We start from the raw sequence: 67,190 nt of genomic DNA, 5'->3' as shown, positions 1-67,190 counted from the left end.
ACAGGTGTGCCCCATTATTATGTGTCTGCATTACTTCTACAACCTGGAAAGAATACATGATGTTAATGTTACAGAATTATTTGTGAGTCTCAGGTGCGTTCTGTGCTTTTGAAAGGATTTGGTACGTGTAAACGACTTGACTTTCTCAGCTGCGATCTCATAATATTCTCAAATTTTGACATGTTCCTTGCACATAATCCTGGAATTCAAGCTGGGAGACATCTACAACACGCCTTGGATGAGGTCTAGATGTGTTCTAAATCTCTCTGGTCAACCTAAATTGTTTGTGGAGAAATAAACATATTTAGTACATGATATCAATAAAAAACCTGTATAATACCTTTTTGGGTTGATATATAAAACACACACACACACACACACACACACACAAAATATGCACATATAAAACTATTGTCACCATTCCCAGTTCCACTATATCATTATTTCTGCAAATCCATTTTGTGAAAAAAAAAACATGATCGCTCCATTACATTCTTTCCGATAAAGTCTTCAAACTTTGCTGTCATAGTTAAATCAAAACAGCAATACTGTGAAATGTTCACAGATCACCAACTCTTTTCTTTCTATTCACACAATTCATTCATAATTTCTCCCTTGGTACTGCAAAAGATCACACAACAGCGTCTTTCCTGATTGCCCGTGGCTGGTTTCATGTTCTCACAAAGAACTCAATCAGGCATGATGGAAAGAGAGTTGGGAAGGCACCATGGGATGCTGCACAGCTGGAATGTCCCTGCAGCTCACATGAATAACAGGAAATAGAGACACCAGCCAGCATCTGGAGTGAGAGAAAGGACAATGGAGAGAAAGAGAGAAAGGTCCTCTGACACACCATGCTTCATTTCTTGGCACTGTCGAAACACACAATGTGCTGTCAGAACATCTAACTCGTGACCCTTCGTGGAATAAGATCTGCCACTAGAATGACGAGAAAGGACAGGTTGAAGATTTTCTCTTGGACTGGGCGAGCTTCCAGTGGCAGCTGACATAACATAAACCCTTCCATTTCTTTCTCCTTTTTACAAAAGTTATCTCTTCATAAGAAATTGCACTGCATGGGAGCCTTCGTTCTTATTTTATTAACCAGATATATACAGCATAAGTTCATGAGATAAGAATTCAAGAATGAGATAATGAATAATTTCATAGCATGTTTCACATGACCGTTTTATACATCCTGATCTTCATCTGGCACAACTAGCGCTCTACGGTATCTATCTGTCCGTTTACAGGCAATTTACAGACAGAGAGGTCTCTTTCCCCATAGTCACTTCTGATTAGCCCAGAAACTCCGGGGGTCCGTTGTGAGACAAGCCAGCCGGAACCACTAATTGTAAACCTCGGTCCACTAATTCCAAAGGCATGATCTTCCCCTGAGCAAGCCTGATAAAAATACGATTGCGTGCGGGATCGATAGCGGTTGCCTAGAGATGCATTGGCTGGCCGAGGGACTTGATCGTTGCATCTACCGATGCCATTTTTCCTTTTCATTACCCTGCATTAGCGTCCCGCCCGGAGGCTTGATCTAACACGCAGGGGGAGGATAACAAAGGACAACCGTGTTAAACAATTATCCAATCAAAAGGCTTTTGTCCTAAATAATTGACCGTGTATTGACTTGGCTAACATGATGGGGGCTGATCTGCATCATTGGAGCACATCAGGTTCTACAAAGTTAACTGATGCTGATGGTGCCTTTTTTGTAATTCAAATACTGAAATTCATACCGAACACAAACCAGCTGTTATTATCTCTGCTATTTGGCAGCATGGGCATTTTTATATTGATGGGTGTGATTATTTTGCTCCAAGATGTTTTTATGTACAAATGGGGCAAAAATGTTTAAAGTGTGTATGAAGAAAAAAACACAAAGGGAGAAAATATGAATCATCACAGGTGTTTTCAGAGCAACAGAAATAAACCATAAGTGCTCTCAATTGGCTTGCTCCTATGGGTGACAATTCCATATTGTTTATTGTGCTATAGGATGTTTTATTATAGCTCCACTTTACCCAGTAATTTCTCGGTTGCTAAAAGCCATTCCATCCATTATCTTAATTTTCGGATGCATGTGCGTGCTTGCACTGTGGTAAAAAATGCAAAGTGCGTGCACAGATAAAAAACTTAAAATTGCAATAAGAAACAGTAAATGGAACAGATATGTGTTGTGGATTAGCTATACAGACCATTTTGGTTAACAAAAGATTAACAAAATCAGCAGACTAACAAGACACCTCAAAATGTGACAAATGTGCTTATTCTGAAATCTACAGATAAATACAGGCTGTATATGTTCTTTAAGTCATGAAGCTTTATTTATAAACATTGTGCAATTACAACAGTGTGAAATACACACTCACCTTCTACACACTGGTTTCTATATGTTGCTATTCTGCCCAAAATAAACCTAAAGATTGTAAAAACCATCATAAGTAATTTAAATTGTTAACATGTAAACTAAAAACTTATCGCGTGCCTAATAATTTGAAAAACTGGCTATTTTGGATCGTAATTTTCACCGTAACTCAATGGCGCCCTCTGTCAGTTGGGCATTCCAAGATGGCGGCGTGATCGCTTCCGGTGGCTTCTCCTCCTGCCGTTGGTTTAGCGTTCTAGGCGTCGATTGCAGAATTGAAATAGATTTTAGATCCCCAACTAGGGCTGTCACGATTATTAAATAATCGTCTCATCGCAATTGCTTGGCCTCGTCGCGATGGTTTCAGATCATCGCAATTATTGCACATCTCTATAGAAGACACTAGGGGGAGCTGTAGTGCATCTGCATATTGTATATTTTAGTGTATTTATTGTAACTAAAGCATTGTAATACTTGTAAAATGTACCACCACATCACAATCAAAACTAAAGCATATACCATAAAAATAACCTGCAGTACAATTTAATATTATTTCAGTGTGAAAACCAGTCTACCAAAATTTCATTAACATAGAAGTAAACTTTTATTGTAGTCTTGCAAGTGAGAAAAAAAACAGACTAGAAACATTTCTATGACTGTAAGCATATCAATGGTGGCTTCACTCCTGATCAATTTACTTAATTTACAAGTATTTGGCGGTTGTATTATTGACAGGTAAAAGCCTAAACCTTAAATAAACCAACATTTTCGATGTATTTCCAAGAAAAAAAAATTATTTTTTATATTCAGAACAATATGGTCGTTTCAAAGCTGAATCAAAAATGTTTGAGAATTAAATGTCAAAGCTCTAAAACAGACAATTAATCACCATAATCACCAAAGCCCTAAAACAGACAATTAATCGCCATAATCGCAATGATTTACTAGACAATTAATCGTCAGCCAAATTTCATAATCGTGACAGCCCTACCCCCAACCCTATCATTGAGATATGTGAAGTTAGCTTGTCGTCATTACACGTGTAGTTTTTTCATCTATACATGTCCAAAGTCTAATGCGACCTATCTTGGACAAATACACTCAAAATATTTAATGTTTAATTGTTTAGCCTCAGAAGACATTTATTAGCCATATGAATTAAGTTTCAAGATGCGATATTACACTTTTTTGTTCTTACGAAAATTAACCATGGTTGTAATACAGTTAAAACCAAAAAACCCATGGTTACATAAAACCATGGTTACCACAAAATAACACAAAAGGTCACGGTGAGCCCCATTTACTAGAATTACCTCCTATGAATGTGAAAATGGTGCCCTATTCCTCGCAGCAGTTAAAGGAGTTCATACAATCCGATCTCTTTCGGGCAAGCAAATTCTCAGAGCTGTCTTTGTAGGCAACACTTCATCATCATGCTTGTTATCTACATGATAAATAATGAAAACACCACAAACTACAGAAGAAGAGGGGAAAAGAGGAGGCTGCAGCACATTTGGATTCTAGAGAGCATCATGCTTTTGCGAGTTCTCCACAGCTCATTATTGAACACGCGCTCGTGAGGTTCAAACGTTACGGGTGTGCGTCAACCACCATCAAGGGATTGAGACATCTTTATTCAACTATGCAAGATCTATCGATGAGTCCGGCTCCATGCTGGGCTGCCAGTAATGCAAGCTATAAAGTTAACAATATTTGGCAGTGTTTCAGAAAGTAATGACGCACAGAGCTATACACTTCACTTTTAGGCCAGTCTCTGGTCAAAAGCTCTACAGACAAAGTGAGTCACATGGTAAAGAAACCTAAATAAGTCAAATGGAGTTTACGAGAAACCGTATGTTCAGGGTAGTAGAAATCTGCTGGTAATTGCATTATTGTAGCTAGCTGAATAACAGCATTGAGGAGCAGACCTACTTTTAATTTGATGTCATTATCTGCTTAACCCTTTTGTACTGTTAGGGGCTGGAGAGACCCCAAGGGTGTTTTGACAAACAAGCTCAACATTTAACTTCTATCTTCTATAAGATATCTTAAACTCTTCTTGATAAAATTGTTTATAAAAATGTTCCAAATTTCATGATGAACAACAATAATGTTTATAGAGTCCCAAAGACAACAGTTAGAATACAGGGTCATATTTGATGCTTAATACGGTTGCGTTCATAGGGTATTCTATGCGAGTTGTGAAGCGCAAGGCTGACCATGTGACACGACAGCATTATATATTTTTAAATACATAATTAAAATAAGTAATTTTGCAACAAGTAAACAATGCTGGTCCTGAAGCACGTTCCGTTTCATTTTTTTCACATATATATGATTCTTAAATATACCATTTCGGTTCAGTAAAGGAAAACAGGAAGTGGATATTTTTGTTTATATCTTGCAAAATATTTGGTAGAATTCATCATCATCACCATTGTGGCTTGTCATAATATATAATTATTTCTTGTATATTATTTCATCAGCAAAATAATGACTTAACAGCGTTTTAAAATAGTGTCATTGTATATTAGCACATCCCAATTGGAGACCTTTGCATCTGCAGGGTTTCTTAGTTTAGTGATGCTTAAGGAGTCCGTTCATGAACTGCTCTCAGCAGGCGATCGCTTTAAGTACCCCTTTCTCAAATGTCACGTATCCACTCTTACATAACATATGGCCTTTTCGAGGGCTCTTTTAATTATCTCGCATCAGCATTTGTAGATAGTGGCAATACATCCATGTGGCCTGCTGTTGTGTGCTAAAGTCCATACAGCCTGCTATGAATGGCTAACTGTAACACCAATAAACTATTGCCAAAATCTCTCAATACAATGCGGTTAGATTTATGGAGGCAGTGAGTAATACTCTCGCTGATCTCAAGGGAGAAAGGGAGACTACGGTTTATACAGACATTATTCTCTTTTGACAGAGTGCATAAATCAATACATTGTAAGTGAAGCACAAAACAGAAACTCCCAGCAACGTTCGTCTTAAGAAAACGTAAATATACAAATACAAACGGAACACAAGATCTCTTCATGACTGAGTATTCCACAAATCAAACATCCATCAAACAGAAGCTGTCTGAAATCACAAAGGACTATTGCTTTACTGTCGGTAACAGAACAATCGCGGTGCCCATTGACTTCTATATTATATGCCAATGCAAGTCAATGGGTACCGCCAACATTCTTGATGTTCGGTTGCCAACATTCTTCTAAATATCTTCTTTTGTGTTCTGCAGAAGAAAGAAAGTCATACAGGTTTGAAATGACATGAGGGTGAGTAAATTTTCACTTTAAGAGTCATGTCAACAGAGAATAAGAGCATTAAATTCACTCTGACTCTGGGACGTTCCACAGAGGAAGAAAAGTTGGACTGACTTGATGTTTTGGGCGTTTCATCATTAGCTAAAACTCTTTGGATAATGAGCCAAGATGGACACTAAGTGGGATATAAGCAGACAACAAGGCGTACCAAAGGAAAAAATAAATTTTCACCAATGACTACTTTGACTTGGTCATTACACATTTCTAGATGAAAAGGATTTTGTTTCTTTACGGTATTGCTTGACACTTCACTTCGTGGATATCTTACTGAATCTCTGTCCACGTGTGGTTCAACTCAAGTTTGTTGGCAGGAACAGACTGTCTCATTGCTCAATAGAGACATGTTATCTTCTCTGCCCAAAAAGGAAAAAATATGCATCTTGAATATATTTTTCTTTTGAGAGTGTATGACATGAACCAGATTGCTACATCTAACTTTAATTTAAAATATGGATGACTATGGCAACGTCACTGCAAGCAAACCTACAGACATCCGGCAAATTTCTCCCCTGTGCTTGTTTTTAGTCCGCGCTCGACATGCTTCTAACTCAATGAGGGTATTGTCAGGGGCTTGAAAACTTGGCCAGAGCACCATGTCCCCCGTCTAATATAATCACTGAATTACAATCCCAGATAATAACATTATGACCTGGTGACATCAATTTAGTCTCTTTAAGCTTGACCTCTCCACTCCTTATATCTCCAATCCCTATATGCCCCCACTGTTTTCAGTATAATTAAAACTAATAATGAAAGGAAAGAGAGGTATATGCAGAATGCTTTTACAGATTTGAGTTGAGTTTGGACTTCTGAGCCAATGCAAAGCACAACAAGAGTAGTTTGAGGAAAAATCAGTACACAGGAGGTCATCCTAGTGACAACCAAGGGCACACTGTCAGAGAAAGATTGAGTGGGAAAAACAGTAGGCCTGTGTAACCACACAACAGGGGAAGGACATTCAAGAGTGTTATGGATGCCTGTGGGCAAGATGTAAATATCATTCACTACCAATAATAAAGTTAGAAGCACATCTGGGCTATCACCATAAATTTGGTATAAAGCCATGGGCACTGTTAAAAATTACACAGAAACCTTATTTTAGCGCATTCAGTGTCAATTAAAGACACACAAAAGAATCTGCTGTGTATGATTTCAAGCATATCATGAAGATGGCTAAAAAAACACTAACTTATTAAATGATAGATAAATACTTAAAACTCTAAAAATATTTGGCTACAATTTAGTTTAAAAGTCAACTTTAGATATTATAATGTAACTTTGCAACTACATGTTAAATAACTCTTAAAAAAAAAATTAAGATTCAAAGTAAAAAAAGTCAAATATCTAAAATAAAGCTTTCAAAATATAGTGTTACTAAATAAAAGAAATGTGATGAAAGGTTACATTATTCACAAACTTCTGCTCTAAATAATTACATTAGCATTTATTTTGTCATGTTACAGACGTATTCAAACCGTATTTAGATTTTACAAACGTACGTTTTTGTTGCGTGGAGAAATTGTGTGAAGCTTTAGCTATTTATGATTTTGTGGAGATGTGAAAGTAATCCTGTATTTTGACAATATTCAAAATCTGTAAATATTTACAGTATTGATAATTCGGTAACACTTTACAATAAGGTTCTATTAGTTAACATTAGTAAATGCATTAGCTAACATTAGCTAACAATGAACAGTTTAGTTTTTCAGCATTTATTAATCCTTGTTAATGGTGTATATATAATCCACACTCTCAAAGTGTGGATTATATAAACACTGTGAGAGTTAATTTGACCCTTTTTAACTCTGGCGATTTTGCTGTGTGTCAATACAGTTATTCATGTTATTTCATGTTGCATTAACTAATGTTAACATTTGATTTTAGTAATGTATTAGTAAATGCTGTAATTAACATTAATTAATATTAATAAATGCTGTAGAAGTATTGTTCATTGTTAGTTTATGTTAGCTAATGCATAAACTAATTGTTAACAAATATCTCCTTATTGTAAAGTGTTACCGATAATGGTAACACTTTACAATAATGTGCTATTTATTAACAATTAGTTAATGCATTAGCTAAAAGGAACTAACATTGAACAATGCTAATACAGCATTTATTAATATTAATTCATGTTAATTTCAGCATTTACTAATACATGTTTAAAATCAAACGTTGTCACTGTTAACATTAGTTAATGCATCATGAATTAACATGAATAACTGTATTGACATGAACTAACATTAACAAGGATTAATAAATGCTGAAAAACTATACTGTTCATTTTTATTTAATGTTAGCTAATGCATTTAATAATGTTAAATTGTAAAGTGTTACCAGTTTTTCTTCAATGATGCAGGGCTCTTTTGGATTTGTGAACAACAAAATTCCCTCCAAATGACAAGTGATGGAATTGTGATTGATACATACTGTATATCCACACTCTAAAAAGTGCTTGGTTGTTTTTGACCCCAGCTGGGTAAATATTGGATAGAACACACAGCTGGGTTATTTCAACCCAACTGCTGGGTTCTTTTGGATAAAGACAACTCAACAATTGGGTTAAAAAGAACACAGAATTGGGTCATTTTAACCCAGCAGTGTGTTCTTACCAGCATGGGTCAAAAACAACCCAGCACTTCTAGAGTGTGGAAATACAGTATATATCAATCAAAATGTCATCACTTAGTTTGAACAAATGACAAATGCCATTTCCTCCATATCCTGTATCTGTGGTAAAAATGAAAATGTTAACTTTTTAAATAAAATGCCTTATTCTTGTCTGTTGCACCTCTCAAAAACATCACAACATATTGTTTACTTCGTTATTTACTTTATTGTTATTGCAGAGTACATCACTATTAACACATGAAACATACATCCAGGGCTAAGTGACATTATAATAATTTATTATAATATCAAATGAAGTTTAAGTTTAATATTACTGTCGCGCTGTATTCATTCACATTGGATGACGCAGGAAATACACACTATTTAAAAGTATTTTGTATGTAATGTATGTATTTAAGTTTATGTTTGGCAGCGTTGTAGCTCTATAAATTAAATAAAGGCACGTTTAAAAACACAGCAGCTGTATCGCCACATGACATACCAGAACCAGTCACACTGAAGCATCCAGATGTCTCCAATATTTTATAAAAGATCCAACGTGATGTGATCAGGTTTATTCATATCTGCAGGGCCGGATTATCCAAATGGGCATTATGGGCACAGGCCCAGGGGCCCATACGCGCTTGGGGCCCAATCAAGGGGGAGAAAATTTCACATAACAATGTTTTTGCTATATTCATTCTGCCGTGTGCCTCTCTGGCCCGCACACACGCAAGTGCGCACACAAAACCGTGTTTCTAACGTACTCAAGTCTGTCTCTTGATTTAGTAACTTTTACGAGTCCTTTAGCAGCTTTTGTTCAGAAGCACAAAGCGACAAATCTAGCAACTTTCCGATAAACCTTAGCTTTTATTCAGTGGAAAAAATGTCGCCAGTTCTGTCCTGCAAGCGCAAGGTCTCTCTTTCCCCGCACAGGGATCGTCTCAGTGAGCAGCACATTCGACTCCTGAATGAAAAATGACTCCTGAATGAAAAATGACTCCTGAATGAAATGAGTACAAAACAGCGTTTCCAACAACCTGTCACTGTTATCGACTGTTTGAATATATAAACATGAACACATTTCGTCTGTAAATATGCACATGGTTACCTAGACAGAGACTGTGTGAAAGAATATAGCCAAAATCGCAGCTTTTTATGGTGATTTGTTAGAAGATGTCGCGTTAAAAGTCAGAACTGACAATAGAAACTGAAAATATGTAGGCCTAAATGAGAACTTGTTTTTTGAGAACTATATTTATTGTTGTAAATATAATCTATAGGCTAAATTAGAATACCCTCACGGTTGTCTTTAAAATCTCAAAAGGTAAGAGTTTTTTACATGTATTTGGTGGTGTTTCTTCGCCAATAATGAATTTTATATTGATATAATGTTGATCAGTTCTAACTGCCTTACTTTACCGATTTTTAGCCTTCGTTATTAGAAAATCCAGAGTGCTTTTACATACATTGCAAAATGTTTACTTACACAGACTCGTAACGTATAGGCTAAAGAAGTATACCTTTAATATATTTAATATATTAATATATTTTATATATAATACAAGTTCCAAGTGTAAGCCAAACTTGTAAAGTATGAATGACAGTTATGTTCATGTATCTGGTGGCTGAAAGCTTGCAACTGGTGCACAACTGACGATGTGTAGCATTGATGGGAACCATACAAAGGGCATTATTTACATTTACATTTAGTCATTTAGCAGACGCTTTTATCCAAAGCGACTTACAGAGAGTTCAGGGCGCAATAAGCGATATGTCATACAGGAGCAATAATGCTAATACAAAGTTACTAGTTTCAACAAAAGCCAGACCAATACCTGTTGAGAGAAAGTGTTAAGTGTTTTTTTCTTCTCATTTGTCTGTCAAGTATTCACAGAAGAGATGGGTTTTAAGTAGTTTTTTGAATGTTGTGAGAGATGTGGTTGACCGGACTGAGTTAGGAAGAATGTTCCACCAGGAAGGAGTTGTGAAGGAGAATGAGCAGAAAAGCGATTTACATGATCAGCAGCACCTCACTAAAAGGCATCTTTCACCCAGGATAAGTCTCAATTTAAACCTCTGATTTTAAATCGAAGTAAATTAAGAAAACACTTTAAAGGTCCTCGTGGCTTTATTCAAAATTAAATATTCACAGTTTGTAGCAGCATCAAGTTTAAAATGACAAGAGTCTGGCCAAAAAACTAATTTGGACAAATAGGATTCACGGACAGGCGCTGGGGTTGAGATTTGTGTTGTCAACAGGAGACGCAGTGAAACTCAGTGCCCCCTGCCTGTGATATAATGTAAACCAGATGTTAGCTGAACCGTGTGACCAGCATTAGCAGAGCTCACATGAGGCTTCGTTGTCTTCTATTGACAAACAAAAATTCAGCATTCCTGAAGGAGCAAATAAGAGTCTTACCAGCAACCGGTGTCGTGCCGAAAACACACTCCCTGCCAGATTATGCACCCCCCCTCCCCACAATGGTTAGGGTGAGGATTAGGTGTTAGGGGAGGGGTTAGGATTAGGATTGGGTGTGGGGAGGGGTTAGAATTAGCCAATCGGACAGCGTGTTATAGAAGGGGGAGCATAAATTAATAAATTACTTGATGACATTTACAGACAACGTTTGCAACAGCAAAACATGAGCGCTTTATACAAGAGTAAGACATGGCACCGTCTTTCTTGTGCCCTGTTGATAATAATTGGTTTATAGAATTATAAATAATTGGTTAATATTGTTATTTTGAATAAAAAGATGCTTAAATTTTCTCAAGAAAATCAAGTGGTGCTTTCGTGAACAAAGCTCAGTTCTATAAAGTGAATGTTGTAGCAAATGAGCAATGTAATAGCTTGGGGTTAGTCCGCAATTCTGTTTTAGAGAAGAACATTTCATTTTAGGTCATTTTAGTGGATATAAGTCAATCCCTGTGAGTTCACACAGGTGTCATAACAGAGAAACGTCAGGTAAAGCTTATCACATTACCTTAGGACATTCTAAACAGAAAATTTCAGAAAGCATGCAAATATGTTTTTCCACAAATTTATTGTTTTGCATATTACAAAAAAAATGATATCTTTATATTGTCTGCAATGACACTAATGTTTTAGAAGCTCAAATATTTTGGGGGCCACTGAAGTGGTAAGCTAAAGAGAGAATTCGGCTTTATCTTATTTTTACAGATCTAAAAAGGTCAAGTCAAAGTTCAGTAGAAAGAACAGATACCCCTTTGTTCATATTTAACCAAAGGCATTTTCTAAATTTGACTTTGGTCAAGTCGCTTTTGTGGTACGTTAATTCAGTGTTGTGACGAGTGTATGGTGTTTGTTTCCCAGCATGCAATTTTTTTAAATGGCACAAATTTGGGACATGTGGGATACAGTACGCCTTTCTGACATCTTGGCAATAGTCAAAATAAAGAAAACACCTAAACTGTGCTTTGATATTCCCATGACTACCCGTGCAATTAAAGGAGCTCAAAACAAATATTTGTGTTGCAGTTTCTGTGTTGGGTTTCTGCCGCTCTAAAGTTGTAATTGTAAAAGTACAGTTGAAGATAGACCACTTTGGACTGAAAATCTTTTGCTAAAAATGGCATATGGACGCAAGCAACCACATCATCATGTATACACATACAAAATTTATTTTTTAGACTTTGTTTGGCTGTTTAAGGCCATAAGTCACAGAGACTGTGCATCACAAATCAACCAGGGATGGACCTATGTATGACTGGGACCAAATGTTTTTTTTTCCTCCTTCACCTCTTTCCTGTTTTCTCTTCTGTTCCCATAATGTTTCCCAACCTGTGGGCACGAATGGGGGGAAGCTGTTCATAGGTGCTAAAGCCCAGCTCTGCATCCTGCTGGGGCAGCCGGAAAAAAAGCAGGTGGTTCTTCAACACCTAGAGAAACACAAACAGACAAGGTTAGGAAATCAAAAAGAACAAGAGAGACATTATAGAAGATGATACCAGGAATAGTCTCTTTAAAAGCCTTAACATAAAAAGGGGGTGCTTTGTGTTACCTCATCTGTCAGGTAGTGTGTTTTTCTTAGCAGGCTCCGGCGTGTAACCTCAACTTCCTGTTAAAGAGTGCGAGTCAAACGATCATGGTCGTAACTCACAGGGCACAGACAGAACAAGAATACTAAGACACTATCAATCAGATTTAGCCTATATAAAACTTTTCATTAATTTATGACAAAACAATTTATGACAAAGTTCATTTATAAAACAACAGTTGAGACATCTAAGATGTGCAATGTGGTGATTTTAGCGGCATCTAGCAGTGAGGTTGCAAATTGCAACCAACGGCTCACTCCACCCCTCCCTTTGAAGCACTACGGCGGCTGACACAGGACAAAGGTGTTGTTGCGTTTTCACTTCTTTGCTGAAGGAGATAACGTATTTACGAATAGAGCAGTTTGTCCCTTTAGGGCTACTGTCGAAACAATATGGCGAATTCCATGTAAGGGGACCCGCGGTGTATGTAGATGGAAATAGCTCATTCTAAGGTAATAAAAACATAACGCTTCATTATGCAAGGTCTTTATACACCTCTGAAAACATAGTTATGTATATTATATTGCATTTTTGTCAGTAGATCTTCCTAAATATTACACATTGCACCTCTAAACCTATCTATGCAAGATCTCTAGAAAAACAGTCTATTTGTATTAAAAACAGTACAGTCCAATTACATGTTTCACAATCATTGGAGTTTGACAGGGAAGACATGATGATAGTTCTTTGCCAATGAATAAATACTGAGGTTCCAATCTTGGCTTAGTCTACATTTACATATTCTCATTATTATTATTACAAAGTGATAATACAAAGGTAATTTACCTCTGCCACTGCATCCTGAGAGAAGATAAATGCATTGAGATGAGCAACAGCCACCACATAAAGCACAGGACACCAGTTCCTCTTCAGAGCTCCAGTTACTAACGCCCGAAAATACAGCCGCAACAGAGGCAGCGAGTCCTCCATGGGGGACGTGAACTTCTCCAGTGGAATAGGCAACTGTGCAGGACAAACAAACTCCTTTCAGGTGGAATGTCTTTCCTCATTTTATTCACAAACTTAATTTGGTAGATCCTGAGCAAACCAATTTGTGAATGTAAAAATTGTGCAAGATCTAATATGCGGGCGACCTTGAAAACTAAACTTTACAGCCCAAATCTGAACCTAAATTGCTCCAAATGCCCACAATCAATCTTATCATCAGTGGTATTCAGTTAATTCATTTATCAGTATGTGTGCTTGATGGGACTGAAACCCATGCTTTACGTTTTGAGACAGTAAGTTTGGACGTCAGTTGAAAAGAAGCCAATTACCTTCTGCATCGAGACGCCCAAAGATCGCAGCATCCCGACATGTTCGCCAAACGCGGCCAGCCTCATGGAGACACTGTAGCGCCTCTGCAGCGGAAGCAGCATAAAGCAGCCAAACAAAGGGTCTCCAAAAGACACGGCCTCATATTGAGCCAGCAGAGCCGAATAGAGGTCATGAAAAGACGCCAAGCCCGGTGGAGGCGAGCCCAGATCCAGCGCCTCAAGCCGGTCCGGCCGCGTCAGCCCACGAAACAGCACCCACACCAGCTCTTGCACGGGCCGTTCCAGAAAGAGGTCACTGGAGCATAAAAAGACGCAGGCTAGTCGGGCTAACTTAGCCACCGGTGGTACCACGCTAAGAGCTTGCTCCCGCCAGCTTTCCAGAACCAGCAGCCACTGAAGGCAATGAGTGACTGACTCCAAAGACCCCACTGGAAGAGACTCAACCTGCTGTCCGCCTCCAGCCGAAAATCCCATTCGCTCATACAAGCTGATGAGCGGTAAGAAGGGCCAATCAGAGGGCAGGGAGGGGCCAGTAAGCTCAGGTAGGAGATGAGATCTGATCCAGGGGGTTCGGCCAAGGTACCGGTCACGGGAAGCAAGGACTGCAGGTTCCATATGGGCAAGGTGGGTGAGGAAACAACCACGAATGGAGGGCAGATGAAGAAGAGCGTTGCGCAGCAGAACACCAGCACCTGGTAAAGTCTTCTCCTGGAGTTGCAACTCAGCCAACGCAGCCACCTCTGGTTCACCACTACCACCCTCCCTTAAAAATAAAAACCGAATGATTACACTTTAGAGTTTAAAAATGCTTTTCCAGACATGTTTTATACAATCACAAGTAGTCAAAACAACTTATTACAGTCAAGATACACATGATATGATTTTTAAAGCGATTGTTCATCCAATAACAAAAATTCTGTCATCATTTACTCACCCTCATGTCATTTCAAACCTGTATGACTTTCTTTCTTCTGCAGAACACAACACGTATGGGCCACTGAGACATTTCTCAAAATATCTTATTTTGTGTTCCATAGAAGAAAAAGCCACATACAGGATCTGAACAACATCAAAGTAAAAACGATGACAGATTTTTTTTTGTGAACTGTCCCTTTAACAAACAATGAAGGCTATGGTTAACTGTCAATGGAATAAACGTCTCAATTCATTTTACATTGCATTATCTGCTGCCCTCTTGCGAGCATGATGTGAAACTATGAACTGAAAAACTGGACTGATACATAGATCCATAAATAAGGGCATTCTTAAAAGTCATAAAGCTGGATATCTAAACACACTGTAAAACTAACACCAAATATCAGTCAAAACCAAATAGTTTTTGGCCACAAACCACCAGAGTATAAATAATTACAATGGTAGTCAAAAGTGACCCAGAACTGTTTCTCACTCTTTAAAATATCTTCTTTTGTGTTCAACAGAACAAATAAATGTGTAAAGCCATTTTTTCTACTATGTTAGTCAATGGTGTCCAAGAACTGTTTGGTTACAAGCATTCTTCCAAATATCTTTCTCTGTGTTCATCAGAACAAATACATTTAAACAGATTTGGAACAACTTGAGGGTTAGTAAATCATTTTGGGGTGAACTGTTCCTTTAAGACTGGAAAGATTTTATCTTGGTGTAATTGGGAACCAATAAGTCCGTTCTTGGAGAGCTCCATTAATTCTCAAGTATATAATTCTAACATTTGACATCAAAGCAACACAATAGAACAATCAAACAGCACTGAGTCCATCGAAATCCCGTCGTTTCTCATTTAACTGCACTCTGTATAATCTGTAGGCACTTACTCTTACACTTACTGGAGCTGAAATTAAGCAGTAAACAACATGAAGTCTGAACAGACGCAATACCATAATACAAAAGCTTTAGTTAAGATTTAGCTAATGTAAGGCTTAAATCACACAATAGAAGAAATCTCAAATGAAAAAATTTGATGAAAGAGCCTACAAAATTGTTTGAAAATATTTAGCATTTTGCACGCCAAAGAAAATGGAGGACAAATTGCCTTTAGTTTATAGCCACGAGTACTCTGAGTTCTTTATGAGTTTTTGGCCCGGTTTCACAGACAAGGCTTAAGACTAGTCCCAGACTAAAATCAGGATGTGACATGTCTTAACTGAATATAACTTATATAAAAATATATAAAATATATCAGTGCCATTGTTTTGTCTGAAGATACACACCAGTCATGTATTCTAAGGCATTTTTATAAAAGCGACATAACTATCATAATTCAACTGAGGCATAGTCCTGGTTTAAGATAAGCCGTGTCTGTGAAACAGGGCCATAGTCATTATGAGTTATAAATGGTGTTAAAGTGATAGTTCACCCAAAAAGAAAAGTTTTGTCATCATTTACTCACCCTTTTGTTATTTCAAACCTGTATGACTTTCTTTCTTCTGCAGAACACAAAAGAAGATATTTTGAAAAATGTTGTTAACTGGACCCCATTCACTTGCATTGGTTTTGTGTTCATACAATAGAAGTAAATGGGGTCCAGTGCTGTTCGGTTACCAACTTTCTTCAAAATATCTTTATTTGTGTTCTGAGGAAGAAAGAAAGTCATAAAGGTTTAAAATGACAAGAGTGAGTAAATGATGACAGAATTACCATTTTTGGGTGGACTATCACTTTAATACTAATACAAATTCATTAAAAGCCGCATAAATGTCTTGTCAACCTCAAGAGTATGGTATTTGCTTTTATCCACGTTTAACCGACTCATGGACCATTGTTTGGACATGTCAAATCTGACTGACTTAAACCTCACTAAATGTATGAATTCAGTACAGACTTACGGAAGGAGACTGTGGCTGAAGATCATGGTGGACATGAGTTCATGTGCCAGGTGTTCACTGCCAGGAAGCAGCCAGGACAACAGAGCCAAGGACACTTGGTGAAATAAAGAGGCGTGTTTGGCCACCTCTGGGTCAACTGGGACCTAAGACATTGCCGTTATGGAGTTTAAATCATCCAATTACTGATAGCAAAGCACAATGCCAGGTATGCCACCGGTCACAACAAACACAATCTAAATAATTTACCAGGCAAAGAAATGTATACAGAACAAATCTCGTGAAATGCATGGGTTGCAAAGCAATGCCGGCTTGTGTAAATGCAAAGGTTACCAGTTTGTGTGCCAGTCTGAGAAGCAAATACAGCAGGTGGTGCTCATGACGTAAAATCCAGGCACTTGTGAGTGACACAGGGGGCGTGACTCCAATACAGGAGCGCAGATAATTCAGAACAGAGTCTGACAGGAGGAAAGAACTAAACTGATGAGAGAAAGAGAGTTCAATAAAATAGATATCATTCGATCACAAATTGGCATCCAACTACTTGATGTTGATTTTGTTTTCGACTAACAGTGAAACAATATAAACAAACCTACCCTTCTAGTTATGCCTTTGTGGATGGAGGTAATGGTGTTTAGCAGGTGGAGGAGAGCTGTGGGGAGGGGCAAGGGAGAGTTGGGTCCTGTCAGATTGCTGGTGGTCTTAAGTTTAGAACAGCCCAGCCCAGGCAGACTGGGAACGACATCCCAACCTACAGCACTTAGTGCGGGGTTACAAATCATAGAGCTGGACCTGTATCAACAGAAGGTAATATCAATCCTTTTCTGTTGCTGTACAACAGCCAACATATTTTTATCATGCCAGTTTGTTAAGTATCATCTCAAAGAATGTTTCTGTTATGTTAATGTACACATCTTGTGGTATAGAACTTTTTTAATATCTTATACACTACTGGTCTAAGGTTTTTGGACACTTGAGTGAAATGTTTCTCGTTATTTAAAAAAAACGTTTGATCTGAAAGTGTGTGCTTAAATGTCTGAAATTAGTTTAGTAGACAAAAATATTATTTTGCAAACAAACATGTTTTTCTCATGACAAAACGAACATTTTATTTCATAAACAACGTCTTTGACTGAATAATGAAGAAAGAGAAGCCAATAAGAGCACAGAATAGATGGTAATCCTTTAATATTCTTTAAAAAGCACCTCAGGGTGAGACCTGAAGAAGCTGCTTGATAAAATGACAAGAAACATTTCTGCAAATTCTAGTCAAAAGGTGACTGAACTGAAGATGATAAAACATAACATGTTTTAATGTTTTTTTTTACTCAAACACAATTCCCATAGTTCCCTTTTATTATTTCATAATTATGATTAGTTCATTATTATTCTAAAATATGGAAAAAATATGAACACATAGGTGTCTAAAAACTTTTGACCGGTAGTGTATATATGCTTAAGACACATTGAATTCATCCGTTTTGGTCAAACAGACTTGGTCCATTTAAGAACACAAAACATTCACCCACCTGAAGCTACTTGTCATATTTTGTATGGCATGATGGGATATCAGTGGCATCAGCACATCTGAGGTAAGTGACTCTAGCTCCTGTAGACACTGAACTGGCTGGAAAGAGCTCTGTCAACAAAAACATTTTATTATAGGCTACATATAAATTCTACCTCAATTTCTGAGTATCATCCATAGTGACAAATATTGAATCGAGGAGGAAACAACAGTATGTGCATTACAGGCTATCAATGACAACTAGGGATGACGTAAGGATTCACCATGAGCCGGTTGAAAATCGATTTTAATATGTCACGATTCAAGCTATTTGAGATGTTATTTGAATCGCAATACATGTTTTGAACAGCAGGGGCCGCTGTGTTTACTGCAAACTTGGAAAACGTGGATATGCTGATATTTCTTAAATACAAAAAATCTAACAAAAGCACAGACAAAGTCTTAGTTTGTTTATTTTAAAGAGACTTTTGTATTATTCTTTTTTTTTTTTTTTTAATTGCAGTTTAGTTTTGTTATTTGACATAAAAGATATCTTTATTTTACTAAGAAATGTGCAGCATTTGAGAAATAATAAAAGGGCAGTTGTTCATTTCTAATTTGTCTCAACTCATTTTGTAAAAATAAATTGTGAATGAATCGAATCGTGAGATCAGTAGCATGAATCGCATCGTGAGCTGAGTGAATCGTTACATCCCTAATGACAACTAATCTAAAACAGCAGTGCAAATAAGAAAGACATATCAGCAGCTGTTTTGTGTGGAAATCATAATGTCTGACTCACAAGTATGCTAAGCACAAATCCTCTCATATATTTTTGGATGTTTGACATGAAAGCATGTATACAAGCCATTTCAAAGAACACGCAAAGCAAACTGTGAATATAAAGTGGTCAAAATGTTAAATGTTAATTCTTAATCATTCTTCTTTCTTACAAACATTTACCTGCTCACAGAGCTGTGAATAATATGCCTCCATGAACAGCAGGTAGGAGGGAATCAAAATCAGTGCACTTGACATTTGTCCTGGGCTGTCGAGGGCTTTCACACAGCCCTTAAGCAAACCAATGACGGTGGGCTGCAGACCGGTCACATGACTCCATGAAACGGGCGGGGGTGGAGGACACTCTGTACCCTGAGAACTGTCAATACACAACTGTATCAAAACTGCATCTGGATATTATTAAACAAGACATCTTATAGTGGCAGAAAGGAGCTTGAACAATTTGCACACTATCTTTTACATTAATATTACATAACATTATATTAGTAGTTTCAGTTCAAACGAACAGTTCACCCAAAAATGTCAATTCTGTCATCATTTACTCACCCTCAAGTTGTTCCAAATCTGTATACATTTCTTTGTTCAGATGAACACAGAGAAAGATATTCCAAACCAAACAGTTCTTGGTCACCATTGACTACCATAGTAGGAAAATGGTTGAACACAGAAGATATTTTGGAGAATGTAGGAAAGCAAACAGTTCTAAGGCACGTTTGACTACCGTTGTCATTTTTCTTACTATGATAGTCAATGGTGGCCAAGAACTGTTTGGTTACAAGCATTCTTCCAAATATCTTTCTCTGTGTTGGGTAAACTGTCCCTTTAAGTAGCTAAATATTTGTTACAATAGATGTAGTAAATAAAGTGTTTGTAAATCTTTCAGTAACATTAATTTGTACCATTTAACTAAATGTGACCATCCTTTCGATAGCAGTCTATTTTTCCAGTCAAAAAAGAAATTGCATATTTTTTAAATGGTTATTTATATGTTTAGATGATATACTGACAAAGCTTCTTTATTTTTTTATCTGCATCAGTGTTGTGATAATGTTTTGTGTTATAATGTTACTTACTTACCATGTTTCAGAAAACAGGTCAAGTCTTACCTGCCTAGTCCTCTCTGTAGCTCCTCACAACAGCCTGCCGTGTGAGTGACCTGAGTGAGTAGCACCAGCAGAGTTCTGACTCTGTCCAGTTCCAGAGGAGTTACAGCCTCAGAAGATGCACAGGGCCGATTCCCAGACTGCAACCTCTGAACCAGCACAGGATACAGATCCCTGGAATAAAGGAAAAAGAGCATTGTTCCAATTGCTCAATTGGTAGAGCACTGTTTCAGAAGTACACAGTTGGTTTGATCATAGCAAGTATGCACTGAAATACTACAGACGCTTGCAAATGCATAAATGCAAATGCAATGTCATACATTGCACAGTCACTACAGACAAATCCTTTAAATGTATCCTCAACAGTTATCACTGTATTACTAATTATAAAGACAGAATTACCAAACATTTGGATTACACTTTAACTGGAGAAAAACAGACAGAAGCTCTCACTTGTATAGACTGCAGGCCTGTCCATAGCTGGCGGCCACTGCGAACATCTTTAGTGCCTCTGTACTGCAGCGAAGAGCTTCACTTGGTTCCAGCAACATCTCTGATGGTTCAACAACAACGAAACGTGCCAAAATCTCTTTACCTCCTAAAGAGTTCAGCTGAGACACGTAGACACTAGTTAGTGCTATGCAAAAGTGTACAAGATGTTCAAGCAAACTTGTCATCAGAACTTTCCTTAAATTCTTTCTTCATTTAATCCTGTATGACTTACTTTCTTCTGTAGATCACAAAAGAAGATATTTTGAAGAATGTTGGTAACCGAACAACACTGGACCTCATTGACTTCCAATGTGTGAATACAAAATCACCAAGACATTTTTCAAAATATCTTCTTTTCTGTTCCACGGAAGAAAGAGACAAACAGATTTTAAATGACATAAGAAAGAATAAATGATGGCAACATTTTTGGGTGAACTATCCCTTTAATGAGTAGACAGGGGATTTATTAAAATATGGTCACACAAGAACAATTTTAACCCACAGTAAGACCCTAGAAATCTGTACAAAATTATAACCTAAAGTGTGAGTAGGAAACCTGTCATTATTGTCATAAGTATCATAATTATTTATAATTAGTGGGTGCTTAACACTGCCACCCATTGTAAAACTCACAATTCGAGCACAAGCATGCCGCCCAGCACTTGCTAGAGCATGAAGTAGCTTCATCGCCAAGGCAACAGGCAACCCATACAAAGAGGAGGCAGTCTGTGAAGTATGAGGAGCCCATGATCCTGGAAGAAACTCAGAAATCACAGTGTCCATCAGCCGTGGGCAGTCCAAGATCTAAGAGAAAATTACAATTTTAAATTATTTATACAGGATTGGCAGACACTTTTATCCAAAACAACCTAAACTATACATTCATGCTATATATTTTATAAGTACATGCATATAATGAGAATTAAACCCATGACCTTGGCAGTATTGCACCGTAAATAGATGTTTACAAAAATAGCTCTTTAGGTCTTTATAGTAGGTGTAACGTCACTCACTACTGATAGATCATCTCATGTTTACCTGTATAGCTGCTGCAGTTGAGTGACGGGCGATTCGGATCAGAATCTCCAGAATATCAAGAACGACTCTGGGAGACGGTCGCACAACCTCCAAAATATAACGGAGCCGAGGAAGACCCTGCATCTTCAGAAAGCCCTGAGAACAACACAGGAATTTCATGCGCAAAGGAACCCCTCTGAGATTTTACCTTCAACCTGGTATATAAACATTGTTTGTCCTGAATTTAAATTGCAAATCTAAACTTTGTGGAAACATTAACCAGGTAAAAAATAGTCCAACATTCAACGTTTACCACCTCTCGTTGAACCACTCCGTGTTTTTAGAGAACAATGTCAGAGCCCAGTTACCTTGACAACATCCTGTCTAGCAACATCATGATCGGTCTTGTTGTCTTCCTTCTCTTTAACGGTTGGTTTCATAGACACGTCCATGCCTTCATCATCGTCATCTTCATCTCCCTGAGACGTGGGCAGCAGAGGGAAGGTGGCTGTCCCAAGCAGCCATGGAAAGGCACTGTCTAAGCAATCCTAGTGTGGGACGAACCAAAATCTATATTTATACATCTCTGTGCATATCATGAAAAACGTCCCATGAGACTGCCACTTACTTCATCGTCAGATGAAACCAGCAGAGCATGCAAGGCATTCACGGCTGCTGACATCACAGCCTCCACGCTGTCATCCAATGAGAAGCGCAGAAGGAAGAGCAGTCCTGCATCCAACAAACAGGACAAGACGCTGCTCTTCAGAGAAGACGTGTACTCACCCGCACGAGCCTGATGGAGAACAAGGCAAATATACATGTTATGTTTAAGAACATGATCAACAATGGAGACCAAAACTCAGTCCTAATTTTCTTGCCTCCACTAGCATCATCATGAAACTAAACTTGCTATATTTAAATATAGTGTGTTTTGCATGGGTACGTTTATGTGGTTAAAAGACGATATAAGACCTTTTCAAATCAATTCAAAGAACTTGTGTTTACATTGGTCAGGACATTAGCCAGAGTGCTGACTGCCAGATTGCGCTGTTGGTTCAGCTGACTGCGAGAGAGAATGAAAAGCTCCTGCAGTGAGTAGCCAGCCAGCTAGAACAGAAAAAAAGAGAAAATGATATTTAGTATTACACATAAGCAACCACTCCACACGTCTGCCTCTGACTAACACAAACGTCTTTTTAAATACGTAGCATCAGCTCTATTTCACTGCCAGAATAGAGACCATTCAGTAGCTGTAGCCACTAACCTCTGGCTCCTCTCCATGGTGATGCAGACCTAAATGAGTGGGCAAGTCTTCAGTGGGAGGGATGAGAGTACCAGCAAAGTTGAAACGGGCTTGCATAGCCTGAAAATAGAATGAAGCATTTATACAAACAAATGCAGATTCATTTACTAGATATACTGAATTGTATCAACTGCGGTTGATAATGTGTTCTGGGTGGTTAAGGCACTGCTACAGACCATTTTGCAAGACGTAAACAACACTGGCCCAGAAGCAATCCATGTTTCATTTTTTTGTTTCATACTGTATATATCATTAAGCTTAAAAATGATGGTTTAACAGTTCTTTTCAGTTATAAATGTGGCATCCTGTGAGGTTGCTGTGGTGTTGATGGGTGCACGCTAAGGTGCTCAGGGTGGTTCCTGGTTCTCATTCTTACGAAGTTGCTAAAGGGTCCTTGTGGTTGTTTAGTCATCACTAACTTTCTTAATTGTGAATTGGTTAGCTAGCACTAATTTAACCTTCTTTCCAGGTTTTCTGGTTTGTACCTTTTTGGTGCTTTGCTTTTTGGGAGGAGGGTCTCTTGTCCATTCCAGTTTTTCTGGCTCTAGCTTGTCCATGTGTATCCACTCCTTCTGCGGCTTGATAGGCAGCTCATCCTCTGTAAAGAAAAGCAAAACTTATATTTTAAATAATAGTATTATAAATAGATTTTACAATTTTCATAAGGAAATGTGAGTGCTGCTCATTATGGGTAGCTGTTAGGGTTTTATAAGAATAGTTCACCCAAAATGACTTACCCCCATGCCGTACTGGATGTATGCAAGTCTCGTGACAAAATACGATATCTAGTCACGAGACATGCCTGAAGCGATCAGATTTGAAGACATCCACATGCCACCATATTTGATTTTAGTGCTAATATGTATTTGTTTGGGTTTCAATGTAGCTAAAAAAAGACATTTATTAAAGGAAGAGTTCACTTTAAAATAAAAATTTCATGATAATTCACTCGTGTCATACAAGCCGTCCATGTGTTTATTTCTTCTGTCGAAAACAAATTGAGGCTTATGAGGAAAGCTTTCCAGTGCTCTTCTCCCTATAATGGATTACAGCGGGAGGCTGTTGGTTAAGGTCCAAATTTCAGTTTCATCGCTGCTTCAAAAGGTTCTACATGACACCAGCCAATGAATAAGGGTGTTGTCTAGCGAAACGATTCGTCATTTTCATAGAAAACTACTAAATTATATACCTTTTAAACATAAATATATGGGCTTGAATGGCCTCGAAGTGCCTTCTTGAAGTGCGTCCACAACTTCACGTACCACGTAATCACGCTGGGAAGGTCACGCTCAGTGACGTAAGCGGAAGTTCCGACCCAGTGTTTACGAGTGTGGAGAAAGAAGACCGTTCAAAAGTTCTTGGATGTTGAATGACACGTTATATGTCATTGTGCAAGACTATTGTTTAAAATGGTCAATTTGTGTGCATATCAGGGATGTTTAAATCTTTCGAAATCTATGTAACGCGTAACCTTTTCAACGTAATTACGTAATACGGAAGTCGTGGACGTGCATTGCAGAGGCAGTGCAAGCCGTGTATTTATGTTTATAAAATATTAAAGGGGCAATGAATTAAGACCTCAATTTTAACCCGAGCTTTTGTTGTATAAGAGGGAATCGTATTCAAGCGAACATCCTGTAAGTGTCAGAACTGAAAACGCCCTTGTTACTGAAATTACATCTGTTATTGACACCAGGCCCAGCGAACGCCATGTCCTGGAATGCACCTACAGTATCTATGACAGATAGGTTGAACACCGCCTCCACAGAAAAATATCAACGACTACTTTTCTAGCCCCGCCCACTGGTTCGCGAATGACTTTAGCCACACATAATACACACTACCGCATTTGTGATGATTGACAAACTGGAAACCATAGCGACATATTTTTCGGCTAAAGATTAGTTTTGTCCGTCAGTTTAAACTAAACTGCTGATATGCGCTGTGTTGTGTTTTGCTCGGAAGGCTACATCACAGAGCACTTTTGCTGTGTTGCCATGTTTGTTGTTAATAAGCGCTTTTATGCTTGTTGTTTGGTCTTAGATCAAAAAGCCTCGGCACTTAGGTCTTAATAAATGGTCTGTTGAAGATGTTAAGAATTTTTGGTCTTATAAAATATATAAACAATTTGCATTGTAAGTTTTGTCTTGTCTTTATCTGCTTATTTTTTCTGTGACGATCTGGCAACCCTGTCACTTTAGCGAAGGGCTCTCGAGAGCGGCTAGCCCCGTGTCATATGCGCAAAAGTGAGGACTTCTTTCACTGTTATTTTTATTTAGAGCGACCAAGCAACAAACATGCAACATTGTGCAGCACCTGGTTGTGGAAGAACACAGTCGCTTCCTTCGAATTCTGATATTAGGAATGCGTGGTTGAAGTTTATTTTTAAGTACGTTCCTGCTCACGTGGGTGAAACATTGAGCATTTGTTCGCGTCAAAGGCGCTGGATTTGTGGAGAGACTAAATTAAAAAGCAGTGCTGTGCCGTCAATATTGGATCCGACAGGAATGGCGCAGCAATCTTATGCGAGTAAAACATATTTGTACTATGCGTCACTATTGCTTTGTTAGAGATCGCTTGATATGTCCTGATAATGTGTAACATAACGTTACCTGTCTAACCAAATTCACAGAAGGCTCCAACTAAGTTTACTATGCAAACTGCTATCCAATCATAGCAGTGGGCGTTTACTTCCAAGTCTTCAATGCGGCCCGCCCATTAAAACCGAGCGTTTCTCCATCCGGCTTCAAAACCAGGGTAGAAAATAGCCCATTACTTACTGATTTTGATGTTTTAGAATGTAAAAACCACACAAACGTCATAAGTAGACCTCAGACAACAGTATAAAATAATAAAAACGGCCAGTTCAGCACACATTTAAATATTTTAGTCTTTTGGAAAATGACTAATCGTTTCGCTAGACAACACCTTATTCATCGGCTGGTGTCGTTTAGAGCCTTTTGAAGCTGAGATGAAACTAAAATTTGAACCTTAACCAACAGCCCCCTGTTCAAGTCCATTATATGGAAAAAAGGAAAGCTTTGGAAAAGACCTGGAAAGCTTTCCTGAGTAGCCTCGATTTATTTTCGATAGAATAAATAAACACACGGACAGCTTGTATGACATGTGGGTGAGTGAATTATCATTACATTTTAATTTTAAAGTGAACTATTCCTTTAACTTGCTGGAGTTGTTTGGATTACTTTAATAATGGATTTATGTGCTTTTTGGAGATTCAATTTCATGCTGGGTCCTAAATATGGACATTTCATCTGTCTTGATAATATTCTGGCTTGGATTTGTTCACCCAATTTATCGTCCACCAGGCAAAAATCATAAGGCCCATCATTAATACACAAAACACCACATGCTTACTGCAGTGCATTTACAGAAACAATGTTCTTTAAACATTAACCCCAAGTGTACCTCATCCATAAATGTCAGTGAGTCTTTCTTATCTCTATTACCCTAAAACTAATTGGTGCTCGCTCCAGCTAGCTCTGCTCTAATCAGACTAAGTGAAATTGATGCATGTGCCTTAGCATGCTGGAAGGCTCAGCTTAGCTGGACAGATCTGCCAAGTGGACAGTCCTGGATATTTGTGGCTAGCTCCAAGTGCAGTTTGAATAAAAAACTGGAAATTGTCCAGATGCACTTGAGCTGACGAGATTGTGAAGACCACATCCGGTGCATTAGGCAAGCTTTACTTTCCAATGCTGCATGCATGCAGATCAGTCCAAAAACCTTATTAATCATTTTTCATGAAAAAATCCTGCAGAACAGTTATTCAGTCAAATACATTAAATATAATTACAAATGTGTACGCTTTTCCTCTGTAAATATAAAAAAAATGTGTCTTTGTTTTTATTTGTATGTGAGTTTTGTTTTTCTATGGACCTTAGAGTCTGAAATAAAGTGAAATGATATAAATATCTCACCTGTAATTGGATGTTGAACTACAGGCAGGTTCTCATTCTCCTCATTCTGATCATCTTCTATGGCCGCTTGTGGAGTTTCCTGAGCTTGTGTTGTGTAATCTAGCGCCGATGCGGTGCTATTAGACAGAGATTTATTCAGGGAAACCTCCTGTTGCCCAGGCCCGGATGCCGACTCAGAGGATTTAGTTATCTGTGCTTTTTGAGATCTGACAAAGTCCACTAATCTAGGGTCTGACAATACAAACATGTGAGATCTAAGTACCTAAAACTTAAGAATGGCAAAAGTGACAAGTTACATTCTGGCAAGCAAGAGCTACAGTAAAGATCTTTACATTTTGACAGTTTAAGTTAAGTGTATTTTTGGCACCAGAATCGTTAAAATTACAAATGACATCCAGCTCACCAAGTTGGGCCAGCAGCATCCTCTGCTCCTCCAGTATCTCACTCTGGGACATTGCCTGCAGCTTTGCTTGGTTCTCCTGATGGATTTTTATCGTCTCTATGCCACTGTTAGCAATTCCAAGTCCTTGACCCGACACTAGCAAGGGGGCATTAACAGCATCTACAATAGAACAACTTGAGATGATGCCTTAGTTAACCATGAACAAAAATATGATGAACTATGACTTACCAATAACATTTGATGTAGATAGCTCAGTGTCCATGCTCTCCAATGGTAAGGAGGCAAAATTTGTGGCTCCACATGACTGATCTTCAGTCCCTGAACCGTTTAAACTATGTGCATCTTCCTTGTTAGCTCGCCGTGCTGCAATTTGACGTGCAAAAATACTTTTTCTTCCTCTTGGTCCTTTTTCCATTCCCTACGTGCACAGAAAATGCTTGAGATTTGACCAGACAAAAGAACAATTCAACAGATTTATACTTTATAGGAATGATGCCCTTGTAATATGGTATAAACATCTTATTACCTCACTCTCTACGACAGACCGATGTAGAACTTTAGGAAAAGCAGTGCCTGTGAATGTTGGCAAGGACACGGGTACTGCGCTAGTGTCCCTCTCCTACAAAAAGAATATTCAAATGATGCATCACGTTAAATTATTTCATGAAAATATAACAAAACAGCTAAAGATTACTCACAATGATCCTGGAGAGGACAGCACTGATGTGAGTATCATGTCTGTCCAGTCGCTCATCTGGGTCCTCATCCTCAAAGCGCACTCGATCCTTTTTAAAACGTGACTTTTTTGGAGGTGCAGGTGTCAGGGTGGGAATCTGATCAGGAAGGTCTGAATGTATGTAGAAATACAGAAAGAAAAAGAAACCAGTTAAGAATTCAAACAGATACTGTGTACAGATCTTATTCAAATAAGGGGGAAAGATTTTGATACAAGAGAGACTATATATACAGTTGTGCAATAACTGTGACAGTAAAAATAAATAAGAAATATTGTCGATTCTGCACTATTTCTAAGTCACTACTAAAATATGTAACGTTCAATTTGTACTCAATCACGTGGTGCCTTTGTCTCATCAAGTGCATGCAGTCATGAAAGCAAAAAGGGGGAGTCTACTGTTTCAAAATGTCTACATGTGACAGTAAATGTGCTTGAATACCAACGTCACACTAAATCAATCTACAATGACCCTATTTACAACTCACCTTCTATAGTCACGACATCTCTCTGGTTATCCTGCTCTTCCACGTCTCCTCTGCGTTTATCAGGACGCTTGACTACAGTAACAGAGCGGCTGCCCGCTGTCAAAAACTCCTGCTGCTGCTCGAGCAGATCCGCTTCACTGTCTGCGGGTTTGGGACGTCGCAACATCCCACTCTCCCGTAATAAATGCCGCTAATGTTTCAGGGGTAAGTGACAAAATAATAATCCAGCATGTAGCCCCTAAATTGTCAGTGGCATCTTGCACTGGCGCGTGCAGTTTGAAAAGTGTTCTAGCAGACAGCACAAGTACAACAATATAAACAACAGTCAGTGATCAGCGCAGCAAGATCCCATACAATTCGATAATAAGTGGAAATGTGTGTTTTATTTCACAGCTTTGTTCGGCAGATCCTATGCTCGGTTGTAAACTAAACACATGCCGTTCACCGACACGATTCAATGTCCGGGTCAAGTGTAACTCACTACAAAATAAAGGTCTTTTTGTTCGAGTTAAATGCACATTTTATATTACATCAAATTCATGTAAAATATTTACGTGACTTTTATGGTTACTTGGTGCATTAAGATAAGATACAAAAATGCACCAATATAATAATTAACAAATTGTGATGAGGATTGGTCAATAATTAATATATTAGTGGATTGCTGTTTTATTGCAGACATAACGGCTTAAATCCCATCTCTGAGTGATCTTGCCCTTACTCTAATGACTTTGGCAGTAACCAAACTTGGTAACGTTAGCCTAGTGATGCAGGTTCGACCTGACACAGTGTCTGGCACTTTCTCAATAGTCAGTCAGACAGAAAGAACACTTCAAACTTTAAAGCACCAGTGAATTTGCATTAAGAAAAAACGAATGAAGATGGTGATGAATTTCATAGATGAAGAACACAACTATTTATTTGTGCTAAACATTGCAACACACGCATTTGCACTAGTTAATTATACCCGATGCCTTCGCAGTTCAATGAGTTCAGTATTTTATTGTTCACGTAGATGTTTTGCTGTCTAGGAGACTTTAGAGAGTTTTTTCTGTCCTCCGCAGTCTCCCCGCGGTCTCCGCCCCCAGTCTGCCTGAATGGGAACACCCAGAGCGGAATCCCCTTGCATCCATCCCAAGCACAGCAGAGCCGGTTAAAGCAACGTCTAGAAGCGATTTCTATAAGGAAAAGCGGCGTATTGCAGATACAATATTTAAGTGCAATGTCATACCTGCCACAGGATGTTGTCTCTAGATCTGGAAACTGATACGACTGCGGAGGACACAGCGCCAAGCACCCCGGATGGTGGTGCGGAGACACCGGCCAGTCTCGATGTACTGGAAGAGGTATGAGACGAGCCTTATGATGACTGCCATCAGATGATGTGTTAGATTTCCTGGTAGCCTGCAGAATTTTCTTACATTGGGTTAGCATATTCCAGTTCACTGTCTGAAAATAGTTTTCTTGTAAGGTGACTTAAAAATTTTATTAAGAGAAACTATTAAAGCATATATGTTAATGCACTTTAAAAGCATGTCTGATTCCAATTTATGTGTAACTTTATTTCATCTGTAATGAAATTTGTTTTGTCAATTTGCAGTAGTCAGAGAATACTTACTGCACATAACAAAAACACATAGATGTTGTACTTATAATATAAATTAGACTAAATGGTGCATATATAAGCATAAGTATGTTTGAAACTGCTGGTTCATTTTTGTTTTGGTAATAAAATCAAGGCCTCTGCAGTTTAATGCAGTTTTATAATGACATGATTTCGTAACATGTTTTATAAAAATAATGAATTATAAGATTGGGTTAAATGTGTTGTCATATTCATTGCAGTTAGTGTAGTGTAGTGTTTTCTCCATTGATCAGCATCTCTATAACAGACTGATGTAATTATAGAAAAGCTATTGTGGAACAGATTATATACTGTACATTAGGGCTGCAGCTTTTACTAATTGAGTATTCTACTGATTTCCATCGATGAATCGGGTATTCGGATAATAAGTACTTTTTCTTTATTAAAAAGCAATACTAAATATACAAGAGAAAATAAGACAGGTCTCTTAAAATGAGTAGAACAACTAATTTGTTTCCTTTTCAGAACAATTCAAGTTTTCATTGCTGAAATTGCATACATTAATATCTGTGAAAACTAAACCCATTTAGTACATTCCATTGCCATATTAAATTCAAAATGCAATATAATACAAATATATAAATAAGAAACATGAATAAAAATGGAAATAATAATTTCAAACAATAGCCTATTACTTTTATTTTGGCAGGTTGTCAGAAGACGCTTATTTTTTAGTATGTCTGTTTCTTCACTCAAACAATAACATGTTTGTGAAATAAACTCTCAGAGCAACTCTGGAGGTGAAGTTCATGTCCTCATTCAGCGCAGACGCAGACAAATTTATGAGCATCATGCGTGTAGCACGTTAAACTGTGCAGTTCATTCACTCAGACACGCAGAAGAGCCAGATGACACGTGTAAATAACAGGATTCGGCATCCACAAGTCCGCATCTAGTTTTATGGACTCAATGCATCTGGAAAACAAGTTTCACTCGCAAAATAAACTAAAACTAAGTAAAATAGCAGTTCACCATTTCAATAAGCTATCAGTTATTTATCAGCATGAGACATACGTGTGAGCGTGTGAACAGACTAATGTGCGTGTGTCTCACGGTGAATGCGTGAGACTTGAGAGCCCTGTAACATGAATAGAGTTTAGCGGGCTGTGCGTCAGTAATAACGGTCCGTGGGGAAACGCAGTGCTCCGTGTGTACTGTAGTTAAATGGATTAAACGAGGCTTCGAGGCAACAAAATTTGCCTCAATGATTTTTTGTATTCGAATTACTCGAGTTACTCGAGGAATCGTTTCAGCCCTATACTGTACATGTCACAGTGACTTACAGCAGTACTGCTTTATTGTCCATTTACATTGTTTAAAGCCTTAGAGGCACAAATGCAATGTTTACGTCTGTGAGAACTATTCACTATTTGTAATACATATTAGACAAAACTGGTTTTAATCCAGCAAATGTCCTTTTGAATGGTGGTTTCAGCCTGTCCCACCTTAGAGCTCTTGATTTTGTCACATTTGTCACTATTGGTTCAAGTGATTTTCAATGTATTGTGGTAAAATGTTTTTTTATTAATAACTTACAAATTACAAACAGAACATTATTTAACTGTCTTTTTCATTTAATATGCAATCCATTACAAAAATGTACATCAAAATTGTGACATTGATTTATTTTCTTTTTAAATATAATAAAACAAAGGTTGATGAAAGATCATCTCTTCTCTGTGCAGGTTGATGCTTTTTTAGGGATCACGCAGTTGCATTTATGCCTGGTATTCATTTATAAAAATCATTATCAGGGCAGCTGCAATCTGCTTAAGCATCTTAGATCATAACCATATCATGTCCAAAGTTCACTTATCCCATAGAGTGAGGAGCTGTCTTTTCTACAATATCCTTTTGAATTGCTGACAGTTTTCCCTGTCACAGTATTCTCTTTCATGTGGGATTTCCATTATTGATGTTGCATCTCACTCCCTCACCTAAAAGCCTTTCAACCCTTATCAAAAGAGGTGGTATTAGCTGTTGAAATGTTCAGACCCTCGCTGAATATTAACAGTATTTTAAACTGATGAAGAGATAATCTTGGATACTTTTACATACTTCAAGTCATTACGTTAGTTTTAAATGTTAGTGTTTAATTCAGTGAACTCACTGTATTAGCCATCATTGTTTAGCATTCAGACACTTTTTACTTTTCAGTAACAAATGGGGTTGTTAAACCTGGCCTGACCAATTGAAACTGGAGTGGAAACGCTTGGAAATTATCATCATTTATTGAAAGAATGATGTTTTATTGTTGTGTGTGTGCTTTGTCAAAATTAACATACAGTTAAAATACAAACCTATTATTTTTAAGTATATGTGTAATGATGCAGCTGTATGGCTGGTTTTCCATGTCTTATGTTTCTTATTTTGTGTGTTAAATATAATTCCTTGTTGTTAACCACACAGATCAGTTGTAGCCCTTAAGCTCTTATTATAGAGTTTATTAGACAGTCAATCAGTGCTAGAATGTAAGGAATACATACTGAACTAAGAGACCTGATTTCTAAAACAATCCTCAGTCTTGTCAGGCCTCTTACTTTCTAACATAAATCTATTTCCCTCCAGTGATGTGAAGGGTTTACTGTCATCTGCACTTTATTTGAATTAGATTCAAATGGAGCCATGTCCATTGTACTTTATTCAGCAGATATGTGCATAAAGAAGTTAAAGAAGAATGCTTAAGAGGAGCATAAGATGTAATGAACATGAGGACACATGATCCTTCGACCAATAGTGTCTCATATCAGTGGCATTGAGATCAATAGATGTAATTCTCTCATCTTTGATTCACTTTTACTTATTCTATTTCCTTCTTAGTTTTAAAGTCAATGTCAGGGCTACACAGTATATACAGTAGTTTTGAACAAAGGACGATTTCTATTTACTTTTCTTTATGTGTCCTTTCAGTTTAGTTTCATGTTTGTTGTTGTTGATTTCTGTTTACTAGACTCAAATTTAATATTTTAGTTTATTTCTTAGAAGTGTTTTACTTTTTTGTATTTTAGCGCTATTAGGACTATTTCAGATATCTTAATATCACATCTTAATATGTGAGGGCATGTCAAAACCTCTGAATGGCCTCAAAACACCCTCAGACTCCAGAGGGTTTATTTTACAGGCTGAATGCAGTTGTAAAGGTTTTAAAATGTATAACATACTTTAAGTCAAAAACTAAAACAAATTCACTTTATTTTAGTTTTAGAGCCATAGAAATCAATTTAGATTCTTCTCAGATTTTTTCAAGTATGATACGTTCTGTTTTCATTTCAGTTAACGAAAATGCTTTCATTCCATTTTCATTGATTGTAAGACTTTTGTGCCCCACAATGTGCTGATGGTCCTTTCTCTCTGCATCTTTTTGGTTCCATGTAGCAGCATCCAGTAAAGCAGTCTTTGAGTGCCTCTATGTGCCGTGAGACGTACTGGCGTTGCCTCCTCCTTTCCTTGCTCATGTACTGCTGCCTGGGTGCCGTAGCTTGGTGTCAGCTCACTGAAGTCACAAAACTGAGCTTTGATTCCTCCAGTATGTTCCACGCTGCCTCCATGAACTCTCTCAGAGGTCATTCCATGAAATACAACGCCAGCCCTTGCTCTGATGGGTATGTGTACATCCCTTTGGCTTTTCTGCTCATGCTCTACGCCATTTACCTCATGGAATGTTGGCATTGCCGCTCCCGCAGCGAGCTCCAGTGCAAGGCCAACGTGGAAAGCGTGTACGAGAGGGTTCTGCGTATGCGCCAGGCTCGACCGAGTGTCTGGTGGAAAGCCATCAGTTATCACTTTGTACGGCGGACTCGACAAGTAACACGTTACAGGAACGGAGACGCTTACACCACAATGCAGGTTTACCATGAGCGTGTTAACACGCATGTGGCAGAAGGAGAATTTGACTACAGTCGTTGCGGCATGAGGGACGTTTCGCGGAACTTACGTGGGCTGGAGGGTCACGCAGTGACGCGGTTGCATTTCACCAAGTGTTTCAGCTTCGCAGTAGCGGGACCCGAGAATGCTTATCTCAACCAGAGGGCCAGGTTCTTCTCTGAAATCGAGGGTCTGGATGACTACATGGAAGCCCGTGAAGGCATGCTCCTGAAGAACGTCGACTTCAAAGAGCACCTCATCGCTTACGTAAATCCTGATCGACTGCCGTGGTACACTTCATGGGTCGCGTTCTGGATGGCCGCTCTGCTAATGCTCTCCTGGCCACTTCGAGTGCTAATCGAGTACCGTACTGCTTTCGTTCACTACCAAGTTGAGAAACTCTTCGGGTTAGAGTACAGCAACAACAGCCCATCTCCAGAGGATGTGGCTACTCTGAGAAACAGTCGCTACTGTCTACCGAGAGCAGAAACGGTGGACAGCACGGAGCTAGAATGGCACATTCGCTCAAACCGCCAGCTCATACCGAGCTACTCAGAGGCCATGCTGATGAACCTAGGGGCCTCGGGGTCGGACCGCAGAAGCAGCATTTCCTCCAACCGCCTCTTGTTGGACAGCTACCCAGCGCAGAGCTACGGAACGCTGGAGCAGAACTGCGAACACTGTCTCCGACACGAGAGCGGACAAAGACGGCCAACCATTAGCTCCAGCTGTTCCTCCATCTTCTCACGACACACATTCCACTCCCATTTGTCCCTGGACACCTCCCATTTCTCCCTGTGTCGTATGTATGGTTCCAGGCGCACCGTGGGACTGTGGAGGAGCCGCAGCAGCACGCTTACTGAGCGCTGCTGCATGGACGAGCAATGCTGCAGGTCTAACACCAGTCAGCTGGCCCTCAACGACAGCCCACCCAATTACCAGGATGCTCGCTTTTTTCCGGTCCTTATAGTACATCGGCCCGAGGGTTGCGGGGACTCCTCGGAGGTGAGAAGGTATTATGTCCGCAGAGGCTCCTGTTGTGTGGAGACTTCACTTTAATGCGGATTTGAATTTGACTTTCTAAAGAAATACTTGCACTATACAGAAGGTGATTTTGGAATCAAGTACTCTACAATTGATGAAGTGTACTTCTCATTAACTTTGTTTTGCTGTTTGCTAATATAAAATGTGTCTGATTCAGCGCACAACTGAACAATTCTTTGAAATCAAAGGGCTAGTTTTACAAATTTCATTAGGAGACACCAGCCCTTATAATTTGCTTTACTAACAATTGATAAAAACTGTCTAATAACACATATGCTGGCTTTAAAGGGGAACTCTGCCGAAAAATGAAAATTTTTTCATGAATTACTCACCCTCAAGTCGTTCTACAAGACTAGGACATCCGTTCATCTTCGTAACGCAAATTTAGATCGTTTTGTTGAGGTTCGCGAGCTTTCTGACTCCCGCCCATAGACAGCAACACAACTGACTTTCAAGGCACAGAGTGTGTTACTTAGCTGTCCATAGGCGGGAGTGAACAGATGTCCTAGGCTTGTCAAACGACTTCAGGGTGAGTATTCAAGGCAAAGTTTTCATTTTTCGGCGGAGTTCCCCTTTAATAAACACATGTTAAAGAAAATCCAACAAAAAACATGTCTTATGGGCAAAAACATAAACTGCTTGCAGTAAACATCGCTACTGTATCAGTGTTACTGAATGTGAGGCAACAAGAAAAAGGTTTGGACTGTAGCCTTCCTCAAATAATGCACTTAGTGGAGAAGGATTTCATTCAAAATCATATTCTTGCTGCCATTTTGCCTTTATATAACTCAAATATAGACTAATTGTCATGTTTTTTACTCCATTGAATATTTCTCAGGGTTGGTTTATTTTTGTAGGTCCATTAAGGCACATACATTTTTGGCCACCAAAAACAACCAACATTATTGAACATTATTGCCTTTGAAACATTATTGAACATTGCATGCATCTTTATTGACAACATGCCCCAATAGCATTTAAAATGGAACCTCCCATTAATTAGCCTTATTCAGGCTTTTCAGTTACATATTAAACAATTCTAAAACATAACAGCAAAAATGCAAAAGATAATGTCCAAAAATGTTATAATATTGTTTTGGCTAACAAATATTGCAAATGGTAGGCCTACTTCTTAAAAAACTCCAGCCTTCATTGTAATAGTTGACCTTTGCCTTAATGTATTCTATTGTGGTTTTATTGTTTGCACTTGCTTACTCAACAGCTAAAGTGGAAATTAGTTAGTTTGGAGGACAGCATTATGCTCTGTTATTGTATGTGCCAACTAGCCCTGGTCTTTATATGAATGTGATAACATATGTTTGTTTATATGTTTTGATTATAAAAATGTTTTCTTGATTTGTCTGATTGCATGATTTCTTGATCGTGTGATTGTTTAGCATTAATCTATTTATCATTTTTTATTTAACAAAACATGTAATTGCAGAAGAAAACACAATTATTTAATGAATGAAGGAGAGCGGGGTATGACAAAATTAGCTAAATGTTCTTCAATATTTTTGTTAATGCCAGATTGTTTGATTCTGGCTCATTAAATGAGCTTCAACAGTTTCCCTTTAAACTAAATGTCATGGCCTGAAAGTTATGGTTTACTGAAAGGACGGATACCTACCGCAGGCAAGAAATGCAGTAAAAATGGCAGTGACTGTTAAAAAAAATTGTGCAAAATAAACTTGTGCCGATGCTAAAATGTCTCCGTTTTATTTGCCTAAATGGTTCTTATGTGTATTAAAACGAGGCAAAGACAAAGCAAGCAGGGTGTTTGTACATCGAGAAGGGCAGTCGCTCTGCAACGGAAATAGCGCGTCTGGTTGCTATGCCAACGTCTTGCCTGAGACCGCTGCACAGGAGCTGTAACTTTCTGCAGGTAGTCAGCGAACTGCTTTTCTTTCCCTATTCAAATCTTTTCCTATTCAAAACCTTTTTTCTAGTGTCCTTCTTGCCAGAGTCGAAGCTTTGATTTTAGATGCTTTCTCGGCACATTTTGCTTGTAGCCTAAAATATATAACTTGTTTTTGCACCGTACCTTTGACTCGTTTGTCCGCCTGACACATTGGAAAGGTATTTTAATATTAAGTGTTTACGTTCCTCTAACGTTACCCCTAAACATGGGACGTAACATACATTATAAGATAAACGCGATCAACAGCGCGTGCATTGATTGCAGTGACGTGGGACGTGCAGGACGTGACTTGTGCAGCGGTCGGTATAGGTGGATTATCTGAAAGATATCATAGCTGATACAAGAGAGAGGCTTTTCTCTTCAATCATAGTTTGTTGTGTGTTCAAAGGGTCCTGTCTTGTGTAGTGATATGAAAAAAAAACAGGCATCCAGATTTCTATTAATAACTAATGCGACTATTTTTAAATAACCAGTTTTTAATTGATTGACATATCTATCGTGTAAGAGAAAGTTTGACCAAAGAAATATAAATAACTGATCTTAAAATCATCTCCCAACTCTTAAATTTGTTCCCCTTTTTAGAATTTTCTCCTCATCGCACACCATGAATTTACAGCATGCTATATGGAGACCAGAAAACCATAATAAGTTTAGAGAGAAACGACTTTACAAACGATTCTTGAATAATGCAACCCAAGGGCTTTCTTTCTCTGAAGAAGTGGTGTGTGAAATGGGTCCCATTTCATACAGAAAACATGATTTTAGTGGGCTTTTTCATCTTACAGGCCCTTTAGCATCAGCCACCAAATTAAAAAATGTAAAGAAGCATAAAAACAAAGACATGCATTGCAACGTTAATTCTCTCACCAGAGAAACACACAGTGTTTCAGTGCAGGCTTTTAAAATTTATAGCAATCGGAGCAAAAGGTTTGATGCCTTAGCATGGACAGGGCAGATCAATGTGCACACCTGCCTGAGGCAAACTTCTACAGAGGATTGGGTAGCTCAGAGCAGGAACAGCAGGTGTCAGGAGCTTGCACAGAAGAAGCTTGGCAAGACTACAGAACAAGGTTTCATCAACCAGCACATCCCCAAAGATAAATGTCAAAATAAGTCTGGTCCACTGTTGCCACTGAGGAAACAACACAGGTAGGTTATTGTCAAAAACGCTTCCTTTTTCGATGCTTTCCATTTAGAACATGCACTTTAATTAGTCCCAGCCAGGCCTAAAGTTTTCTTGCTCTTTTTATTTTGTGTCTGTCCTAAATTAACTTGCACAGGGTTTTAGGTCATGTGTCATTTCCAGTGAGTGTGCAGAATTGCTTAAATAAAACAGCAACCACAGTGAGTGTCAAGCGCTTTGAGATCCCCCAGGCCCCACGTCCGCAGGTCATCCAGAATCCATGTGACGGCAGTCATGTTTTTCACACAAAGAACATCTCTAAGCAGGAAATCTTCACAGGTAGGATTAAATATGCATGAGCTGAAGTACGTGCAAAGTGTTTTAGGAAATTTGCCTTGCAGGTTTTCAAACAAGCATTGCCAAAAGTTTGCTCACACTTGCTCTATAAAGACATTTAAATGCTTGAAATTGGTTTTGTAAACAAATATAAACTGTTTTATTCCGTAGGATTAAAGGAAATAAAAACAAACACCATGTTGTCCAATTTCATACAGAAAACCATATAATCGAAACAATTAAGATATTTCTTCGATTTATATTTGTGGCTCTATATGGTTAATGTCTTATATCTTCTCTTGAAGGAAAAGGTAGCTCTGTGAGAGAAGCACAGGTGAATTTGCCAGAATATGCCCCTGAGCTGGATGACCTCAGACCTCCTGAGTTCAGCAGACTGGAGGTCACCATACAGCTGCTGCACTGCAAGCCTGTGGCAGAACTCTCCTCTCTTCACTATGCAGTGGACAAGTGGAGAAGGTTTTGGAACATCAGTCAGTAGATCCTTCTTTTTCTTCTTTTTCTAAAACTAGATTTTCTAGCTGTAAATATTCAAACACATCAATATAAACAGATAAAATGTGTGTGCTAAAAACATTACTTTGGATATCTGTATAGTTATAATAATACTTTATTGCATGAATAGCTCTCATGGAAACGGATTTTGGATAATGATTGTCTTTCATCTAGAGTTGCCCTTGCACAGTGTGACCACTGAGGGTCTAAAAAAAGGTCTTATTGATCCTAATTATTCTGTGCGGCTGGAGGCCATCATAACTTGTGCTTCAGGAGCAGTTCATGGACTACAGCAGTATCCTGAGCATGGTGAAGCAGGTTAATCTGTCAGCTAAGAAATCAGCCATTTTCAATGTGTAAAATCCAATATGCAATGCAATACGGGGCAGTTGTGGCCTAATGGTTAGAGAGTCGGACTCGTGACCAGAAGGTTGCCGGTTCGATTCCCAGGGCCGGCGGGTAACAACTGAGGTGCCCTTGAGCAAGGCACCTTACCCCTACTTGCTCCCTGGGCGCTGCAGTGATAGCTGCCCACTGCTCCGGAGGTACGTGTGTTCACTACTCTCTGGATGGGTTAAATGCAGAGGTCACATTTCGTTGCCTTGTACTTGTACATGTGCAATGACAATAAAGTTGAATCTAAATAGTAAATCTAAATATAAGTAAGGCATAATGTACAGGCAGCCGGTTGTTATCGCAGAAATAAGCCCCGACAGTGTGATCAGGACCCGACGCAAAGCTACATGCCACATGAGAAAAAACTGGTCATGAAATGAGAACTTGAAATATTTTATTAGCAAATTTTTACTGAATGTTGACTTTCTGCGAGGAAAAGCTGTTTCCTTTCGGTTTTAAAGAGTAAATAACATGAGATCATGAAAATTACATTTCATGCAGTGTGTAATGTTGCCGTGTTTGAAAGTAAGCAGTTTGCCAAGTTGTAAATCCAAAAGTGAATGAATAACAAAGTTATTGGCTTGGAAAAAAGGGAGTCGACTCTGAATCACGCAAACGAGTCGTCTCTAGTCCGATTCGCGAACCGCCGCGGATCTACCTCACTACATATAGTCCCCGCCTACGTTTTGCTAGGACTGCCCACGAAAACCTCACTCTTCTCCCCCAAACACTGTAGCTGTAGTAAGGTAAGAATAACTGCCTATTATTATGAAATAATAGTGTTTTTACACCTTCTGTGTACATAAACTTGTTGTTGGACACTCCATAAACCAAAGTAGGACCTTAAAAATCCATAGTTATGTACTCTTTAAGGTAAGAAACGACTTTCAAATGTCACGAACAGGCAATTTGGTTTAATTATTTGTAAATGTAATGTCATATATGTTCTTAAAAGACATATTTATATTTAATTTGTCAAAAATACCTGTCAAAATGATTTGCTGCATGCGGGTAACCTAGTTTTGAGAGGTTGTTATGGGAATAATTAACCTGCAAATGTTGCGGCGGGCAAATCAGAATCAAGCATTCCAACAAGCCCAGTAATAGAATAGAATAGAACAGAATAGATGTGTACATTTATGCCTTTAAATGATTTATACAATTTGATCAGTTTGTGTGACCTTTGCTTTCCTAATGCAATTGTCTAAATGAGAATATTATATAATATATTATGTTTTATTATATGTTTATATGTTTTTGGTTTTTGAGTTTCACTACTACACTGCACTAATCACTACAGTTTTGGCATCACATCACTTAGGCTTGTTAAAGGGTTCTTTATAAAACATACTGTACATTAAGGTAGGCCTACTGTTATTGGTTCTATTGAAATAGTGATTGCTAATTTCATTTTTTCTAGCTCAATGTGAGAGATGGAAAGCGCGGGCAGTAGCTCAAGAACTGCAAGATCTCATTGTCTCGGCTCTTGATGACCCTGTGAGGAGAGTTCAGATGGCTGCTGCAGTGTGCCAGTATGTCATAAGGACTCCTAACTCACAAGCCAAAGGCATACTCCAAAGCACATTAAAACAAGGTGAACGGTATTAACATGATCTCAAGATATTTTATGTATTATACTTAAATGACCAAAAACACAAACACGAAATCTGACCTACAGATGTTCACAAAAAATGAGTATGATTTGTTGTGACTCAGACCTTTCAGGCACAGGTGCTGATAGCTGGATGGCTGCACAGTGCCTGGCCATACACGGCGATACAGGTCAAGCTGTCATACAGAGACTTTTGTCCCAGCACTTCATCTGTGATTCTCCTTCAGATCAAAAGCAGTCGATGGTTTTGCTCTCCAGAATTAGCAGAAAATCTGTAAGTGACTCTTTTTGGTGTGTCTCTCTCTGTATTTTTTATGCCTTGTGTGCACTGTAGTGCACAACTTTGTCTTATTCACAATAAATTGTTCTTTTTATCAAATTTTTATTTTTATTCAGACTCTAGTGCGCTCTCTTCTGGCTGAAGAATTAAACAACGGTAATTGGAGAACTCGTTTTCAGGCCTGTAATAGCATTGCACAGCTCAGAGGTCCAATCAATAAGGTATTATGATATTATTTCTTAAAGAGACAGTTCACCTAAAAGTGAATATCCTGTCATATTGTGACTTAAAAAGGGAAAACGTCTAGGCTGCTCTTTCCAATACAAAGACAGACAGCTGTGGTCATCATTCACTTTCAATAGAACTAACTGTTAAATAATAATTTCTTCCCTGCTATTGTAGCGTATACGTCTATTATTCTCACCTACACAGTGAATGCCGAACATACTGATCAAAAATGCTTTTGTGCAGGATCTTTGCAGCAAACTGATCCACATGATGTGGAATGACTGGAGTTGTGATGTTCGTAAGGCTGCAGCTCACACTCTGAGTAAACTGGACATGGACACAGATCTGCATAATGAGCTGAGGTTATTGACCCAACAGACGAGTCTGACCTATAGGCAAAATGCTTTACAATCTGCTTTATGGCTTCTGCATCTATTTAATTAATTCCTAACAAACAATTTTTCCATAGTGTGAAGCTCAAGGAGGGTCCAAATGTTCTGCGATTAGAAGCGCTAATATTCATTGATCAGCTTAACATAATGACACCCAAGCTACTGCCCAATTTTCTGCAGTGCTTTAATGATGTCTATGTGGCTGTGCGCACACAAGCGTGCTTGACTGCAGCAACTCTGATGATTGAAGACCAGGCGGTGAGAATTTAAGCTTTAGTCTGCGCAATAGACACAATTAGAGGAAAACTTGTGGTTCAATTGAGATCTTTGATCAAATAGAAGGATGGAAATTGCCTATTGCCTGAGGGTTTCTTTGAATGACCGCATTAATTTCATGGCTAATAAAATGTGTTCACAGGTTCTGGATCAGCTAATTAACTTGATGCAGAATGACCCATTATGGGAAGTGAAAGTGGAGGCGATTAATGGTAAGCTCCATAACGGTTGCAATGAAAGAAATTTATGTTAAATATATTTAAATTGCACCATATTACTTAAAGGGATAGTTCACCTAAAATGTAAAAAGGTTTTGTCATTATTTACCCTTAAAGAATTCCATAACTATAAAGACTTCCATAAAACACAAAGGCAAAACATTGATTCTGCAACAAGAAAGCACAGTAAAAGTATGTTTATATGAGTGGTGCACTATATTTAAACTTCTGAAGCCAAAAAATAGTTGTTTTTAATGAATAATGCATTTAGTCAAATTCAGCTTTAATTTTGTTTATTTTGTGTGCGGTTTTTTTTTTTTGCCAATTATACTCAAAATAGGGGTGTAGGGAGAGGAAAAGTGAGAATTTTTAACCTTTGTGAATTGAGCAAACTTTTAAATGAGTTCTGAATTATTTAAATTATCACGTGTATTAAAACAATACCTATTATAATTGTTTTTAATATCATGTTATAGTACCAGTTTATTGTGACAACCAGCCCTCATACTAACAGTTACTAACTTAAATATACATTTTAGCACGAACCTCTCTTTTTGACATGCACTAATATTACGTCTAACATTGAATGTTAGTATTTTCCTGTTTTAAATAAAGCTTTAGGAAAAATAGGTTGCATGACCCCAGCTCTCCAGAAGTTGTTGATGTGGGCTCTACATCTGGAGGAGGAGCCCTGTGTGCGCATTGCTGCCTGTGAAGCCCTGAGCACGTTAGAACCAAAAGACCCAGTACTACAACATTTTCTACAAGAGCGCTATGCAATGGAACCGAACACTGAGGTTCAACGGTATGTGCTTAGATTAGAGTCATTTTTGGAAGCAATGTTCTAAAATAGTTTTTGAATGCTAATACAATTATAACCACCAAGGCACATTGAAGGACTTCTAAAAAAACACGGACACAGTCTGGAAAAAGAGGAAAGCAAGATTCAAGAGATAAAACAACAGGTAGCATCAGACACAGAACCAATACATTTTTTACTTAAATAAAATTTACACTAACATCAAGTTGCTCTTTACCTGTTGTACTGTAGGTGGAGCTGCTGTGCACAAAACATAGCATTTCACTCGAAGTGCTTAGAATGGAAGAGATGGAAAAGCACCAACAACAAATTATTGTGCTGAATGTACCATTTAAATTTAAAGACCATTAAAGGAGCATTGAACAAAATCATTTGAGCTATTTCCAATAGGCAAGCTAATGTCCAAAAATGTTCTGGTGAATCAGAAATGCAGCAGCGGGCATCTAGTTTACTTGACAAATATATCAGTAACATAATATATGTAGCACACAAACCATAAATGGAATGATGGAATTAGAACATTTATTTAAAATTAACAAATACTTACACAATGCACAAATGGAAAGACCATAGACTTATTTACATACTGTGTAGATATATCAACAGATTCTGTAGGATGTCACCGATTCTTATTAGTGATCACAAGGCAGCCATAAGAGAAACATATGAAGACAAATCAAGATAAAGGGAAATAAAAAATAAATGGAAAGCAAAAACAACTGCAGCCAACTGTTTATCTTGACAACAGTGTTGCATTTTTTTATTTCAAAAATGTTTAAACAGATCCAGATGACCATTAGTATGCTAAACAAACAGTAGGTGCAACTAAACATTATTATAATTTTTTAATATGCTTTGTCAACGGACCCATCTTCATTGTTGATCTGTGGCTGACTCCGTCTCTTAAGAACTTGCTTGTACAGATTCTCAACTTCAGTGACCTGAGCCAGTAATTGAGTCCTGGCATTATTCTGATGAAGAGGAGATGGAAATATTATTACCATAGACACTTCCAACATAATAAATATAACAGGATTTCTTCAATAAGGTAAAAACATAAATCACAACATTAATGACTAGTAGTTGTATTCATTTACATTTAATGAGTAAGGGGTGGATGTTAAGAAAACCCCCATCACATATGATGCTATCATACATGGCTGATATTCATTCCCTTGCTGACATTCAAAACAACAGCAATGCTTATGGTACTGTCCAAATACACTGCTCAAAAAAATTAAGGGAACACTTAATCATCACAGCTTAACACCAAGTCAGTTAACCATCAGGAATATCAATCAACCTATCCGAAGCCGTCAAGTAGCACCATAGACTGTCCAGGAGCTCACTTATGCTCTGATCCAGGTCTGGGAGGAGATCCCCAGGACACCATGTGCCATCTCACCAGGAGTATTCCCAGACATTGCTGGGAGTTCATGCGGGCACGTAGGGCCATGCACATTACTGACTAACATTATGACTTACTGTAGTGAAATTCAAACAAGTTGAATGAGCCAGTATTATCTTTTTTTTACAGCGATTTTACTGTAATTCCGGCCCTGAATGTGTTTACGATTTTGGCTTTCATTGACCATTGTCACATTATTCTGTTCTCACATCATTATGCAATGTATATAAGTGAAGAGTTTTAACCTAGTGTGATTTAGGTGTTCCCTTGATTTGTTCGAGCAGTGTATATAGAAATCCTAACCTTACCAAACTGCTCAGAGAATCCTCAGTGGTTGGAATTGCTCGAACCATCTTAATTTTTACTTCCAAGTTCTGAATGAACTCCACTACCATCCCCATCAGTTCTACCACATATCTGTAGACAAAATCATTTAAGAATAATTAAAAGCGCATAATGTCAGTTACGTTACTGTCTATCTATGGGCTGGAGTCAGAAATCTCCAGGACCTCTTCAAAATGTTCTTAGTTTGTGTTCCAAAGATAAACGGAGGTCCTAGGGTTTTTGTACGAATTCAGGGTGAGTAATTCACGACAGAATTTTCATTTTACGGCAGAGTATCCTTTTAATAAAAAAATCCTTTTGAGCATGGAAAACAACACCACTTACATTGCTGTAGCACAATTTTAAAAGCCCCCCCTAAAAAACATTTTATCCAATAATAACATGGCATATTATTAATTCTGACCTGTTAAGATCAGCCTGAATGGGCAGATTCTGCTGACACAATGGTTTTGTGAGCCGCTCTCGCAGGACTGTCTGTTCTCGCAAAACATCCTGAAGGTGAGATGTGAACTGTTGCAAGGAAGCAAATCTTTGGCCTTACAACAAAACACATTTATTAGTCAAATCAAGACATTATTTAAAAGTAAATCTACATGAAAATATCATGCTACACAACTACTTTTTCAACACTTACTGAGATAATGGCTGTGAGTTACATCCGCTCCATCTCTTTCCAACTTCAGCAAGTCTAAATCCAAATTTGTCTAAACCAATATGGAAAAAAAAACTAAAGTAAAAAATTATGGCATTTATTACAATTTTGCAGATAATTGACTGATGTAGTAATTTGAAGCATTCCGTTTGATTTCAACCTGATCAAGATCTTGTTTGATTCTGTTCAGCTGGTCAACCTCAAGTAAAGATGAAGAAAATACTTCAGACTCTTGTGGAACAGCCTTAAGTTCCTCCTGTAAAATCCATAACATGATAATCCATAAAATTATTTATCACAGCCATTGTAAAATCAGTGTCACAAAACCAGTGTATTGTTTACCTGTGTCATGGTGCCTGCGGCTACACATCTGGCTAAAATCTTAGCAGCAGGTGTTACTGTGTAAATATTGGGGTCCCAGGGATTCATAACACGTGTTCCCAAACCTGATGTAAATAAATGTAATAAAAATAATGCTAAATTGAATATTAAAATGAAACATAGGACAGTGTTATTTTATGCACAAGAATAAAGTAATGTATATTTAATGTCCACTTAAACTAATTTCTGAGAGGATGTAAAATAAATGTGAGGCATTGTTAAACAATAACTGAATGTTGTTGACACTGTCAAGCTAATGCGCATCTTGCTCTTAGCTACGACGTCCTGCTGTATTTCTTAAATGCCAAATTTATTGATGCGTAATATTAAAGCGTTAAAAAAAATATGTATCTTACCTGAATGTAACGTCTTTAGTTTAAATATGGTATACCTTCAAAAAGTAGTAAGTTTTCAATCTACCCGCCTCTTTGAATACGCTCACTGAACTTCCTATCTGCGCAGCAGAACTGCGCAATACGCAAAGTCGGAAGCGTATCCGCAGATTCACAAACCTACAATGAGGAATTATCTTGCATTTTCAGGTGCATCATGCATGACTTGAAATCAAACAAAATATAACTGTATATATAAGAACATCTTCCCCATAATGATCATTTGCGCATGAATGCAGGGGTTGAACATTGTTTTATTATTTTAAATAGTGTCGAATCATGACCCGTTTGAACCGAGATTGCTTTACATGATGGCGGAACGGTAACGTTAGTAGTTTGTGTGTAATATTAAAATTACATAATAATTTATATAAAAAAACGTTTTGCAGTCATAACAGAAGCTTTAGTGGAGTTATGTAGTTTCTAAACAATATAAATATATCAACGAAAGCAAAGATAATGTTCGCACGGTTGACTTAATAGAACTGTAAAGATTTATGATGCGTTTATATTTGGCACGATGTGGTCAGGAGCGCGTCACACAATGACAACAACACTCTTATAGCGAAACAAAAAACAGAAACCAGACAGACACCTGACGCGATTTATTTTAAATGTGATACATTTCAATGTGTTTAATTTGCGCAGTTTTGGACTATTGAGTGATACAGTACGAGAAATGTCAGCTGCGACGCGTGTAGCAGCAGCCCCGGTGATGTTGTCCCGGTTCCGTGGCGCTCTAGTCGGTGCTGTTTTGGGAGATTGCATAGGCGGTGAATTTGAAGGTGCTGTGGATGTCCCTTTAGATCGGGTTCTTCAGCATCTCGGTGCATTGGAAGATGACACACGGGGCGATGGTGAGCATCCACCTATTATCTTGTAAAAGCGAATAGTGTCCACATACAAAATCTCTATAGTACGATATGGCAAGCAATAAATAGCCAACATGTTCTTGAATGTAATGGTTCCCCACCCATGTTAAGGGACAGCTCCTTTTCCAAACCTAGTTTTTTGTCTTTTAGCAAACCTTTTATATTATTTTTCCCCAGGAATTCTTCAGTATAGTGACGACACAGCCATGATGCGGTGCGTTGCTGATTCACTTCTTACCAGGGCAGAGTTTGATGAACTAGACATGGCCCGAAGGTAAATTACATTTAATGAATATGGGTTAGCCCTTAGTAGCAAGTATTGGGTGCCTCTAGCTTTTCTGACATTTTATCCTATGTAATTTCAGGTTCGCAAGCGAGTACAAGCTTGCTCCAGGACGTGGTTACGGCTCAGGTGTTATACAGGTACTGCGAAAGCTTGCATCGCCCCATCTGAGGGATGTCTTCCAGCCAGCAAGAGCTCAGTTCGGTGGCCGTGGATCTTTTGGCAATGGGGGTGCAATGAGAGCTGCACCTTTTGCCCTGGCCTTCAGACATACAGCTGATGTGCGGGAGGTAAGAAAATCAAAATGCTATGTCCAACTACACGAAGCTGTCTGAGCTTTGATTCCCTTAGCAGTAACAGTCCTCCATCTGCAACATTATAGTACTTTTTGGACTAAAAACATATTGCAAGTGGTTGTGTGATATGGGTAAAGCACAATCTTAACTTCTCAGACTAAATGTCTGTAATAAAAAACGTAGTAATAATAAATCCGAGAAACTTATATTCTTTCAATTTGCTTTTGCCAGTTTTCACGGCTTGGTGCAACCCTAACACACTCCTGCTCCTTGGGCTACAATGGGGCAATATTGCAGGCCCTTGCCGTCCATCTCTCTCTCCAGGGGGCTTTAGCTGTGCCAAGTAATTTCATTGACAGACTGATTTCAGAAATGGAGCAACTGGAAAAAGACAAGACAGCCCAGCTTGATGCTAAAGCGTAAGTGAAACACTCAAAACACTGACGTTAGATTATGAGCAACACATGTAGAACACTTGCACATTGTGCTGTTTTTCTTCACAGACTGAATTTATCAGAGCTACCCTATTGCACTCGTTTGCAAAGAGTGAAAGAACTTATGGAAAGAAACAGCGTGAGCATTGAGGAGGTCATATCCGAACTGGGTTAGTGCTGATATACAAATTCTATCTCTTTCACAATCATACTCAAGCCCACTAAAGCTTAACTTATTTGCTTTTCTTCATTAGGGAATGGCATCGCTGCATTACAGTCTGTGCCCACTGCCATCTTCTGTGTTCTGCATTGTTTGGAGCCAAGGGAAGGGCTACCAGAGCATTTCGGAGGCCTGGAGATGACGATAGCCTACAGCTTGGCTCTGGGTGGTGACACAGACACCATTGCTTGCATGGCAGGGGCAATCGCTGGAGCACATTATGGCATTGAGTCCATTCCCCAGAGCTGGCAGAAGAGCTGTGAAGGGGTGGAGGAAGCTGATGTTTTAGCAAAGCGATTATACAGTCTGTACACAACCCAGTGTGGTGAGGACAGGGGGACTGCAAGCTGCAACAATAATCAACCGCACACACATGCTGGTCATCAGCACACTACAAAAACTGACTGAACTGTCATACGCAACATGCAGTTGCACAATTAAGAAACTTCACCTGGCACATAGTGTCATATGCACCTCTTAACATTAATGTTTATAAAAATGTGATGATCTTCTTGTGCAAAAATGTTTACAATAAATACAAGTAATACAAAATGCTAACATATTAATTGGTAAATAGGCTTGTGTTTTATTTATTCTTATTACACGGCTCGTTGGAATGCTTGATTCGGATTGGCCAGTCGTGACATTTGCAGGTTTGTTATTCCCAGGTAACAACCACTCAAAACTAATAACACGGTAACCTGGATGCAGCAAATCATTTTGACAGGTTTTTTTGACAAATATAAATTTATCTTTTAATAACATATATGACATTATATTTATTTAATTGATTTATTATATTTACCAAATTGCCTGTTTGTGTAATAAGCGGGAAAATGTACAAGCAGCCGGCTGTAATCGCGAAATAAGCCCCTTCAGTGTGATACGAGACCCTCCGCTTCGCATCTGGTCCTGATCACACTGTCAGGGCTTATTTCTGCGATAACAACCGGCTGCCTGTACATTATCCCTTACTTTACACTCAGTTATCAATAAATGCGAGGAACACATTGTAGTACTGGTAGGTCCCTGCTGAAAGAACAAAAAAATTCTGATGGTTTCTGTTACAAATGCTTTGGATTAAATGCTTTAACAAATTATCTGCAAGTTTCCAAAAGGTGTTCTATCGGCTCCTATCAACCACATAACTCTAACAGGAGCCAATGTATTACCAGTAGACCCACGGAGATCCATATAGTTTATTTTAAAACTAGTACAATTACCATTAAATCTAATAGAATGTTGTTTTTCAGTTACATTTTTCAGATTTGACATATCATTAATTAAGAGCTTAACCAAAACAACTACATTTTAGTCATTTTAAGGCACAGTATAATTTCATAAAGTCCATGTTATAGTGTATGCTATTTTCAATTACAGTTTTATACCCAATAATAAACATTTAGTGCTCTCACTCATAGTAACAAGTAAATCACTGCAGATAATTTGGCTTTTTAAGGGATAGTTCACCCCAAAATGAAACTTCTTTCATCATTTATGACTTTCTTTTGCAGAACACAAAAGAAGATATTTTGACAAATGTTGGTAACCAAAAAACATTGACTTTCCTTGTATGGACACAAAACCACTGAGACATTTCTCAAAATATCTTTTTTTGTGTTCCACACAAGGAAGAGTCTTATACTGAAAGGCAGGAAGGTGAATAAATGATGACAGAATTTTAATTTTGGGGTGAATTATTCCTTTAAACGTAATGATAATGTCCTCCAGTAGGTGGCGCTAGGAGGCTTTGTCATACAATGATGAAAGACGTAGAGCGAGTGGAACGAACATGTGAGCGTTAGCAGTGGTGTTGTTGTTAAAATGATATTCACTTAAAATTATTTTACTGACGGAATATAATAGGTGACTTCCATAAAAAGTCAGTCAGCGTTACATGACCTCAATGGCTTAATTTCAGTTAATGCTATATATTTCTATTTATTAGAGATCGTGCGAGTTATATGGCTTTATAATGTCTGAAGCCACGACTCCGGGAAGAAAGGGCAATCTGACTGGCAGTGCCAGAAAGTTAAAGGATGACGCAGCTGACTGGCACAATCTCATCATGAAATGGGAACGCCTGAATGATGAGGGATCCACCATTGCGACTAAAATAGTCAATCTAGGACTGAGCAAAAAGTAAGTTTAATGTGCCATGTTGGCTTTACTGTGTACTATCTACAAAATTACGTTGCAAAAACGGTTCTCCGTCATCTCTGATCCCAGATCATTTAGTGAGTCTGACATTGTGATGGAAGGAGACTCGGCTGATGTGATCCATTCAGAGAGTAATCTGACACGGAGCAACAGAGAGCTGGAGGATGAATGTGTCAAATTAAAGGACGTTGTAGACAAAATGGTATTTTATTTTAAAACTAAAATACTAATTTTAAATGTTTGTAAAGTATTTATAATGTCAAAATTGTTCGTCTCCAAAGGCAAATATATTGTTAAAGATGGAGAAGATGGTCAATGCTGAGCGTGGGATTTGTGAGTTAGAAGCAGTTCAGTATGGAGAGAAAGGAAGACCAGCACCACTGTTTCTTACTTGGTCCACACAACAGTTTGGTAAGAGAGGGAAATGATCGAACTGTTCCATCAATACTTTAGTATTGGTTTAGTCACAAATATATCTAAAGGGTGAACAAACAATTACAATTTTCAGTGGTCAAAAAACTTTCTTTAAGTATTGGTTCTAAGTTTAGCATATAAAACAAGCCACTTGTCAGTGAAAGTGACCATCTTTGTATCTGTATTCACCCTGCAAATGTGTGTCTAAATAGCTTTAATGGGAATCAACTGTACTGTTTTACTTCATCCCATTTCATATTATGCAGATAGTATTAGTGAATCTTAAATGAGGACCGCAACAGATAGTGGAAATACTGTCTTATATAAATTAAATGCATGTGCCTACCCTATTATTTGTTCATGCGACTTGTTTATTCCATTGCAGCTGATGTATCTTCCAAACTTTACGAATCTTACAAGCAGGAGCTTGCACTAAAACAGACTATCCTACAAGAATTAGCTCACACTTCTAATGCTGATCTCTCCATGGTTTATCTCTCATCATGGCTGTATCAACCTTACATTGAAGACAGTGGAAAACTGAAACTGGAAAGTTTGCTGTTGGAAACGGGTCACAGATCTCTGTAATTCAGTTTTGGTGAAATCTTGGATTACTCTTCACATTTCTATACTTGCAAATCAAATGCTGCACTGCTTTGTGAAAGTTTCCCATTTGAAGTTTTCTTTACAATACACAGTCTTAATTCCAAAAGCTCACTCACAAAAGTTTTAATGTCATGTTTGAACATGTCCCTTTGTATTAAAAATGCCGAGATGTTTCAAAAAAACAGTAAACCAGAGATTATATAAAAAGTAATAAAATAGTTCAACAACTTTTCAAATGACTTGCACTAGACAAACAACGAAGTAACATAAACAATAGAACATAGCTGCGGCTGCTGTATACTACAAGCGCCTCATGTCTTCCCATTTATTTTACAAATCTAGAGCAATCTGTCGCTGTTTGGAGTGGCATGTTATAAAACAGCAACATCCACCATGTTACCATAAGATGTATAAAACAAAATAGTGTTTTTGGGCCAAAACTGAAGGGAAATAATTGATAATGAAAATTGTGTGAATAAAAAGACCTATCATGGGGTATCAATTTGAACTGAACTGCAACTATAGCCTGGGTCTCTGACATAAAGGAACTGTTATTTATATATTTCACTAAATGGACAAATGTGTGGGCAAATAAAAAGTGTTTTTAGACACTTGTGTGTTTTCATTTCTGAATATTGCCATAATTGAATTTGGCTGATTTCTTTCTCTTAAGCACCAATAATGCATTTTGCACTATAGCTTTAACCAAATGAAACCATCAGGAAACCCTCCAAAATTTATAATGTGTCAATTTCTCATAAGTCACTTTCTCGTTAAAGGGATAGTTCACCCAAAAATGAAAATTCTGTCATCATTTACTCACCCTTAGATTGTTCCAAATCTGTATAAATGTAATTGTTCTGCTAAATAATGACAGAATTTTCATTTTTGGGTGATCTATCCCTTTAAAAAATAACGTTACACTGCTGCAACAGCTACATAGATAAGGACTCCAAAAACAAATTGTAGTTAAGATATGCCAACACAAGTCAACATGGTCTTAAATTCCAAATGAACGCTAACATTTTCATATAAACAGAAAAAACACTTAGGATAATACTGTTTTTTATACAAATTTACAAAGAATGCAATAAAAAGTTCATTGAAAAACACCATTACACAGAAAGAATGTATTCTTGTTGCGATTAATGGACAAGAACAGGAATTGATCATGCGAATCAATCAAGTCTTTCTGTCGGTTTCAATGCCGAGCAGGGCGTGAACGGTCTCTAAAGGAACCCCTTCGGGCGCCTCGATGTGCATCATGGTGCCATCGGGCCCGTTGACGATGACAATGCCTTTGGCGGCTAACTCCTCTGCGCTTTGCATAACAAGCCCCTCGGCCGTCTGGATAATAACCGGAGATTCTTGCTCAACTACAGGCTGGACCTCCTGATTGGCTGCGGGCTCTTCAAGAGCATCGGCCTGGGCCTCTTGAACTTCTTGCTGAGGGGGTTCTTGGGAGTTCTTACATTCTATGTCTGTGCTCAAAGCCTGTTCTAGTTGTTTCATCTGATCTGCGATATCGACAGCCACGCTGCTGTTCAGAACCTTGGAGATCTCCGGATCGGGGTCTTCGTCAGGTTTCGTAGTGTTGGAATCAGAAGGTGGGGGATCTGTTTCCATCGGTTCTTCCTCCGTCCTCGGGGAAGCAGCATTTTCGATGTTCTGTGTACCATCTTCAGCAGTTACACCTACAGAAGTCAAGTTCTCCAGTCTGGTCAACACCACCTGAGGCTTTCGGAGCACAGAGGAGACGTCGACTGTCTCATCCTTCTGGATGCCATTCTGGTTAACTTGATAGCCGTTTGTTTCCTCATTGCAGTTTTCTATCTTGAACCTTTTTGCAGGAGGCAACATTTTGGCATTCTGTGCGTTTCGTCAGAAAATAAATTATTACTACACAGTCAACAGTGTTTTGCACCCAAATTTCAGTCACTGAAAAATAGACTTCAAGTCTAACCAGTGATTAGCAATGAATACAACACGGTGTGAACATGAAATGATTAATTTATTCAAAAACACACAGAACTGTTCATGTCTTACCTCAATGTTCCGCAGGCTCTTGGTGGCTTGATTTGTTCTAATCTCTGGCTGATTTGTCTTTTGACTCTGTTGCCCTTCTGAGGAATTCAGGAGTTTCAGCGCATTAGGATCTGTTATACCTAGAGATTGTAAAACCTGCAAAAACAAAACATTGGTATGCAACAGAGGTGTGATAACTTGATAACAGCTGTGATGACTGAATGTCTTACCCCCATGTTGTTGACCTCTATAGCTGGCCGGCTGGCTGGTGAAGTATGCAGATATTCCAGGGCCATCTCTTTCACCTGGCTGTGTAGTTGCTCAAACTCTCGATACACACTCGGGAACTGTTGCTTTGATGGATAGCCCTTTTCCACCTTAAGGGGAAGGGACACTGTGAGCTTGCATCAAATGCCTCCTAAATTCCCAATGACTTACCAATCACGGGAATTTTGATACCTGAACTAGCATCAAAAATCTCAATGCTACTGTAAATAGAGCTGTAAAATTGAGGTTCTTAGGCTTCTACGTGTTTAGAATGTCCACAGCATACCTTCATCAACACAAACTCCCATACAGTCATGACTCTGGCTAGACGTGGAAGAACTATCTCCATGAGGTCTTCATCATCGTACTGTTTAATAAACTGAGAAGATAAATAATATTCAACTATTAAAAACAGCGATTCGACAAATTGCACTTAGTGAACGTTCACCCAAAAATAAAAAAAATCCTATCATCATTTACTCAAATTCTTGTGAATTCAAACCTTTTATGACTTTCGTTCTTCCGCAGACCACAAATGAAGATATTTTGAAGAATGTTGTTAACTGGCCCCCATTCACTTGCATTGGTTTTGTGTCCATAAAATAGAAGTGAATAGGTGCCAGTGCTGTTTGGTTAACAACTTTCATCAAAATATCTTCTTTTGTGTTCTGCGGAAGAAAGAAAGTCATTAAGGTTTGAAATGACAAGAGGGTGAGTAAATGATGACAGAATTTTCATTTTTCGGTGAACTATTACATGTAAAACATATCACAATTACATTGTGAAAACAAATAAACGGGCAACTCCAGTTTAACAAATATGACATTTTGAGTTATGGATGTGACATAAACTCTCAGAGAACGTCTAGTATATATCAATATATTGAACCATCGGTTTATATCTCACTAAACCCCCGATACTAAAGTACAGACATGGGAAAAATGTCAAGTTTTCTGTTTTAAAAAGGGAAATAAACATGCGTCATGGATGTGATGAAAAATGGCACGTTTTTGAGAGACTACACTTTGTAGGATTTCTGTGAATTAAAATGAAGTAGGGATGCCACTTCTTAAAACATTAAATAGTTTTCCATTTTCATGTGCCCATTAATGAGGAATATGGACCGTCATGGATGTGACAATTCTGAAAGTGGCACTTACCTGACAATAATGCTTAAAAAAGTTAAAAAAAATACCTCACATGTACTGTATATTTAAACCAACAAATGTTGACATCTGAACTATCAGTTTGGTGAAACCTTTGGTGAAAACCTTTTTGTCATGGTAAGGTTGACATGTAATTGCTAAAAATCAAATGTTTGCACTAACATAGTATGAAACAAATACATTTTGCTCATATGACGTGTCTCATTTATGGAAATAGGTGTAATATTTTGTTGATATCACCCACCCCTACATTCAGCGAATAGGAAATGTGTATTTTTGCGCTTGATCTAACTGTATAAAGAATACATATAAATAATCTCTAAAACATACTTCTCTCAGACGATTTCTCTGTCTTTGTGCTTGTTGCTCCAAACTCATTCCTCCAGGATATTTGGGTGGCCGTCCTGGACGTCCTCTCTTAGGTGGTCGCCCAGGCCTTCTAGGACGACCAGGTCGCCCTGGTCCTCTGGGCCGCCCGGGTCTCCTGACTTCGACCTTCACAGTTTCCTGAACCTGTGAAGTGTGTAACATTTTAAGCACCCTTACATTATACAAGTACTCTTACATTAGCCAACAGGTTCAACTTCTACATAAAAACTATATTATAGAATCGATCATGGCTAATTAATAAGTTACAGAAACAAGAACTCAGGAAAAGTGTGAAGAGAATAAATAAATCAAATCATCTTACTTTTTGAATACTTGTTACTTTTGCATGACTAGAATCAGGAATTTCAGTTCCTGTTGCTTGTTCCTCTGTAATGTTGGCATCGTCTTCTGCTCGGGAGACTGTCTGGTTCTTGTCATGTGTGGGATTTAGCTTATAGTGTCTGTTCAAACCAGCGACACCTATGTAGGCTTTCTCACAGGTTTCACATTTAAAGGCTTTGTCACGAAGGTTGAGGGTCACATCCGAGCTCTTCTTCCTGCGTTCCTCTCCATCCTCATCCTCCACGCTAATCTCAGAGTAGTCATCGGAGTCCGACTGGTGGCTTTCTGCTAAATCCTCGTTTTTAATAAACTTGTAGTCTTTCACCTTGTGCTTAGGTGGTCTGGACACCCGACCAGAGCGGGTCTTGATTTTTTGCGGCTTCTTCTCTCGATTCTTCACTTTCGTTTTTTCCTTTCCGCTGGCTTGGGTTGAAGCAGTTATGACTTTGGTAGGCATTGTAATCTTGGCAGGAGGGGATAAAACTTTCGCAGGCGGGGTGAGGATCTTTGTGGGTGTTGCTGGGACAGCAGCGGGTTTGGGTGATGGGGCAAGGATCTTTGCGGGGGGAGTTGGGACAACAGCGGGTTTGACTGACGGTGTAAGGATCTTAGTGGGCGTGCCTTGGAGAATGGCAGGTTTGACTGTCGGTGTAAGAACCTTTGTGGGCGTGGCTTGGACCAGGGCAGGTTTGGCTGATGGCGTGAGGATCTTTGTAGGCATGGCTTGGACAACAGCAGGTTTGGATGTCGGTACAAAGATCTTTGTAGTCGGAGCTGGGACGATAGCAGGTTTGGCTGATGGGTACTTGACCACGGCAGCCGCAGGTACAACCTTATGGGTGATGGGGACAGTAATGGTGCTAACCACAGGAGCTGGTTTCTGAAGGAGAAGCTGGATAGGAGGATCATTTGGGTTTTGTAGGAAATACTGCTGTTGTCCAGGCACAGGCGTAATGTGGATCACCTGTGGGCTGCTCAATGTCCCTACAGTTGTTACCTTTACAATCGGCTGACCTGTGGAGAGATTATGTGGCTGTAAAAATGTAATTGGAGTTGTCTGGTGCTGCTTGTTGTCTGGCTTCGGTGGGGTCTGCACTTGAATTTGGATGGGCTCAGCTGCCTTAATGATTCAAAGTGTGAAAAACACAACATTCAGTCACCAGTTTTCATAAAAAATAGAAACCATCACAGATGTTGGGATGATGAGTGAGAACCAATAAAACACCATTAAAGGAGTAGTTCACCTCCAAAATGAAAATCATGTCATCATTTACTCTTGTCATTTCAAACCTGTATGACTTACTTTCTTCTGCAGAACAAAAATGAAGATATTTTGAAAAATGTTGGTAATAGAACAGCACACTCCACCATTTACTTCTATTGTAACCAATGCAAGTGATTGGGGGGCTGTTAACGTCATTCTTCAAAATATATTTTGTGTTCTGCGGAAGAAATAAAGTCATACAGGTTTGAAATGACAAGAGTAAATGATGACATGATTTTCATTTTGAAGGTGAATTACTCTTTTAAATACTACTGGAATATGGCGCATAACACACAAATGCCTGTGGGAATTGTTTTTAAACGCATAATGTACAATCTCGTATAATAATCACAGCATGCGTATAACATTTAAATACAATATACTGTCAAGTTTCTACCTTGTTAAAGCCGCTATCGTCTTACCTTTCGGCTGGTCGTTTGCGCGCCGTTCTGCGAGTGCTGCAGCGCGACCTGTTTGGCGGCGCTCTGCAGCTGCTGCGACGCGTTCTGCACGACGCTCGCGGGCTGCGGTTGAATCGCCGCCGCTGCCACCTGCAAAGTACTCGCTTCCAACGTAATGTACGATGTCGGCTGCGTCGTGACAGCTCTCTGTAGGGTCTTCGGGCTCGTTGTATTAGCAGCAGCGGTCTCGGCCTGTGCGATCACCTGCGCTTTATTCACTATAAGCTGCTGCACGTCCACGATAGGAGCCGTGGATTTCAAAGCCGCCTCGCTCCCCGCCACATGGACTAACTGTTGTTTTGCTAACTGCTCGATTAACTGTTGCTGCTCCTCGGCCGACAACCCCGAACTCTCCACAAAACTGCCGTCAGGCTGCACGTAAATGATGGTGGTCGTCGGCGAGAGCGCGCTCAAGACTTCACCGCTCACGGTGGTGCATTCAGCGGTCACACCAGCCTCCGCAGCACTCTGAATATAAGACGCTATGATACTCGGATCGGTCACAACCTCACCGGTCATTATTTGCCCGATCACTTCTTGAGTAACGTTACCGTCCCCAACGTTCACATCCACCCCCGAATCGCTGTGTATTAATGTTACCTCGGTGAGGCCTTGATCAACGCCCCCTTCTTCAGACGGGTTCACGGTGCATGGTATATTACTCTCTCCCTGGGGATTCTTTTCACCCTCGACTGCAGTTTGTGCTGCCTCGGGCTGCAGAGAGCCGCCGGAGTCCACATTTTCCATTTTAGCTGCAGCAGAGCTGGACGCTGAATTACTATCGTCTTCATTGTCCGCCATTTTGGTTGCGGGAGCAAAACTTGCTAGCTACGTAACAAGAGAAGTAGAGAAAAGACGCGTACTTTAGGACGATTAATGTTCACGGTGTGGATAATATGGGCGATATTTAAAGCCCAGTCCTTAACATTTCAAATTTGGAAAGCGGCTATAATCCAGCGAGACTCGCGAAGGTAACGGTAGTCACTCAATCGGTTTTCCCATCCATGCCACTGATGACGACCGCGCGGAGGATGGGTGACAACAAATCACGTCATTTCCGTTTCGAAAATAAAATTTGCGCGCCGTTATCTATTGGTGTTATTCTTTTTAGATTTTAATTAACAAAACGTCAATAAATTAGATTATAAAGTGAATCATCTCACAAAATACATCGAAGAGGTACATTTAATAAAAACGAATAAGCACTTAACACTTTATGTTTATTTTCCACAGGAGCTTCCAGGTAGTTTAGGCGAGGGAAAACTTTTTGTGTAAATAAAAGCTTGTTTATAAAACAAGTTCACGAAAAGAAACAAAAATTATCCTTGTGTTACGGAACATGTCCAGCAGGAGGCAGTAAATAACCACTTTTCCCAAACCCCAGGTACGTTTCCTTTCTCTGTCACTAGAGGGAACTAAACGTCTTTTATCTTTACATTTTTTGCCATTCTTGCAATGTGCAGTTGATCACATATAGACACTCTGTGGAGTATTAAACACTGACTAAGTAACGCACACAGTCATAATTTTAGATTTAAGGTATCGAATGAGGTTAGAATTAATATGGTTTTAAAACTGGGGTTGGCTAAATGTCCTTGTCTTGTGGGTGAATTTTTTTGTTTAATTTGTTTTCAATACCCTAATTTGTTTTCGTTACCCTAAGGGATGTAGTATTCCCAAAGAAATGAGGTATTGGTGATTTAATTTAAATAATTAATTCTTATGTATAAAGATTTGTTAAAATTTCTGCCTAATAGAAACATACTCACTTATAATAACTAGTTATGGTTTAAATAATAGGCTACTTATATATTATAATTTAATATATATATTATTATATATTAAATAGCATTGTATATTCTATTATGTCATTTGTGCAACAAGTCAAGAATAGCTATGAGGTCAGCCACGGTGAAATTACTGCAAGCAATTAATTAATATAAATATAGAAATCAATTAATAATTCAAAACCATTTGATTTACATGAGTACATTTTCACTGTCTAGTAATCAAAGTTAAATTACTTTCAGGAGTATTTTCAAATATTCTAATTACCTGTGTTTGCATCTTGGTGTTCATCACAATCTGATTAAGAAATAAGATTTGCAAGACTTTGCAGCTCTGATAGTCTTTAGATCACTGCAGATAAAGCCAGTTTGTGCCTTTGTCATGCTTCATGGCCGCTATTAGTGACATTGTATAGGATTAGCTAGAGTCGCTTTACAGTAATTCATGATTCCCCTTAGTGAGAGTAAGGGAATTCTGAGAAAACAGCAATAAAACAACAATGGTGAAACTGGAAAACGTCTCAGTTTACCAGGACATCAATAAATGTATACCTAAATAACAGTTACAATTAACACAACATGCTTTTTATCAAAAGAACAAAAGTATAATGAGTATCCTTTAGGTTAGTGTTTTCTGGGTGCACACCAAACACAAAAGGACATAATTTATTAACCAAAATCGAAAAATGTAAAAGGCTAATATGCCCAGCAGGATCACCGGGAGACAGCGATGTCAGAAAAGCAGATAGAGATACAGTATATTTTGTTTCTACATAAGCCTAGCCTTATCACCCCAGATGTCAACTAATTAATTTACGCAGACATGAAGTAAATTAAATTAGGATTGAATTAACAGTGTGAATCAATAATCTCTTGACAGGCCTTAATAGTAAGGGCATGGGAAGGATCAACAATCCAGATGAAAAGGAGAGATCATGCAACATGCTTTTGGGATTCATAAGATGTTTGGTATCATATCAAATCTAAATTATGGTATTATTTAGCGATTACTTGATTAGAGAGACCTATTTTTTTATGTATCGAGTTTTATGGCTAATGTGTAATTTAGACATCTAGTTATGAGAAAATTACCACACTCTTCTCTATCCTGTTAGGTGAGGATTTCTTTTTTGTAAGGGGTCCATGCAAGTCTGATAATATGAGGGAAAATAGTGCAATCTTAATTTTAAAGTACGAGCAGTGAATATTAGAGTAAATTATATATATATAATATGTTTTATCTATATACCCATGCCGTGTAACAGACAGACAGACAAAGAAAGAAAGAAAGTTATATAATGGATAAATATCTTAGTAATTGAATGATCTCAGTATCTAGGGCTGCTTTCATGCTCTCTCCCATATATCTGTTATGTATTGGCCGTGCTGTTTAATCTGCCCAGATTGAGGCCTGTGTCGGATTACACCCATTGACACAGAAATGTTTAGGCTACATACAAAAGATTGTTATTCCAGGTTTGATAGAGCGAAAGAACAAAGAGATTTTAGCACTGATTTAGATTTTAAAGCACTGTTTAAAGTATTTTGTGTACAAAATTTGAGGTAATCCATTCATTTGATTGGTAACACTTTATAATATGTTGTTAACGTTAGTTAATGCATTAGATAACATGAACAATAATTCTATGGCATTTATCTTTGTTAATTTTAACATTTACAACACATTTTAAAACAAAAACAAAATGAACTGGCGTGTTAACAAAATAACCTGTTTGTTCATGTTTGCCTGTACATTTGCTGTTGTTAACAAATACGGCCATATTGTGAAGTGTTGCCCAATTATGATTTCAAATACACTTGATGCAGACCATCATTTGTAATACTTTTTTAATAATTTGAATTGCATTTCACATATTACGAAAAAAGCACATAATAAGACTACAGTACATTAATGTATAGTTCAAACAATACTGTAGCAAGCTATCTTCATTTACAATATTTACAGCAAAACACTCTATTACAACTTTTAACCACTAAGAGTTTTAGAAGAGAGATACTGTACAAAATGAACAAAGAAGCACTGAGCTCTGTTATTTCAAAGCTCATTAGGAGTTCTTGACCAATTGCTTTCTAATAATGACTGAAAATAAATACTTAAATTGGATCAGGTTCAAGTTCAAATAAACACACAAAGACATATGGTCTGCCACAGTTGTCAAATTTCCCATCATGACAAAGGGGAACAAGCATGCTCCATCGTTATTCAATTTTAATTAGATGTTCTGGAATGTTTGTAAAAAACCTAAATATTAATCCCTGGAATGATGGGGATGTATATTATTATCAAATTAAGAATACCACATTTTAATCATTTAGAAATTGCTATGGTAAAACAAAATGCATAACCAAATGTCCCGTTTTTGCAGAAATATGATAAACAGAAAATAATCCAGATATATTTTTGTTTTATGGCATTAGAGGTATGACTGAAGAATTACTGTGCATAACCTAAGAACTCTTTTCCTCTTCTTTCGCGTCTAACTGTTCGCTAGACTTCTCTGTCGCTGATATCTCCATCTTGTGCTCCAGTATCTCAGAAGAAACTGTTCCCAGCACTTTGGCGCTGTGCTCTTGTGCTTTTGCCCTGAGAACAGCAATGCTGTTCTCCCTCAGTTCCTCTTTGGACATGGGTGACTCTGTCCTCTTTTCCTCAGCCTCGCTCTCATCTGTCTTGGGATTGGGTGGTTTCTGAGTGACATCTGACTTCTCGTTTGATGGGACCGCAGCAGCCTCCAAGGACTTCTTGTGCATCCCTGAAAAGAATGGTGGGTATTCGTGTTTAGAAAAGCAGCTGGTGGTAGGAAAACCATCTTGAACTGGAAACAGCAAGAGACATATTTTGGATTAAATAACAACATACGACTAATTCTGAACCATGAAATGAAATGAAAGATATTATGCGATATGTAGTCTGTTTGTTTAATTGTAATGATACCAGTTAGTAGTGGTTATTACTAACCAATTAAACAAACAATATATTTATCTGACTAATAATATTTTACTATTTTCCCTGTAATATAAAGTGCCTAAATGTAATTTTGTTTTCTAACCATTTATTACACAGAAACATTTTTTTAAAGTTACTTAATTTACAGCAATGTACTGTACAGATTGCAGAATTTTGCTCCTTGCTTCTTGTGGATGCATGTAACATTAAAATTTAACAAATAAAATGTATTATTAAGGGTCAGTATGAGTAATGTAGTGAATGGTCTTCAGAAATGTATCACTGTTATTTCTTTACATTTATTGTATTAATACTGTATTTAATACAAATGTATTTGTATAAAAATTATGTAATTGTGTTACATTTTATTAATATCAATATTACCTAAAAGCCAGGGGGCACAGGAGTCCATGACGCCCTCTTTAGCAGACTTCAGTATGGACTCAGGCAGAGGGATGGAATGACGCACCATAGCACCATACAGCCCGTATTCAGCCATCACACTGCTACGACCCCAACACTTCTCACGCTTTCTCCACTTGGCTCTTCGATTTTGAAACCACACCTGTCCACAAAAAAAAAATTCAGCACAACAAGTAGGGTATAGTGTTGCATTCAGGAAAGACTGACAGCTTATTAAACGAACAGCTTACATTTATTTATCTCATAAAATCTCAACCTACAAACGATTTTATTGGAAGCACGCGCCTGGCCCGAAGTTAACTTCCGGTCTGTGTGGTTATCGGTCTGACTAAAGGCTACTAATGTAACAATTTATTTTATATTTTATTTATATTGTTATTAATTTATATTAATCTTTTATTGTATATTAATCGTATTAAATTAAATTAAAACTCAGTTATTGATTCTTTGCTGAGGTCTACAGGAAGTTAAGTTTGGTTAATTTGAATTATTATTAGTCACTTTGTGTTTGGCAATGGTGTTTGCAAATATTTAACCAATGAAAAGTATTACAGTCGTTAATCATAAAAAGTTAAAAAGTTGTTATTTCCGTTTCTGAAAACAGCGAATTTGGACATCCGAGGTTTTGAATAGACAACGTTGTTTTGTTGCTGCTGAAACCGTCTATATATACAATTTACAATTACATATGCAAATTACAATTTATTTTTAACCTCCACGGTCTGTATTAAGCTAACAAGTTGCAGGCAGACACCACAGTATCTATATCAGATCAGCGTATGCAAAGTGCCACAACGCCTCATTCTGTTGCCGGTGGCCTGAGGTTCATTTCTGTCAAGACGCTGCGTGACTTGAGATTGATCTCAGCACTACACACACTGCTTAACCACCACTTGCCCTTCTCTAACGGTAGCTGCAAAGCTGACGGAGGAGGGGAGGAGGATGAGGAGGGGCTCTTGGGTCCAGAGAGGCCAGACATTGGATAAGAAATTATCAAAACCATTTTCCAATCTTTTCTGGTAATGCCGACGATAGCCCTCATTTCATGCAAGATCTTTTTTAGCGGAGAAATTGGTTATCGGGCGCTCAAAAGAAAGCGGGCGGAGACAGCGATGAAAGACGACCCCAAGGGCACGCAGGAGCTGATTGAAAAATAAGTTAATTTCGAGCCCAATCGATGGTGGACAGGCGGGCAAATATCACGGGAAATTAAACGAGCAGACCCTGGAGAGCACCGCCATTGACCCGTGCTAATAAATTCAATGTAGTTATTTCATTTGAACTCCCCACACCTCGCCACATCTCTTCCCCAGGAACACGGCGAGCTTTTCTGATTTAACTAATTACATTCGATAAGAAAATTAGATGTTAATTTTACTTTGGATTGAAATAGAATTATTTATTTATTTCCTTATTATTTATTCAACACGTCCGCGAAGCACCGTAATGAGAATGAAATTAAAAGGCGTGCCGGTAGATGGATGATTCGGGTCACACAGTAATCTCCATCTGCCCTGATTGCTTGATTAGGTCGTTAGCGCCTTTCTCACTCACTATCCCTCTCTCACCCACTCTATGTGAGAGCAAATTGTTTCACATCCAACTGAAGCTGATGAGATATTATCTGTCCAAGCGGGATGCTGGACTCAGGACCTGATTAGCAGCACAGAAGGACCACAACATTGTCTCTTGATCGATAGTATAGTGTCACCTGCTGCAGCTGGCGTCAAGAAATAGTGAATTGCCAAGCCCTTTGCTGTACAAATTTCTATACAGGCCGAAATGGCATATAAGCAAATTAGACAACACATAAGATCAAATTGAAGCTAGGCCAAATTTTTGTTTATTTCGTGAGAAACAAAATATAGTGCAGAGCAGAGGTGTAACAGCAAATACACAATAGTTTCTAAGAGGGGCAGCTCATTATAAGCATATACTGAATTAATGTATTACTTATTTATGTATTGTTTTTGCACAGATTCTTTGTTCTATATTTCTTTTCTGAATGCATCTACAATTATTCTGTTTTTACATTAAAAATCATTTGAAACAGTAGTCAATTATATACGTTTAATTGTTTTAAAATGGCAAAAATTGAGCAACGCACTGGTAATAATTTACAACCATGTGAAATAACAGGTGTACGTCGAGATATTTTACACGCCCACAATGCTTAATTAAAATAGTAAAAAAGACCAAACAAAAAATACATGTTTTTATACATGCAGCAATAACAACAAAAGCATTGCCTGTTGTAATCATATAATATCAGAGCACGGCTCTTTGAATTCTGGGTTAGCAATGCGAATGTAAAACCTTTTTTAATAAAAATCGATTTGTCATTGTATTTGTTGTATTGAAATTCAAAACATATCTAGTAGATACTGTAGTCTGTGTAGTTTACCTGTATTCTGTCCTCGGGCAGCTCGGTTTTCATGGCTAGCATTTCTCTGGCATATACATCAGGATAATGAGCCTCGTTAAAAGCTTTCTCTAGTTCCTCCAGCTGGTAAGATGTAAATATTGTTCTGTAAAAGAACAAAATTCGATTATAATATATTGAGGTCATTTTTAATTATAAAATATACAAAATGAAGCATTCATTGTTTCTAAATAGTCTAACTAATCAAATCGAAAATATCTAAAGTCAGCTGGAAACAATTATTTAACAAAAGATAATTATATTCTGTATATTACAAGCATCATTTTAAGCTTGTAGTGCTGTGAAATTATTATAGACAAATTATGCATGTAAATATAATTCATTTTTTTCCCCGAGAAAATCTTTAGGAAATGTATATTGGAAAAAAAACAAATGAAACTAAACCGACAAGTATTCGGCTCTCAGTAAAAATATTACATTTAAAAAATATATCATTTTAATCGCCATTTAAAACTGTAATTAGCTCGCAAATTGGAAGACTTTCGCCAGGCGCAGATTTTCTCTTAAAAAATCTTGCACTTTTTCAGTTAATTGTCAATTGGCCAATTAAGACACAAAAAACACTAAACGTTCCTTGTTTAAGATGTCTAATTTCTGAGGCAACGGGCATAAAAATAACATTTATACATTAAGTATTTATTTTCCCTAAAATGTTGTTGGACCCACCTGTGTCGTCTCTTTTTTCGTTTCTTGCTCTGGCTTAGAGAAGACTTAGAAATTTTCCTTTCACTTGAGGAGACGTCCTCTGAATCTGCAATATCGTGGACAATATTTCCATTATTTAATGCACGTAAAATATGATGTGTGTTGCGACAATTTAAAACCATAAATTTCACTTTTTTATGATATTCACCGAGGACTTAATGTTTATGATTAATAAAACAGACAACAGATTGCACGTTTCATATTCCAGCATTTACTTTCCATTTTATAGCCTAATAATAAATGTTGCAATTATAGACACAATTTACAAGCATCATATACAATTCATAACAACAGTATTATTATTACCATGTTCTTATTAACAAGTTAAAGTCGTTTTTGCACTGAAATAAATAAAACTGGCCCTTTTTTAACAGAACGACAAACCTTGAGAGGGCCGTGCCCGTGAAAATGATTTTTGAAGGCCTACCAGAGCTAGCAGAATGGTTAGCTTCCATCGAACCCACTGTCCTGTTGAGCGGCTGAAGGTGAACGGTTTGCGCGTCTGACAGCACCTCCAGAAACGCGGGCTGGCTGTAGAACGACGGAATACCTCCATGGCCAATTAATCCCATCCCGACCCCAACACCAGCTGGACCGAGCATCGACCTCGTAGCTAACAGGTGCGCCCCAGCTGGAAAAGAGTCCAGTGTGTTCCGTGGAGCCGAAGACGGCTCTTTATTTAGTCCCAAAATCTCCTGAATGCCGAAACCCGTGCATTTGGGCGTATGAGTAGTGGCGCTCTTTGATAGATGTTGATTGTTAGTTCTCCCGTTCTCAGCGGCACACACTGATTTTGATTTGTTCAAACTTCCCGACAACACAGCCCCATCCTTTCCTGTCATGGTGCCTTTGAGACTATTCCCTTCTTCAGATACAAGTCGGTCCCTTGTGCACAGGCATCCACAGCGCAATACGCATGATCCCTCTAGAAATTCTCCTTTTATCCAACAGGTCCATCCCAACAAGGGTCAAAACTCACCAACCAATCAGCTGCAAGCACGCGATTTAGAATTCCAGAGGATAAAGGATGCTGCTCCACCGGTTTATTATTATGCATCGTGTCGTTTAATTCACATCAGATTCTGTTTGAAATTATTCCAAAAATGTGTTAATCAGACGTTTAACCCAAATTAGCAAATGAAGGAGATTTTGGAATTAAAATTCAGATTGAATGAAAATCCTTTTTTCGTTTGAATAAAAAATAAAATAGTAGGCCCTAATAGATAGTAATAATATAGAATATTTATATAAAAGCCGTGTGAGATGCGTATATAGAAATATAGCCTATCAAATGCAACGGAACGTTTCCTGTTCTTAATTTTAAACATTTTTACGCTCATTTCTAGGTCCGTGAGAAATCAAAGCGTTGGAAAGTTGGCAATTCGATGTATATTTATAAATGGTCAAAAAGTGACCTTCGCATGTAAATTAGTAAGTTAAAAAAAGAAATTGGCACCTTGACACTCGAAATGCATAGCGCACGAAACGCCAATATCGTCAGATGACAAAATGTGTAGTTAGACTGGGCTTTCATAGCCATTAGAAGAATTATGTGCAGAAACTCTTTATATACC

General features: G+C 38.2%; 8 protein-coding genes across 11 annotated transcripts; 4 read left to right on the top strand and 4 right to left on the bottom strand.

Annotated features, from left to right (window-relative positions):
* Nucleotides 1-11,999: 11,999 nt before the first annotated feature.
* On the bottom strand, nt 12,000-28,713 carry rpap1 (RNA polymerase II associated protein 1). Its single transcript, XM_057343838.1, has 24 exons — nt 28,266-28,713; nt 27,743-27,891; nt 27,571-27,663; nt 27,273-27,462; nt 27,045-27,203; nt 26,642-26,872; nt 23,189-23,301; nt 22,665-22,763; nt 22,406-22,507; nt 22,026-22,193; nt 21,766-21,945; nt 21,419-21,553; nt 21,014-21,184; nt 20,342-20,499; nt 19,892-20,062; nt 18,948-19,143; nt 18,007-18,116; nt 17,074-17,269; nt 16,811-16,957; nt 16,481-16,623; nt 13,659-14,421; nt 13,168-13,344; nt 12,345-12,401; nt 12,000-12,222 (listed from the first exon to the last, which is right to left on the bottom strand). Exons 1-24 carry the CDS (start codon nt 28,429-28,431, stop codon nt 12,079-12,081), a joined length of 4,218 nt encoding a protein of 1,405 aa, XP_057199821.1. The 5' UTR covers nt 28,432-28,713; the 3' UTR covers nt 12,000-12,078.
* Nucleotides 28,714-28,943: 230 nt separating this feature from the next.
* Nucleotides 28,944-36,460, top strand: si:dkey-13p1.4 (transmembrane protein 151B). Its single transcript, XM_057343839.1, has 2 exons — nt 28,944-29,611; nt 33,286-36,460. The coding sequence occupies exons 1-2, from the start codon at nt 29,507-29,509 to the stop codon at nt 34,831-34,833; spliced, it is 1,653 nt and encodes a 550-aa protein (XP_057199822.1). The 5' UTR covers nt 28,944-29,506; the 3' UTR covers nt 34,834-36,460.
* Nucleotides 36,461-37,343: 883 nt separating this feature from the next.
* heatr4 (HEAT repeat containing 4) lies at nt 37,344-43,284 on the top strand. The gene is made up of 13 exons (XM_057343084.1): nt 37,344-37,888; nt 38,020-38,201; nt 38,504-38,689; nt 38,886-39,029; nt 40,528-40,701; nt 40,824-40,993; nt 41,116-41,220; nt 41,471-41,589; nt 41,697-41,877; nt 42,038-42,107; nt 42,729-42,918; nt 43,000-43,078; nt 43,165-43,284. Exons 1-13 carry the CDS (start codon nt 37,344-37,346, stop codon nt 43,282-43,284), a joined length of 2,265 nt encoding a protein of 754 aa, XP_057199067.1.
* A 142-nt stretch (nt 43,285-43,426) lies between these two features.
* Nucleotides 43,427-46,199, bottom strand: haus2 (HAUS augmin like complex subunit 2). Its single transcript, XM_057343867.1, has 7 exons — nt 46,076-46,199; nt 45,681-45,784; nt 45,499-45,594; nt 45,321-45,390; nt 45,090-45,222; nt 44,650-44,758; nt 43,427-43,904 (listed from the first exon to the last, which is right to left on the bottom strand). Exons 2-7 carry the CDS (start codon nt 45,765-45,767, stop codon nt 43,779-43,781), a joined length of 621 nt encoding a protein of 206 aa, XP_057199850.1. The 5' UTR covers nt 45,768-45,784; nt 46,076-46,199; the 3' UTR covers nt 43,427-43,778.
* A 44-nt stretch (nt 46,200-46,243) lies between these two features.
* On the top strand, nt 46,244-48,768 carry adprs (ADP-ribosylserine hydrolase). Of its 2 annotated transcripts, none has more exons than XM_057343863.1 (7): nt 46,244-46,261; nt 46,760-46,968; nt 47,161-47,257; nt 47,349-47,556; nt 47,794-47,981; nt 48,066-48,166; nt 48,251-48,768. In XM_057343863.1, exons 2-7 carry the CDS (start codon nt 46,791-46,793, stop codon nt 48,622-48,624), a joined length of 1,146 nt encoding a protein of 381 aa, XP_057199846.1. In that variant the 5' UTR covers nt 46,244-46,261; nt 46,760-46,790; the 3' UTR covers nt 48,625-48,768. The 2 variants fall into 2 exon arrangements, with proteins under 2 accessions (XP_057199846.1, XP_057199845.1); XM_057343862.1 differs by lacking the exon at nt 46,244-46,261 and adding an exon at nt 46,411-46,449.
* Nucleotides 48,769-49,981: 1,213 nt separating this feature from the next.
* cinp (cyclin dependent kinase 2 interacting protein) lies at nt 49,982-51,378 on the top strand. Of its 2 annotated transcripts, none has more exons than XM_057343865.1 (5): nt 49,982-50,010; nt 50,165-50,358; nt 50,446-50,578; nt 50,658-50,787; nt 51,176-51,378. In XM_057343865.1, exons 2-5 carry the CDS (start codon nt 50,192-50,194, stop codon nt 51,376-51,378), a joined length of 633 nt encoding a protein of 210 aa, XP_057199848.1. In that variant the 5' UTR covers nt 49,982-50,010; nt 50,165-50,191. The 2 variants fall into 2 exon arrangements, with proteins under 2 accessions (XP_057199848.1, XP_057199847.1); XM_057343864.1 differs by having other exon boundaries at nt 49,988-50,082.
* A 125-nt stretch (nt 51,379-51,503) lies between these two features.
* znf839 (zinc finger protein 839) lies at nt 51,504-58,319 on the bottom strand. Its single transcript, XM_057343861.1, has 7 exons — nt 57,252-58,319; nt 55,546-56,685; nt 55,185-55,367; nt 53,975-54,067; nt 53,652-53,798; nt 53,443-53,577; nt 51,504-53,265 (listed from the first exon to the last, which is right to left on the bottom strand). The coding sequence occupies exons 1-7, from the start codon at nt 58,089-58,091 to the stop codon at nt 52,579-52,581; spliced, it is 3,225 nt and encodes a 1,074-aa protein (XP_057199844.1). The 5' UTR covers nt 58,092-58,319; the 3' UTR covers nt 51,504-52,578.
* Nucleotides 58,320-60,926: 2,607 nt separating this feature from the next.
* Nucleotides 60,927-66,514, bottom strand: vsx2 (visual system homeobox 2). Of its 2 annotated transcripts, none has more exons than XM_057344394.1 (5): nt 66,044-66,514; nt 65,578-65,662; nt 64,873-64,996; nt 62,430-62,610; nt 60,927-61,914 (listed from the first exon to the last, which is right to left on the bottom strand). In XM_057344394.1, exons 1-5 carry the CDS (start codon nt 66,456-66,458, stop codon nt 61,547-61,549), a joined length of 1,173 nt encoding a protein of 390 aa, XP_057200377.1. In that variant the 5' UTR covers nt 66,459-66,514; the 3' UTR covers nt 60,927-61,546. The 2 variants fall into 2 exon arrangements, with proteins under 2 accessions (XP_057200377.1, XP_057200379.1); XM_057344396.1 differs by having other exon boundaries at nt 60,927-61,851.
* Nucleotides 66,515-67,190: the final 676 nt, after the last annotated feature.

Source organism: Triplophysa rosa, linkage group LG10, assembly GCF_024868665.1.
Source record: "Triplophysa rosa linkage group LG10, Trosa_1v2, whole genome shotgun sequence".
Classification (NCBI taxonomy): domain Eukaryota; kingdom Metazoa; phylum Chordata; class Actinopteri; order Cypriniformes; family Nemacheilidae; genus Triplophysa; species Triplophysa rosa.
Note: the sequence above shows the minus strand (reverse complement) of the source record. Positions and strands in the feature narration are given on the sequence as shown.

Excerpts from the sequence above, each read along its gene's own strand:
- znf839 (XM_057343861.1), bottom strand. The coding sequence starts at position 58,091 with ATGGCGGACAATGAAGACGATAGTAATTCAGCGTCCAGCTCTGCTGCA. Across the intron at positions 56,686-57,251 it reads CGCAAACGACCAGCCGAAAG|GCAGCTGAGCCCATCCAAAT; the intron begins GTAAGACGATAG and ends TGAATCATTAAG. Across the intron at positions 53,578-53,651 it reads TAGAGGTCAACAACATGGGG|GTTTTACAATCTCTAGGTAT; the intron begins GTAAGACATTCA and ends TTGTTTTTGCAG.
- haus2 (XM_057343867.1), bottom strand. The coding sequence starts at position 45,767 with ATGAATCCCTGGGACCCCAATATTTACACAGTAACACCTGCTGCTAAG. Across the intron at positions 45,391-45,498 it reads TCAAACAAGATCTTGATCAG|ACAAATTTGGATTTAGACTT; the intron begins GTTGAAATCAAA and ends ATATTGGTTTAG. Across the intron at positions 44,759-45,089 it reads ATTCAGGCTGATCTTAACAG|ATATGTGGTAGAACTGATGG; the intron begins GTCAGAATTAAT and ends TTTTGTCTACAG.
- si:dkey-13p1.4 (XM_057343839.1), top strand. The coding sequence starts at position 29,507 with ATGTTGTCTCTAGATCTGGAAACTGATACGACTGCGGAGGACACAGCG. Across the intron at positions 29,612-33,285 it reads GTCTCGATGTACTGGAAGAG|CAGCATCCAGTAAAGCAGTC; the intron begins GTATGAGACGAG and ends GGTTCCATGTAG.
- cinp (XM_057343865.1), top strand. The coding sequence starts at position 50,192 with ATGTCTGAAGCCACGACTCCGGGAAGAAAGGGCAATCTGACTGGCAGT. Across the intron at positions 50,359-50,445 it reads AATCTAGGACTGAGCAAAAA|ATCATTTAGTGAGTCTGACA; the intron begins GTAAGTTTAATG and ends CTCTGATCCCAG. Across the intron at positions 50,579-50,657 it reads AGGACGTTGTAGACAAAATG|GCAAATATATTGTTAAAGAT; the intron begins GTATTTTATTTT and ends TCGTCTCCAAAG.
- heatr4 (XM_057343084.1), top strand. The coding sequence starts at position 37,344 with ATGAATTTACAGCATGCTATATGGAGACCAGAAAACCATAATAAGTTT. Across the intron at positions 37,889-38,019 it reads CCACTGAGGAAACAACACAG|GGTTTTAGGTCATGTGTCAT; the intron begins GTAGGTTATTGT and ends TAACTTGCACAG. Across the intron at positions 41,878-42,037 it reads TGATGATTGAAGACCAGGCG|GTTCTGGATCAGCTAATTAA; the intron begins GTGAGAATTTAA and ends ATGTGTTCACAG.
- adprs (XM_057343863.1), top strand. The coding sequence starts at position 46,791 with ATGTCAGCTGCGACGCGTGTAGCAGCAGCCCCGGTGATGTTGTCCCGG. Across the intron at positions 46,969-47,160 it reads AGATGACACACGGGGCGATG|GAATTCTTCAGTATAGTGAC; the intron begins GTGAGCATCCAC and ends ATTTTTCCCCAG. Across the intron at positions 47,557-47,793 it reads ATACAGCTGATGTGCGGGAG|TTTTCACGGCTTGGTGCAAC; the intron begins GTAAGAAAATCA and ends TGCTTTTGCCAG.
- rpap1 (XM_057343838.1), bottom strand. The coding sequence starts at position 28,431 with ATGTTGCGACGTCCCAAACCCGCAGACAGTGAAGCGGATCTGCTCGAG. Across the intron at positions 20,500-21,013 it reads GGCATGCTTGTGCTCGAATT|CTGAACTCTTTAGGAGGTAA; the intron begins GTGAGTTTTACA and ends TACGTGTCTCAG. Across the intron at positions 20,063-20,341 it reads CAGGCCTGCAGTCTATACAA|GGATCTGTATCCTGTGCTGG; the intron begins GTGAGAGCTTCT and ends CCTTTATTCCAG.
- vsx2 (XM_057344394.1), bottom strand. The coding sequence starts at position 66,458 with ATGACAGGAAAGGATGGGGCTGTGTTGTCGGGAAGTTTGAACAAATCA. Across the intron at positions 65,663-66,043 it reads TAACCATTCTGCTAGCTCTG|ATTCAGAGGACGTCTCCTCA; the intron begins GTAGGCCTTCAA and ends ACGATATTGCAG. Across the intron at positions 61,915-62,429 it reads CTGTGCCCCCTGGCTTTTAG|TTCAAGATGGTTTTCCTACC; the intron begins GTAATATTGATA and ends TGCTGTTTCCAG.